The sequence below is a fragment of the Echiichthys vipera genome, assembly GCF_963691815.1.
Source record: "Echiichthys vipera genome assembly, chromosome: 8".
NCBI classification, from domain to species: Eukaryota; Metazoa; Chordata; class Actinopteri; order Perciformes; family Trachinidae; genus Echiichthys; species Echiichthys vipera.
In genome coordinates, this window is record NC_139833.1 from 8,261,666 (window position 1) to 8,333,754 (window position 72,089).

General features: G+C 42.1%; 2 protein-coding genes across 4 annotated transcripts in view; both read left to right on the forward strand.

Moving 5' to 3' along the window:
* Positions 1-14,522: 14,522 nt before the first annotated feature.
* Positions 14,523-52,490, forward strand: slc9a1a (solute carrier family 9 member A1a). Of its 2 annotated transcripts, XM_083918113.1 has the most exons (13): positions 14,523-15,552; positions 26,855-27,327; positions 27,593-27,843; positions 28,715-28,932; positions 29,951-30,153; positions 38,239-38,328; positions 41,072-41,142; positions 41,562-41,738; positions 42,847-42,973; positions 43,424-43,525; positions 44,898-44,979; positions 45,264-45,320; positions 46,460-52,490. In XM_083918113.1, the coding sequence occupies exons 1-13, from the start codon at positions 15,258-15,260 to the stop codon at positions 46,759-46,761; spliced, it is 2,448 nt and encodes an 815-aa protein (XP_083774239.1). In that variant the 5' UTR covers positions 14,523-15,257; the 3' UTR covers positions 46,762-52,490. The 2 variants fall into 2 exon arrangements, with proteins under 2 accessions (XP_083774239.1, XP_083774240.1); XM_083918114.1 differs by lacking the exon at positions 45,264-45,320.
* A 13,182-nt stretch (positions 52,491-65,672) lies between these two features.
* Positions 65,673-72,089, forward strand: part of LOC310949991 (mannosyl-oligosaccharide 1,2-alpha-mannosidase IA) — a 201,526-nt gene continuing 195,109 nt past the window's right edge. For both annotated transcript variants that reach the window (XM_083917639.1, XM_083917638.1), the window contains exon 1: positions 65,673-67,386. In XM_083917639.1, the coding sequence (XP_083773765.1) occupies positions 66,829-67,386 (558 nt within the window). In that variant the 5' untranslated portion in view covers positions 65,673-66,828. The remainder of the gene's footprint in view (positions 67,387-72,089) is intronic.

Here is a 72,089-nt window from a genome sequence, read left to right on the forward strand (position 1 = left end):
ACAATAAAACAGCCGTGAACCTGTGTTTGGGTGTTGATCAGAGTTTGGTTGCACCTTGCTAACAAAGCTTACATTAGCTAGCGTTAGCTGGTAACTGATTTTCAACCGGCTCTATGTCACTACACTGACCAGAACTCCAGGCTCATTCGCCAGAAATATTCCACCAGATGACTCACGTCAACCGGTTGAAAACCCGTGAATTTACCTCTTTAGCATTTAGCTTATTGCAGCATCATTGAAACGACAGTGGAGCGCAGCCTGACTCAGCTTAGCGCTCCTCCCTGGCCCTGCCTTCTTGTCCAAATATGGCTATGTCCGGTTGCAAAAAACCCAAGATGGCGATGGCTAAAATGCAATCTCCTTGGCTTCAAAACAAACACAGTCCACTCAGTCTGTCACGGTAACTACCTCCATCTCTGTTATACGGTCTATGGGTAATGGAGTATTGATCACATACTTTCCCAGTCTAGATTGAGTTAACTACAGTACTTCAGTCGCAGGCCTGTTTCGACAACATTTAAGCTAACATCCTCTTTTGCACCAGTTCCTATCAACGTTATTGTTTTCCACACAGACTTGTGTAGTAGATGACATCTTCATTTGGAATCCATCAGTGGGCTGGGCTGCTTACAGAGCAGTGTTTGTCTATTGTATTGTTCCCCTGGTTGCCAACAAGTCTGGCTTTCCAGTGGGCATTGTTAGTAGCTGTGACTCAAATGAACACTCAACACAGTGTTGGTTTTAAAAAGCATTACCGTATGTGAGTGTCGCACTTAACAATGCCTGTTGTGGTTAATGGTTACATCTAGTGGATTTTGGGCTTTGTACTTTTGCTTTGTGGCCATTTTCGTTTAGTCAGATCATCTTGAGTTGAGCTGCCACTTGTGCCTACAGCCTCTCTCTTTTAACATTTCAAGGGTGGTGAACTATTTCCCTGCGCCCTACTGTCAGAAATATTAGATACATATTTTTTCATTTTGTATGAACTAGCTTTGAATCTCTATCCCCTCCACATTCACTTGTTTCTGGGGCAGAGTATCATGTAACGATGTTGTTTTCCCTTCAGGAATTCTCGACATCTTCTTGATTTTTTATATGCAGATCCTTATCCTCTTTCTACAATCCTGCAGCGCTCAGCCAAGCCCATGCCTGTATGCTCCCACCCGCCACCACTCTATACACGCTGGGCTTTGTGGTTTTGGGTTTGGTCCAGAATGCAACTTTGTGGTCAGCCGCTACTTAGAAAGGCTGAATAAAACAGGAGCACGGTTTCCCTCTCCTCACAGTAGCACCTGCATAACACGTCAACGCATTTACACAGACAGAGACACGTCAGCAAACTGTGGCTCACACTCGACCATGGGAAACTCTTTATGAAATACACAGAGGAAGAGTCTGGTCTAACTCCATCAGGCTGAGGCTCTGTGATGCCGTTCCCCAGATTTAGGGGAGCTCCACAGAGCCTTGGGGTTAAATGAAGACAGCTCCAGTGCTCTAATGCAATATTCAAATCTTGCCTCTGTCTGATGCTGCAGCGTGCTGTAAAACTGTCCTGTCTCATCACTGTCCACGCTGAGTCACGCTCCCCACGCCCCCCACGCCCCCACTGCCTCCAAGCCTCTTGACATTCTCTGTACCGCTTGAGGGCCGCGGGGGTGAACACACACATGCAGGAACATGGACACATATGCATGCACCCGACCCGTGCTTTAAAGCAAACATAAGTAAGCATGCTCTTTATGCACCTATACACATGCATATGCACACACGAACACATCAGGATGAACACACATACCATGTTTGACCGACTTCGATGTGTAGAGGCTTAATATGTACAGTGTATATGGTACTAATTCCATATATTATACATTTACTCAAGTGATGCACTTAAGTACATTTTAGAAGTTTTCGTTATTGTTTATTGGAGTATTTCCATTTATTTTACTTTAAACTTCCATTTCACAACATTTCAGAGTGAAATATTGTACTCTTTTACACCCCTACATTTATCTGACAGCCATAGATACTTGCTTACTACAATTTTACACACACATGTGATCATCTCATGACACAGTGGAGAAAAAAAGTCTGTTTACAAGGTAGTCCTGAAATTATATATAAACATGTATACAATATTTGTCCACCACAAAGTGCAGATGATGAAGATTATTTTTCTGAAACTCCAAAATGTTAAAATCTTGGTCACACTTTTTTTAAAATAAAAACTAAGCTTATTGTTGGTTTCATGTGTTTACATACTTTACTAAAACTCTAATTAAAATGCTGCTTACATGTTAATTTTACAGCCATAATGAGCAGAATTATCATACTTTTACTTTAATACCTCAGTACATCTGGTATATATGGTATTGTGCAACTTCTCCACCTACTATTTTGGATGTAGGACGTCTATATATTTTGTGGTTTTGCTTCTTTACACTCAATTTAAATATCTGAATATTTCTTCTACTACGTTTTGTTTTGGTTATCCCTAAGTCTCATTTGCATTTGATCCAGTTCCGATAACAAGTTTTGGACTTAGTAATGTTCAGTAATGCTGTTTATTGAGTTACCCATTCTTGTTCCAGTACAGCAGCTTTTCAGAGCCCTCTCTACAGCCGACTCATCTGAAATAAGTATGCATTAATGCTCTGTGGCTACTCCCACAGAATTACTACTCAGGAAGTATAATTCACATGTACAGTATGGCGGACAGAGATACTGTGAGAGCCAGGAAGGATGTGGCCTCCCCTGCCCTGTGCTGTGCTGTGCTGAGCTGGCTCGCTCTTCCTGCCTCCGTCCATGTATTACATACTGTACATTCACAGGCAGTGTTACGCTTCACATTCTCTTTCCCTCATAAAACAAGTCATCACGTTGTAACAGTGAGTCTATAAACCGGTTTAAGGCATGCTCCAATAGGTCCCATAGCTCCCTTTAGTATAAACTAGCTTTCTCCCAGAAATAGTGCCCTGCATATTTTATGAGTACTTTTATTTTTGTCTTTCCTGAGCTGAAAATGGGGTGAAGACGCAGTTTTGTGGTTCTTTCTCTGCAACGGGCTGCTCCCTTTATAGACCCGATGGTCACTGTGTTTCTCTAATGTGGTTTCACTACGAGGCAACAGTGGCAGTGAACTCTGGAATTGACTCGTCACCCTGAGCTGACACAGTGGCAGCGGTTACCAAAACTGAGAACTGCTGGGCTGATTAAAGAGGGTGACAGAGCATGGTGACATATTTAGCAAAGCAAATGTAAATGACAGTTTACTTAAGAGAAGCAGTGTTTAGAAAGAAATGCACGGTGTTATGACACAGTGATCCACGGCCCAAGTTTTTGTGGGTAAGGCTCACATTCAATCCGAAAAAATCTCATCACTGTGGAAATTACAGCTTCTCTGCCAAATCAGAAAGCACCCTGTGTTTGGCAGGACAAAAACTGAATGCCTTTGGGAGCAGCCTGAAGCCAAGGTACAACACCGCTGTTTAACGTTATTATGTGGAATCTGTAAATGGTGCATAACCACACACATGCATGGCGAAATAACTGACTGCCTTTGACAAAAATAACCAAAAAAAAGCTGTCGAAATGCGATGAAGTGTTTAATAATATGATAGTAATAATGGTAAGAAAACATGATATTTTATAGTGATTTTAACTTAACTAAGGCCTCTTAATTCATATATAATTGTATTCACTTTTTACCCAATAAGTGTTTTGATTTAAACTGAGTCCTTACCCCAAGTGAAGGAGTTCAAGTACCTCGGGATCATGTTCACGAGTGAGGGGACGATGGAGCGTGAGCTTGGCCGGGGGAATCGGAGCAGTCGCTCTACCGCACCGTTGTGACGAAAAGAGAGCTGAGCCGGAAGACAAAGCTCTTGATCTACCAGTCAATCTTCGTTCCTTGCTTTGAAAGGAGCCAGTTGAGGTGGTTCGGGCATCTACTAAGGATGCCCCCTGGGCGCCTTCCTAGGGAGGTGTTCCAGGCACTACCAGCTGGGAGGAGGCCTCGGGGAAGACCCAGGACCAGGCGGAGAGATTATATCTCCACACTGGCCTGGGAACGCCTCAGGATCCCCCAGTTAGAGCTGGTTAATGTGGCCCGGGAAAGGGAAGTTTGGAGTCCCCTGCTAAAGCTGCTGCCCCCGCAACCCGACCCCAGAGAAGCGGTTGAAGATGAGATGAGATGAGATGTGTATATATTTTATTATCATGTTGCATCTTAATGTTATAATATACGAGCTAAAATTCCTCAAGTTTCCAAGTGCATCGGATGTCCAAAATATAATTATAGCTACACGCTACAGGCACAAAGTAAAAACACAGTCATACTGTAAAACCAAAAACAGTCTCTATGCATTCCAAAGCTTCATTTACTCTGTTGTGTTTCTAGATTGAGAAACACAACATGTGACTATTAATGTTTTTCAGTTTTCTTTATTAAAAAAATTCTCACACAGCGCTGTGTGTACATAATTGCACAGTGAAAAGTGCAGAGTCCAAATGACGGGTTATTCCGTTTAATAATACACGAAAGAGGTATTTCTTGCGCTGGTAAATTATACATGAAAACTGTGGTGGTGAATTACAGAGCCACCATGTCGAGGTACATGCTGGAACATCTCCTCTTGGCTGGCTGCACCTATCTGAGAGACTGATTTGTGTTCACGCTTGTATTTTGTGAGAGGTTGAGTCAGAAACGTTGTTAAACACCGACAACTTTTGTGAGTGGCGTAATGTGTGTGTGGGTTTGTGGGCGGAGTGCTGATCTGAAGAAGAGTGAAGACAGCAGCAGATAATACCCATGGTGTGCATGTATTTGAAATTAGACAGAGAGCAGATTGATGCTCTTTTATGTCTTATAGTCTGTAGAGTCATATCTCAGCCTGTTGAGGTACTGATATACGGTTCATATCACAACTGGCCTTGACTGGGGCAGCCTGAGCTAAGTCATTCTCTGTCCCTCTGTCCTCGGCCTTGTGGATGAAGTCATAACTCTAGCAGATGTTCACCAGCAAACATCACTTAGGGATGAATAGGGCCCTCTACAGGTGAAGTAAAGAACTCAATTTGTCAAATTGTGACATAAAAACCAATTCACTGTCTAAAATCTGCATCCATTAATATAATCAGTGCTCTCAATTAAGCAGGCAGTTAAAATATTCATAGATGCGACACGTGAGAGGCCTTACCTCTCAAGTGCTCCATCTCACAACTCATGTGTGTGTACAGTGGAATAACTTGAAGCAAATTGTATCGCCGGCTTTGAAGTTCAAAGTGTTTTCCCTCCCCACCCCACCAGCACCCCTCGTCTATTCAGGGTGGTGCCAGATGTGACCTGGGCAGAATCGCTGAGTGAGCACACCTTTCATGGTAATGAGGAAGTTATGGTTCGCCCCCGAGCCAAAAGGTCTGCGCGGAACGCAAAGAGAAGAACACCTTGGCAGCCTCGACCTGACAGCACAGAGCAAAGTCTGGCTCTGGTGCACTGAACAGACTTTTATCAAAACGGGGTGTTGGTGTGTGTGTGTGTGTGTGTGTGTGTGTGTGTGTGTGTGTGTGTGTGTGTGTGTGTGTCTGTGTGTCTGTGTGTGAGTGAGAGAGAGGAAAACAACATGTGATGTTTCATTTTGGGCAAGGCCACATGGCTCCCATCTGAAATTGATTTACACCGCTCAGATATGAAGTGCGTCTTTGCTCAGGGATTTAAGCCTGTCCTCACTCATGGAGTTGAAGTTGTTACTTTAAAGTGCCACGATGGACATTGAAGGCTGTTTCATACAGTTCTGTATTTTGCCTCTGCCCCTGACACCCGGACAGACTCTCTGGACCCTGTTGACAGGCATTTTGAGTTCAAAGTCTCTTTTTTGCCACTAAATCTCCCAAATCCAAAACATGATGATGAAAACTTTCACAGTTTTTTTTTAACCTTACCTTCTACTTACAGTATATGATTCCTTAGTGAATACACTGTAGGTTTAAACAGAGTTTGACCTTAATGCTGTGTCATTGAATATTTCCAGACTGACGGCACCACCTTCAGGCCGAGAGCTGAATGTGCACATTTTCACAATTGCAAACAATGACATCTGGTTGACTTTGGGAGGTGGTACTGCACCACCACAAGACAGTCTCAGTGACTCAGTGTATTTTCTTTTTTTTTTTTACATACATTTTTATTTATTTCAAACACTCAACACACTGTTACAGAAAAAAATAGTTAAAAACACAAAGATACAACAGATTCATCAATTCTGATTGATTCCATCAAAGAAACAAAAAGTTTGCGTTTGAAAAGGAGCAGGCAGAAAAATAGTGCTTATATAGTCCTGCCCCCGCTTTACGTAATTACAGAATAAAATATGTATATACAGTGGATGTGTGTATACTGCATAAGATTCATCTCATCTCATCTCATCTTCATCTGCTTATCCGGGGTCGGGTCGCAGGGGCAGCAGCTTTAGCAGGGGACCCCAAACTTCCCTTTCCCGGGCCACATTAACCAGCTCTAACTGGGGGATCCCGAGGCGATCACAGGCCAGTGTGGAGATATAATCTCTCCACCTGGTCCTGGGTCTTCCCCGAGGCCTCCTCCCAGCTGGACGGGCCTGGAAAACCTCCCTAGGGAGGCGCCCAGGGGGCATCCTTACTAGATGCCAAAACCACCTCAACTGGCTCCTTTCAACGCAAAGCAGCAGCGGCTCTACTCCGAGTTCCTCACGGATGGCTGAACTTCTCACCCTATCTCTAAGGGAGACTCCAGCCACCCTCCTGAGAAAACCCATTTCGGCCGCTTGTAACCGCATAAGATTCAGATGAATACAATACAACAATGCAATGCAACAATGCAGCATCATACTTGTCTTCTTTGGTGGGGCGCCCTGGTGGTAGCTTACAGGGTAGAGCATGTTCTATTAAAGCTCAGTCCTTACTGATGTGGTTCAGGTTTAAGTCCAACCCAGCTCCCTTTTCTGCATGTCTACCTCTTCCTTTGCCATAAAAGTAGAAGATGAGAGAGGAACAGAGGATGGTGAGGGAAGGAGGGATCGAAGCTTGCTATCTAATTAATGAATCCCATGCCGCAGTGGAGAGGCAGTGAGTGTTAACCCATCACAAATGAAACAGATAAACCTGTGACATCATATCAACCACATCGTGCATTTGGTTGGTTTTGTAACTTCTTTATTTGTTTCCTAAACCGTCAATGTCGCAAATGCATTTCTTCATCTTTGTCTTGCCGTTTGAACCCAGAACAGAAAGAAACGCTGAAGGACAATGATTAAAGAGAAGTATGAGACAACCCAACCCACATTTCATAGTGATTAAAAGAGTACTCTACCAATTTAGCATTGCACTCGTATAACAATGTTGGACAGTCCTTCTTTCTTGGCAAATCCTGGCAAGTACATTACCCACGATGTAACAGTCGAAGACAGTTCAGTCTGAGATTTATTATGGTTACTATGGCTATGGCTACTGTAGCTTCAAGCTGCTAGGTTTAAGCAGAGATGAGAAGCAGGCTATAGGTCTTACTTTTGTCTTTCCCTGTTGAGCTGATAATGACTCAAGTGAAATACTGTGAGGCAATTTATCATACTAAATGCAGATCCCTCAGGATCACTTTATAATAGTAACCTCAAAGACCTGTAAACAGACTTTGATGTGTAAAATCCCCTTTAAGACTGATGTGACATGCTGCACTGTTACTCTTGCAGTTCAGATATTGGAGCACACTATTCTGCACACACGTATTTGAGTATTTATTTAAGTGAAGAAAAGACCTCCTGCTGTACGCGGTGTTTCTTCAGGCCCCACATTATAATAACTTTAAATGATTGCCTGCAGCGTGCTGTGAGCTACAGTAAGCTGCTGAAAACATTACAACGGTTATGTCGATTCCGAGCAGCCACCAGATTACGTCAGAGCCATTATTTGGATCATTGTCTGACCCTTAGCATGCCATGACCAGATGGCCATAATTAGGAAAATATCACATCGCCTTAATCTAAGATGAGCGAAATTATACCCTACGGACTCCAGTGGTCTGCAGGAGCTATTGTATACTTATCAAGCAGTGATGTGATCTGGCATTAGTTAGAGCAGTGATATTTGCAAGGGCTGAAAGGAAAGTGGAGGAGAAGAGTTTTGTAGCAAAGCACAGCGTGAGAACTGGACATTATTCAGATGCTTCAGCTCTATGTCAGAAGTGAGTGTTAACGCTGCGAATCCCCAAATAACCACCTCTGCCACAGGGTGTCCAGAGTGCGTTTAAAACCGTCAAAATATTTTGCATCTGTGCCTGCTGACAGACATGCTGTCAGAGCTCGTCATCATTTACAGAGCTTATACCAGGTGGTTTCATGTCACCATCTGATTTGGGGTTGAGGTTTTTTTTTTTCAAAGTTTCACCCCAGGTCCCCACTGGGTCATCATCTTCGACCAGGAGCTGACAGCTCTGGGTCCTGCGGCTAGCCTCTAATGTGAAGTCGCACAGCCAAGAACACATAACAGTGCAGACAGAAGCACAGGGGATTGAACAGGGGATTGGAAAAAGCAGTTTTGCTGTAAATTCGATGTATGAGTTATTGATATAATCCGACTCTTTGTAACCAGCATGTACTGTATATGTAAAGCTGGATTTAAGGTCCCATGTAGCTTAATGTAACGTGTTTGTGGTCTGTTTATCTCGATACATACGAGATTCTGAACACTTTGAGTCACTTTTTAAAAATGAAAGAAGCAAACAAAGACAAAAACCCCACAAAGCATGTCAATTGTCTTGTTTTTAAATCCGATGGAAATGGAAAAATTGCAGCCATCTTTTTTTTCCCTCTGTATGAAAGGTTCAAATGCTGCCTGGCTGGCAATAATTGACTTGTTTTGTTCCACAGTGTGTGGTTCGTTCGTGGGAGAAGACACACACGTGACTAGCTCCATGCAGATAAAGGCAGAAAATAGAAACTTCAAAGCAGACATATAAATGTTTTGGGGTTAGGGTGAGCTGGTAGAGTTTTATGATCTGAAATTGTGTAATTGCACAGTTCAGACTTCTATCACTGAGACTGGACTTTCTTTAGCTTCAGGAATGGGAAAGAAAGCCTCCCATAAGCAACTAATCTAGGCTTTTTCGCTAGGTTCAATAAAATAGTTTCTGCCTGATCTTGGATGGATACAAAGGTTTCAACATGCAGCTCCTGTTTCTTCAGGCTGTGGATTTATTTTAGTACAATTCATCTTTGATCAGGTCTGAGTTTCTGGCTTCAGGGTACTGAGTGGCCTTGACTACAGCATCCAACCCAAAAGGGCTTCTGGTTCATCTGGCCTTCAAGCACAGTCTTTTTTTTTTTTATATGTCTCAGCAATCTAGGCATATGTTTACCTCTGTCCAGAGAAATCTCCCTCATATCTGCTAACCACAGCATCATGCCTCCTATTATTTTCTCCAAGGTTTTGATGACGTTTGGAATCATGTTGTAGAAATCTGGGATCTTGCATCAAAGCGCTTGGCATCGCAACCTCACCACATCAGAGTTTAAAGAGAGCGTGTGTGCTTTTATGCGTTCCAACATTGACTGAGATTACCTCCTGTTTTGTACGGGGGATAATTTACAAATTGGTTTGTAAAGTCATGCCTGGTACGGGACACACGTTCTGTTGCAAAGTCACTGTGCAGTAGCGATAAGTACAGCGTTAACCCTCCTTAAAAATAGACTGAAATTAAAGAGGAAGCAACTCTGAAATAGGTCCTCATCGAAGTGAAAGGACGAGACCTTAGTTTGACCTTCATTTATTATAAGACCAATTCATTAAGAAACATAGCAAAATAGACACACAGGGTAAAAAACACACAATAACATAAATCTTGGCAAGATAAAAGTGACACTATCAGTGGCAGCATCAGCATAACTAACAGCGCCCCCCACAAATGACATGTACAAGTACTATTAGTGAAGCCCTCCTCTCAAACGGTGCAGATGCTGCAGACATAATGACATTTGTGATAAAGATGGGGACATGAACCGAGCCCTGAGGCATGCTGTAACTATTATCATGACCACTAATTCAGCTCAGCTCAGCTCATTTCTGTGGGTCAGCAAAATAGCTAACCTAGCCTGACTTAACAGAATGTGCTGCAGTGTCAGTTGTTGTTTGCTTCAACTTCAACTAACTCACTTTAACACAGTGGCCTGTTAAAATTGAAATAAGACAGAAATAAGCTTTTTGTTATCTCATGAAAACAAACGGCTAGTGACACCCAATTTCATATGAATTCTAAGCAATCAAAGCTGTCAGGATGCATAATAAAAACCTCTGAAAATGTATGTTCTGTGGATCTAAACTACTGTCCAACAGTGCACAGAGGAAATGTATGTGCTACTCACACCTTAAAATGGCACACTTTAAATGTGCACAGTAGGAGAAGCACCGGTGTCACTAAAAACATTAATGGTTTTGTTCTATTCAAGTTTTTCCAGTGTGAGCTATGGCAGTGTGACAGTGAGCCAGCACGCACAATGCCAGGGCCCTGCAACTGAAGCAGCAAAATTAAATTCATTCATTCATTCATTCATCTTCAACCGCTTGTCCCTGTCGGGGTCGCTGGGGGCTGGAGCCGATCCCAGCTGACATCGGGCGTGAGGCGGGGTACACCCTGGACAGAACGGCAGTCTATCACAGGGCACATAGAGACGAACAGAGACGGACAACCATTCACACCTACGGGCAATTTTAGAGTCATCAATTAACCTAACACGTGCATGTCTTTGGACTGTGGGAGGAAACCGGAGAACCTGGAGAAAACCCACGCAGACACGGGGAGAACATTCAAACTCCACAGAGAAGGGCCCCTGCCGGGATTCGAACCAGGAACTGTGAGGAGACAGTGATAACCACCACCAAACAAATAAGTATGCTGTATTATTATATATTAATGGCTAAAACAGTATGCTTTAAAGATCACTATGTACAGTTTGCATAGAATTAAATTGGGACTTATTGATCAGAGGAGGCCCATGGCTTCTACGCCCTCCACAAGACTTAGCAGTGACCAAAGTTCAGGGTTAGGGGGTGTTTACCAATCATCCGTGGTAACTATTTAGCCCTATAGCAACAGGAGGCTGTAAAATAAAGAACACCTTAGAGTCATAAAGAGTGATAAAGACACAGACAGAAATTGCTATTGGCATAGACAGTTTGTCGCCTGAACTCTGACTGTGGCTGTGATGTAGATAGGTGTAGATCTAGATGTGTGTGTATTGTGCAGAACACTGTTATGAACACTGACCATACCTTATTAATGCTGCACCCAGGAGAAATCTGAAAGACTAGACATTATACAATCCATGTTTGTTTAGCAGTTTTGCCTGAGATTAATTAGTGTCTTTAGTCTTGTCCTCCCTGGCCAAACGCAAAGCAGTTATTTGAGCACAAAACTATAATCAACCCATGTGTCTCTTCGTTGACCTAATTGTTGGCGACTCAAGGCACTTTAGACAGTTATTATTGTAATTTCATGTTAGATCACAGTTGAGACAAATGGGTTGTTGATCACTTTATTTAGTTGTATTGTAAAATTACTTCAGTAAGAAATGCTGCTACACTTCACTGTACTTTACTGTAACTTACTGTAACTTAGTTCTGTAGGAAATGCTGCTACATTTTTAACACTGTTATCACTTATCGCTCTTTATCACTTATCTAGTTTGTACTTATTTTATTTCAATCTGCTGCTAAACTGCACAGTGCGTATTGTTGTATATTGTAAATACCTACGTTTAACCACAATGTCTGTTGCACTCTGTCACACTTGGTTCATTGTTTGATTTATTTGATGTAAGCTTTATTTTGATTTGATTTACGTTTTTATGCTTATTGTCACTCTGATCCTTTCCCATCTTTGTTTTGAAACTGTTGCACAATAATTTCCCTCGGGATAAATAAAGTTTCTTGAATCTTTAATCTTGAATTATTAAAAAGCAATAGTGGTGTAGAAGTAGATCTGATTATGAGAGTTGCAACTGGCAATTATTTACATTATCAGCCATATATTTTCTCAATTACTAGTATATAAGATGTCCAAATGAAAAAGAAAAAAATGCTCATTACAATCATACAGTGGGCCCTTTATGGACTAACTATTGCAGCTCTACTTTATGCACTTAGGGTTGCACTCGTGCTGGCACAGGGTCAACATAACTGGCTTGATGAGCCTGTACTATCATGTCAACACGAGCAACCTTTAGCAGGCCTGCTTCAAGGCAATGCTTTTGTTATATGGGGGTTATATGTTACTAAATCAGGAAGGTGTGCTTGGAAATTCTCTAGTAGCCCATGTTGAGTCATAACCTTGAACTTGTAATTCAAGTCGTTTCCAAAGCCACTCCCACAGATACACACCAGGGACAAAAACAGGTAAATGTATACTGATTATTATGACTATCTTTGAACATTAGCGTCTTGGTTCAATATAGCATGCATTTGGTCTTCTTAAATGTCTTTGAGCAATGTATTAAACCTGCCCTGGTAGCTGGAAATGACCCCCGACCTCTTAAACAAACATAATGCCCTTAAAGGACATTTATAGTTAAAGTCAATTTCTGTAAATATATGCACCCCCACTCCTCAGCCAGCCATTGTGAATATCACTGCTCATAATGCCTAATAAGTATTCAGATCATGGAGCTGCCTGATGTCCTCAAACTAATTTTTTATAGATTCTGAGATTAAGACAGAACGTTCACTTCCATGGTTTTACCCATGTGATCAGTGCTGGATTATGAGCCAGTGTCATATAATGACACTTGTGTAACTGGCTGCTTTAGTAAACATGTTCAACAGGGCAGTCACACAATTATCAAGGTGGTGAATAAATGTGAAAATGGTAAATTAAGTAGGGTAGTAGGGTTGTATGGAGCAGTGATTATTAGCCTACCTACAATAAATGGCGGTTGTCACACCCTGTTTGGAGAAGCGGGAGGGAGGACGGGTAGGGAAGTTTAGCAATGTATTTAGTTTTCACTGCTTTACCTTGCCATCACACAGCCCTTTTCAAGTTTATGCAGGGGGGACTTAAGTTATTATATTGCTCTCCTCACAGCCACCAGACTCCATTGACAAAAACAGAAACCTTTTTACCTTGTAGAACATGGAAGTTACTGGTCTACCACTGCCTTCAATGACTAGTTAGTTTGTTAGTTCTGTTAGTTCTTAGACCTTTAAAAACACCAAAGTCACACCATAACACAAATACACTGCCTGATTGAGGCAGGGGTAGACGAGCAACTCCCATGTAATGCGAGGTAAAACTACTGTTTTTGTTAATGGAGTCTGTGTAAACAGACTGTCTAATGGTAAAGTAAAGCGGTGAAAATGTTCTATACATGTAAACTTAAACTGATATAGATTTTCTTTTAGGCGGGGCTAAGGTAGGTTTTGCTGCTGCCCCTGTTCACAGCCGAATGCATTCATCATTTCTTGTTCTGTGCTTGTCCTCCGGTCCGGAGGTGTGCTGACCTCAGGGACCTCCCCAACCGGTCAAGACGGATGTGCGTCCTCCACAGAGCTGGGTCTGTCTGATGTTCCTGCCTGTTATAGTGAAGATTTTCGTTGCCACCGTACTCTACGGGGGAATTGTTGGGTCTATGTTTATCATAAATAAGTCATAGAGTGTGGTTTTTACCTAGTTTGTAAAGTGTCCTAAGATAACTTTTGTTATGATTTGGCACTATAAATAAAATTGAATTTAATTAAATTGAATTGACCACCATCTACTGTAGGTAACACACTGACTATGGAGGATTACCTCATACAACCTACTTCAAAAAATCAGAAATATTCCTTTACAGCTTCAGTGACAGCGTGCACCTACAGCATTTTGGTTCAGTGTCCTTGAGGACAAAATATGTCCTCTGGGCTGTAGTCTGTGATTGATCCTGACCTTTGACCTCCCTGTGAAAGCTAGAAAGCATCATCCCTATGAGATTAGAACAGTATCAGATTACTGCCATTAAGACAAAGACACAAAGACAAATGTGGCCCGGGAAAGGGAAGTTTGGGGTCCCCTGCTAAAGCTGCTGCCCCTGCGACCCCACCCCGGATAAGCTGCTGAAGATGAGATGAGATGAGACGACTCTTATGCAGTATACATACATCCACTGTATATACATATTTGATTCTGTAATTGCGTAAAGTGGGGGCAGGACTATATAAGCACTATTTTTCTGCCTGCTCCTTTTCAAACGCAAGCTTTTTGTTATCCCATATCCCATTCAAGAACAGATGTGTAATGAATTTGGAGATGCTAGCCTTTTATATTTCTACCTCATAAGGCATGAAACCTTAACCCTCCATTCCTATAGGTGTCACTATAGTCGGCCATCCCCCCTCCCCTTCCACTCTACTCCTTCTCCTCCTCCTCCTCCTCCTCCTCCCATACACCAAACCTCCGCGAAAGGGTGTGCGTTTGAAGGTTGTATGGAGCTAAACACCACCACAGACAGGAGCAGTCTTCATTTGGCTTGACAACCCAGGACAAGCCTCTGAAGAAGGGGCAGAGCACACCCCGAGTCTTCCCTCCATCCTCCCTCTGGACTCAGCCCACCAACCAAGGTCTTGCCCTCCTAGGAAGACGGTGGAAATGCCGCATACACGGACATTAATATCAAAAAGTTTAAACACATTGGGTGCGCGGCAAAATGTGGCAGCAGTGTGGCTTCTTATCAAGGTCAGTATTTGAGCGACGCCGCCTCACGGACGTGTTTCTCGGGCAGTCGGAAGGGAAGAAGAGGCGTGGAGGGGGATGCCGCTCCAGCATCAACATGACATCTTTCACCGAGGAGGACGTTCATAGTCACTGACACAGAAACTTGTGAAACACCGCTGTAAACCCCCCCACCGAATAGGCTATAGGTTTGCTTTTTAACAGCATATCTATATGTGTTGTTTAAGAAAAAATAATAAACTCTTTCCAGCATATTGGCGTTTCCTGCTTTCGCCCAACGGCCTGTGTGGGGTCGGTGCGACGGTTCACCTGGATACGAGCAACAACGCAGCTAACGTCAGCTGACAGAATGGACGTTCGGTTCGGTTTGAACTAGTCGACCTCGACCGTTAAAAGTCAGTTGGGATGTTCGACAGGTTGAATTGAGGTTAACGTGACGTTACAACGTTGCATTCAACTTCCTTGAACTTGCTTCCTTTACACACTGGACTTTTACCAAACTTCATATTCAACGTCTCTATTGGTTCAAACAAACATGCCTTCGACACGGACAGTTTCATACAGCCCGGCTGGCATCGGGAAGGGTTTACCGGAGCGGGGGCTGCTCCTGCTGATGGTTCTGGTGCTACTGGAGGGCTCCGTTCTTCCTCTCGGTGCTGCCAGCTCCCCGGATGTCAGCCACCAAGGAAGTATAGACAACCACAAAGAGGAGGAAGGGAGTCATAACTACACTAAAAAAGCCTTCCCTGTGCTCGACCTCGACTACCATCACATAAAGATGCCCTTTGAAATCTCACTATGGGTGCTGCTGGCCTCGTTAATGAAATTGGGTGAGTGTTAACGTACGTGCACCCTTTCCAGGAAATGTCAGCTGAGGGTTAGGTTATAGGTTGGCTACCAGCAGGTGTGGGAGCTGACTATGTTCCCCCCAGCCCTATCATGCTCCCTCAGATTAAAAATGATATTATAATCTCACCTGCCTTTCACGTGTTTTGACAGATGAAAAACAGAAGCTTAGAAAAGTGATCCTGCAAAAAATCTCAAGGAAGAAATATTGAGGAACTAAGAAAGATTATTCCCCACTCAAGTTTCATTCATGAACACTGTAGGGAAAACAATTCAACTTAGCTCAGACTTAAACATCTTTTCCCTCACTTGCACTATCAGTTCTTGAGTGAAATTACGAGTCTGTATTCAGAAGCATCCAGCAAAAGTGCACAAATGTGGACAAAATCCACGCTGAGTGTTCAATCGGATCCGTCTGTATCTGTGTCCGTATTTAAAGTTGAGGGTATTTGAGCCTTAAGTGGGATCTACCACCATACACAATTTCCTAAAATTGAGATCGAGATCACGAGGGAACATAGAGCCTGACTTTGATGCGGGGGAAATTTCATAGAAATGAGGGAACGGGGCCTAATTTCGATGGGGGGCAAGATTTCATAAGGCTGAGGGAAGACAGAGCCCACTTTGAGGGGAAATCCTTGAGGTAACACAGGGGAGACCCCACAGGTGTCACAGCAGGTACGTTGGCACAATTGCAGCCAGTTTGCTCAAATGCTCAATTGCCTGCATATGAAAAAAAAGGTAGAGTCACATGCTGGAAGAAAAGTCTGGGTTCACACAACTCCAGCAGAGATAGCAGAGATAGAATAACTGATATGATTGATTCAGAGCCTTTTACAACATCTGCACATAGACATACCTGCTCACAATGATTAACAGAAAGATCAAACCTATCAATTTTCACAGTTCCAAGATATGTGCTGACCGCTAGTCTAGCCCGTCGTCTGTACTCTGTATACCAGTTAAAGATGCCACTGGTTTGCTGAAATACCAAGTTGGCCCAGAATAGCTCAATTAACTCAGTGACCCAGAGGGTAAATCAATATTGCTGTTCATGCAGGTTACTCATCAGATCTGTCAGCCATCATGCCGAGAGGGTATTTTGCTAGTGCTGTCCTTACTCCTTGTTCCAGTGATGACTAAGCAGCGTGGTTCAACAGTCTGGATGTTGGACTGCAGCTATTTGGCAAGTTTTCAACATTGCCAGGGAAACCTCCTGCTATGCTTTTGTGAGCCAAAGCCTTGTGTCTCTGTCGCGAAGAATGTCTCAAAAGTGTCATTTAAGTTTAACCACTTAAAGATTGATGTGAAACGTTGAAGGAATTGCTTTAGTGACTTCTGTGTCCCCACAATTTGTTGCTCCTTTTTTTCTCCACTCCTCAGGAATTTCCTTTCTTTCCTCTTTTCTCCCTGCTTTTCACAAAACACCGCATTGTTCTCTGGTATCTTTTTCCCAAGAGCCAGCAGTTTGTCAGTTGCCTGTGACATCACGGACCTGACAGAGCACCCGCCTGTAGTCAGGGAGGATACTGCCTCACTGTCTGGGCGAGAGGCCCAGTGTTTCTGGGGAGAAAACAGGCAGAGAGGGACCACCTTGCTCAGGTAGCTCTCTGTAAGGACGCATCTCAAGGGCATGGAGTGATGAGAGACGAGGATAAGGAGAGAGTGAGTGACAGGAATGATGGAAGTACAGGAGCCAGAAAATAAATGAGACAGGGTGAGTGTGTGCACTGACAGTGGTAGGCATTGGTGACCTTAAGCCTCTGATTATCGCAGTGTGGCTGGAAATGGGCTGTGAGTAATTCAGCGTGTCTGCTACACTGCTCAGCCTTGGCACAGCGTCTGAATCGTGTTCATGGACCTCATATCTTACAAGACTTAAAGCATACCCACGGCCCATTTATCTCTTAAGCACCCCTGTCGGTGTGCGTGGTGCCTTTCTGTCCTTATTTTTCACACAAATACTTTTCTTGAATTGATTATTCCCAGTGCAAAAACAGTCCATATAAATCCAAACCCAGGGGATGTGATTTCACCGAGAATATGTCCTTGGGGACATCTTATATTATGGCTCCTTTTAGGATACAGATCAGTGTCTTGCATACATTCATTCATCAATATCACTATTTTTTTATTATCCTGTGACTTATATATGAATATGTATATATAAATATAACTGGATTCCTACTACATATTGTGTTTAGAGGATGGTTGCCTGCTTAGGAACAAATTCATGCTACTAAACCTTTATTTAAATGACCTTGTTCCACTTTTATTTCGTCAGTGTAATATGTAACAAGAAACTCATGAACAAGCCTTCACTACAGTTACAGCACGCTGTTGTAGGTTGTAATTCTTCGTTTATAGTCCCATCAACCACCCACCAGGCTCTGACTTTCATGTTGACCTCCGGTTTGGTTGAATATGATAACATTCACATGAAATACATGAGTGGGCAGAGGGACACACCCTTAATTACTGGTGGCTGTGAAACTGCTTGGTTCCAGAGTTCCCTCGTCCCAGCGAATATCCTTGTAACATGTCTTTCAAGTCCAGTTAGTCTCACCTTCCATTTATAATTCAACTGTCCAAACAATTTGAAGGGAAGGTGTGTTGCTTCAGCGTGACACTCCATGAAAGCCACACAGCATTACCTACAGAGTTGCTGTTCCCCGAGTGCAGTTTTTATTAAACTGCAATCTGGAGTCAAAGTGTAATGAGAAGTATTGTTTAGCTAATTTGTGACGCTCTAATATGAATCTGTTTAACAAGAATGCAAAACATGAAGACATTTTCGATTGCTAGTGCCCTACTTTGTGCAGTGTTGCATCAGATAGACATTCATAAAACAATACAATAAGAGCCAGACCGTGCTTTGAAGTGCAGTGATATATCATTCATGTTCTGTGTCGGGCTGCAGTTTTATTGCTGTGGTTGTCGAGAATTTTCTTGCAGTGCAAATAAAGAATTGAAACGGTTATCAACTTTGTTTATTATTAACAGACTCGTAGTATTTGTAGTTACAGGTAAAGTGCAAAATGACAGCTACTGTGAATGCTATACTCACTACATTTGTGTAAAAACAATATCTATTCAAGCGCATGCAATAAGTAGAATTGGAAATTCATATATTTTTTAAATGTCCAGGTTATCTGTTGCTTTGCTTTTGTAGTTTATCTACACAGCAGGAATTGATAAAAGGGTAAATGCAGAAGACTATATTCATTCATTCCTGGGACAGCGTGGGTGTACTCAGGTCAAGAGGTTTGGGAGTGAACCACTCCACTATAAGTGTACAGTGTGCAGATTTTGAAAGCGTTAAATGAGCAAAGAGTATGTTTTTTTTAGTAAAATATAGCCCAAATTAAATGGCTGGCAATCCAGAATCGCCACTTCAGTGGACGCATCACTGTTAAACATTGCTTTTTTACCCACATGCAGTGAAAAGCCACTGTCAGATATTGTTGTTTAAGGGTTATCGGCTTCTTTGCCAATACTTTTGGTTCTTTCTGGCTTTCTGGCTTTTACATCAAGAACTTTTTCTTTGCCCAGTAATTACCTGACATGACTCTGTGATCTCAAATTTAGTTTCACAGTGTGTTGCTGAAGTTGTAAACGGCACTCAGGTTTAATTTTCTGAGACCCATCATGTGCTAATTCACACGGTTTCAAGAATGCTGCAGTTGTTTCACCCGCTTGTTTGGTGAGTAAATGGTTCACATAGAGACCTGCCCATTCCTTAAAGGATTGCATTATCTATTGTAAACAACTGATTAAAATTAGGTGTGAGACATTATCACTATAACTGGGTTGACCTTATCATTTTTAAACAGTATGTGTCCCTCCCAGTACCTCCTGCTACAGTACCTATATATTTTTTAAAAACGCAATCACATTTTGTTGATGAAATTGAAATTTGAAGCAATGTGCCAGAATCAACCAAGGCTTGACTCATTATGAATGTGCAGTGTAAGACTCTTGGCCACAATTGAATGAAGCGCATGACTCTCGGTGTAATGAATACAGTACATTTGTTGTCGTAGAGTCCAAAGTTACATGATTGGCAAGTATCCCTTATAGGGATTCTTTTGAGGTGGGGTTGTATGAGGCACTTATCCATAGTCAGTTAGTTAACTATAGTAGATGTCAGTCGGCACGCCCTTAGTTCGGAGAAGCAAACAGGAGCCCTTACAATGACTTTAAGCAATGTACTGCTGTGGACAGGGCATAGTGTATGCTATATTTAGAATATTTTCAACAATTTACATTGCTGTCGAACAGACCGTGAGGGATCTGCAGCCATTATATTACTTTCTTCAAACCACCAGACTCCTTTGACAAAAACAGCAATTTTATTTCCATGTTGCTGGTCTTCTGCGTCCTTTATCAGTTGGTTTGGTTGGATGTTAGGTTTGTCAGTTCGTAACCCTTTTAAAAACACCCAAGTCACACAATAACACAAACCGATCATGGCAGCGGCACGTAATACCACCCCACTTCAAAAGATCCAACCTGTTCCATTAATAAATATGGGCTATTATATCGTTTTTATCAATATTTCCTGTGTGGGAAAGATTCCAGGTACTTCATTAAGAAAACAAACCCTTGGAAAGGCTTGAGTAAATGTGTCACTAAGGTAAACACCATTGTACACAAGTTTAGGTTACCTTAAAGAGAAGATTACTCCATGTATATAGTTAATAGCCAAGGTATTTAAGTAAAGAGCCTTTGGTTAGAAGTTTTCTTCCTGCGTCAAAGGGTTGCAGTCATCATCAGTTTAGGTGTCGTAGGCAAAGAACATTCTAGTGATTAATGGAAATGACCCCTTTTTCTGTTTCATGGGTAGACCAGTGCCTTTGACTCTTTACCATCATAACTGTTTTATCTGAACTATTGTTGTTTCCACCCATCTCTTGTCACAAGACAACCTCAAAAAAGTATCTTCTGTTAGTATCTACGGTGATTGTACCGATGTTAACTTGTCCTTTAGTTTCTGTCTCATGAAATCTTTCTACCTGTTTGCTTTCTTAACATTTAAAACATCAAACACTCTTATCACTGGAGGGACTATGTACAGCATTGCTGACATACATTTGATACTGTCACTGAATTGTTTTCCATTTATTTCTCATGGTGTAATATGTGCTTGTGAAGGATCAATCATTACTATTGCTTAGAAAAATAACCATGCAAGGAGTCGCCCACATCAGTCGGTAGTATCGTTGTGCACATACAGCGTCAAGGATCATACTGAAATATACCAGCAGCAGCTCATTATTAATAATTTAAACCATTAATGGTGTTGCACAAGCAACTTGAGGAGCTCAATGGTCTGCATCAAAAAATCAAACAATGACTCACAAAAGCTTGTTTTTCACGCGGCGCTGTTCTCAGGAACGAGGCCTACCAAGCTCTGAAGTAAATGCATAATGTGTCAACATCAGTGTTCAATGGTAAAGCTGGTTGGCCAGTATAACAGCTCGATCTCTAGGCAAAGAATCAAATGAATGTTTTAATCAAACACCTAATTTAACAAAGCAAATGTTTAAATGTTTTCTCTCCTCTGTGCTTGCTTTGTCCAGCAGATTTGGTTGCCAGCAGTGTACAATTAGTCACCTGGCAACAGGACACCGTTCCTGGCTATGGGAGCGATCTTGTGTAGCGAGTACCAGGCTGTGCTGGAACTGGGTACACATACAGAAGTGAAAGAGCTGTTACCCTTTGCTGATTTTCAATAACCTTTCGGCATAAAGGCTCTCAGGAGGGAGTGGTGCAAAGACACAGTGTCAGCCATCATTGACAAGCAGCTACAATGAACTGCGTGATCTTATAGTTCTAGAAACTGGCATAAAAATCTACATGTTAAATACAGTTTTTTCTTTCATTGAGTACATTTACCTCTTATCTCCTTCATGCATGTCTTGACAGCACTGCACTTGTGTGCCTTGAGTTGGCCTTTGAAGTCCACTGCCCTCCTTTTCACTTATCTTATCTCCCGTGGTTTGGCTCTTCACTTGATGAGCACTGAAGGCCATAATTGGAGTCATGCTCGAGAGATTTAAGAACGTGTTAACTGTCACCACTTGGCCTAGGTTGGACATTTCAGGCTTCCTCCACTGAACCTTTCGTTCTCGGGCCTGCATGAAGAGTTTTTTTTACGTTTAGAATGGCCAGTGTTGATGCTGAAATGGCTTTTTGTCTCATTCTCTTCCCGGTTGTCCAGCATGCACAGTCTTCACTTGTCCCTCCTGGTCATCCATGAACGAGTGTCATTCTTTGAACCAATGTTGAGTGTGCCGCTGCTCGAGGCCACAGCAGTAATACTGTTAGTCCATCCAATCATGACCTTTTTACTCTTTCCTTGAGGACTGTATCACTTATCTTTTTATTACAGGCTTTGTGTAAATTTGCAGAGCTTGATCATTCGAACAGTTCAATTATTTTCTATTCTTGTGATCTGAAAGACATTCATGTGAGCTGCCGAGTATTATTTCACAGCTTCTGAAAGGGGTTTGACTAAAATACCACATTTTAGCATTTGCAACAACAATACTATAACGTTACACACACACTCCTACTTTCTCAGCTATAACATTACTGCAAACTTCTTACTCACCATCACACACGCTGTTACACGCTGTCAAAAGCTCACACGTCACACACACGGCAGGGATGGAGCTTGCAATACATTGGGGGAAACCCAGTAGCTATGACCACTTCCTTCTGGACAACTTTCACAAACGAAAAACTACATCACAACTATGTACATGCGTTCTTGAAAATTAACTTAGTTACTGGTTAAAGGGTGTCGATCACACTCTTCATATGCCTTTCAATTTTTAATTGGCTTATTTCAATTTAAATACCAGTGTGTTGTTGCCTTTATTTATAGATCATGATTCAGGGAGCGAGAGCTGGCTCAGGCTCATCACTTAATGTCACATGGAAAAACACTTCACACAAGGGATCATGAGACTCCTTGTACAATAATAATCCCCTCACTTGGTTTCCCATGCCATCCTCTGTTTCCAGTTTATAGTAGAGCTTTGAAGTATGAGTTGCTTTATGAGTATTCAAAAACTTAGTAGCTAAGAAAAGAAGTTTGTTTAACTCGGCAACTCCCAGGTGTGTGAGAGTATGGATTTGTGAAACCCTGTCCACTACTGGAGGCAGTCCCTGTGGGCATTGCTGAAAATAAGCCTGTGTTTCATTCTAGTCAGGTTTATTTGAATTAAGTTGTAAAAAGCATTCCTTCTTCTGTAATTCCCCATGCACATGAGCTTTAGGCTAGTATAACTCAATTATTAGGATTAAATACTAGAGATGTGCTAGTTTAATTTTCTCCATCCATATACCGTTACCTGAACGGTAGTGTATTAGACAATACCAGGTAACCATCCTATGGCTGTGATAGGATTGTGTACCATTACCATTGTATATGTAAAAGCGAAAGTAAGGTATAGCAAAACAACATAAACTAATTTGAAGTTCATTTTTATCAGGGCTACATTAGGTCAACAACTATCAGTTCTAGGATAAGATTGATATTGGCTCTTTTCTTGGACTTGTTCAGTTTCTTTCAGTGGTTTCCCTCACTTGTACTCAGCTGTTTACAGATGATGTTTATTTTCCCTGTGTACAGTAGTGCAACCGTATGGCCTGATATAATATACAGTGTTTGCTCAAAATCGATTGAGCACAAGGCCCCTCAAGGTCTGACTTGTAGGAGTAAATGCTCTTTGTTTGCCGATCGTGTGTCTTTGGATCCCATAACACCATGACGTATGCACTGACGTCTGCTGCCCTCTGTCAGCTTGCAACATGCTTGTCTTCCATTAAAGAGAATGCTAAATGCATAAGGTTTTTAACCATTGCTCATGTGCATAGAAGAAGTGTTGCTTAATTCAAATTGTCAACGAGGGGATCTTTATTTTTTTGCAATTCTTTACACACATTTGTAATAAATCAAGGTGATAACAAACTGACATAACAGTAGCTCTCAGTTACTGGCATCATTATGTAAAACCCTACCATGGGTATACAGTCTGTTGAAGCCCTGTCATTGCAATCTATTATGCTCAGCTGGGAACCAATTATCTTATTGGAGGTGTGAAGGCCCACTTGTGTGATCTTGGGTCCCCCACACCGAACAGAGATCTTTGCAGTGTTGAAGTCTCAGACACTCAGCTTTATTAATTATGTAACAGTGTCTATAGGGGGTTGGGATGTTGTGAACATTAATGTGCTAATTTATGGTGCTAATTTAGTTTTCAGTTTGAAGCCTCTGGCAAAACAGATAGATGCTTTGTTCTGAAGAGACATTGTTCTGTGGATAGTCTCGGGACTAGCTGTGGAATTTACATCCTGCTCGCCACATAAGCCTTCAGAGGGACTGAGCACACAAGGTTCGCATGTATTCCCTGTCTTTCAAGCACTTATCAAAGAATATCTTTGTAAACCCACCTGACTCCTTAGCCTTTGTGGAGTTGGGGGTGGTGCCTGTTTTCGAAAAAGTGCATTGAAAAGAGAAGAGCACTCATTCTCTGACAGCTAGCTGTGAGGAAGTTAGGTCTCCTTAGACCATTGAAAAGAAAGACTCCCTCATTTTCCTTCCTCAAAGCTTCAGAGCTACAACTGTATGCAGCTGCATAATCCACAGACATTCACTTGTTGAGCTTGTGTACTTAAACAGTAACATTGCTGTCCTTAAACTGCCCAAGTATGACCACCCCTCCCTCAGATGTTTTATATTCACACAGAGGATTTCTGATGCTACAAAAAGCTCTACAAAAGCCCTTAGAGAGAGGGTGAGAAGTTCAGCCATCCGTGAGGAACTCGGAGTAGAGCCGCTGCTCCTTTGCGTTGAAAGGAGATGATGAAGATGAGAGATGAGAGAAATATGATTCTACCTTTTAATGTATTGATTACAATTTATCTACTTACCTGAGGTGGTAATTCGTGTTTACTGGCAGCGTGTGTGCAACTGCAAGGCCTGGTCATTACATAACACAATGGGCAAATTAGTGAATGTATAATTTGCTGCTACACCATCCTGACAGGCCTGAGCTGTTCACCTGCCTGCCCCTCCCCTCTTAGCCCAGGAGGGAACACACCCTGTGGCTACTGTGCCAGATGGTGCTGCTGTCACTGCACCATCCACTCTTGTCCTAAAGTAACTTTGCTGCTCATTGATAACTTAATATATGCTCCTGTTGGTGCTTTAATCTAAGCTTTGGACAACACAATTGCGTTCATCCATTTGAATACAAATTATAGGGGTGGTTGGAACACACATTTCCATATTATATTTATAGCGTGGTGCAGATGTGAAGAACAACTTGTTGACATGGCTCAATTCACATGTCAATCCCCCTGTTACTGTCACTAATCTGGACACACAGTGCAAAATACAGGACATTTTAGCATAATTATTGGCAGTGTTGCCAGAATATGTTTCAGGCCTATTTAATTATGTCATTCAAGAATCATTCAGTCATTCTCTAGCCCTATATGACACTGTTTTGCATGTGTATGAGCATGTAGCCCTTTTTGGTTTGTATTTCTGTGTGTGTTTGAGTGTTTGTGTTAATGCATCATGTCATCAGCCGGTGCAGTGCCAGCTAGAAAAAATGGCATGTCCATGCTACTGTAGTGTGCAGTAAATATAGCCAGGGAAAGACTTCTCACTATGGGATGCACGCTGCAGTCCCTTTTGAAGTCTTCATCTTCCTTTGTTAACTATTTATCCACAGGCTGCAGTTGTCTCATCATCCCACTGTATATATTTCCAGCCCCGTCTAGACTGTGTTTGTAGTTTTATGTTAAACTTCACAGCACTTCAGGATTGGTGGTATGTGTGGACCCATATCAATGTTTTTCATAGTTGGCCCAGTCTTTTAGAGTAAAAAAGACAGGTAATGTTTGTTGTCAGGCAGTAAGTCATACTGCTTGTAAAGGCTGCATTAATATTAACAAACTCTCGGGTATCCCTGCACAGCTGTTTGTGTTGTGACATGTGAGCCATGCAGCCTCAAGCAGTAGCAGATAATTGCAAAATGTTATTTCAATGATGTGGAACTATTCCAAAATCGGATTAGTATTTAAACAAGCATACAAATAGAAGTCGAAAGATTCGTGTCACTGGCAGCATATTTTTGTAAGTCTCATTTCCTGAACGTGTGATCATGGCAGCCTCGACTTGTTGTACATGTTTTGCATGTGATTTCCATGTTTTCCTTCAAGAATTCCCAAGGGCCATGTGTGTTAGCTATGTGTCAAACCAGTAACTACACAGCATACAGGACACTTCTCATGTTCTTTCCCCAACCTACAGCTTCAACACTAGAGAAACCACTTTACGCTTATGTTAAACACATGCTGAGAATATCAGTTCTTTAAAAGTTACAGACAGGTAGCAGTTGAAAAGTGAAAGCAGACAAGCTATGACATGTCTGCACAGCCTACACAAAAATTAGAGGTGTTTCAGAGGAGCAGAACACTGATTTGCATGCTGAAATCGACATCTATGTGTACAGACTGTACATATGTAGCTTTTTCTTACCTGAGAGTTTAGATTTAAATTTAGAACTTTTTACCAGTGTGGTGCTAGTACTCACAGGCTTGTGGTATGTCACAGTAATGGCCTATCACAGGCATAACTGTGTCTATCAGTATCAACATGTTCGCCGATATGAAAACCTTTTTTACAGAATATATAATGCAGAAAACAATACTTGGGATGATTTAGAAATGGTTTCAAATAGCTATTTATTTAATCTTTGTATATTCTTTATATAAATGGTCAGCAATTGACTGATACTGAACATGATATGTATTTAACTATTTATGTAATTTATTTATTTTATTAATATTAAGTATTCTTTGATATAGTCATTTGTTTAAGAGAGCAGCATACTAAGTAACTTTGCATTGTCATTGATGCAAAATGTGTCTGTTTCCCTTCAAGCTCATGAATTCACCCTGTCGGTCCTAGTGGTCACAGCTGATCGCTCTTGTAATATTGTAACATTGTTGTTATTGTTGATCGTGAACATTCAGTTTGCTTTGGCAGCGTTTCCTTTTTATAGAGTAAGCAAAGCGATTCCAGATAATCGTATCTCACTCATCACTCAGGCTGAGACGCACAAACATACAGACTCACAAATACCGTCATGGCCTAAAGCAATGAGTCCGGAAATTGATTTCCAGATAAATCACTCCCTCACTCTTGCTCTTAACTCCCTCCTTTCCATTGCATCTTATGTGTTTTCCATCCCTTTTTCCCAGGGTTCCACCTGATTCCTCGTCTTTCCGGTATCGTACCAGAGAGCTGCCTGTTGATTACGGTGGGTCTGCTGGTGGGGGGGCTCATCAAGCTAGCTGGGGAAAAGGTCCCCCCAGTGCTGGACTCCAGATTGTTCTTTCTCTGCCTGCTGCCACCCATCATCCTGGATGCTGGCTATTTCCTGCCCATCCGTGCCTTCATGGATAACCTCGGCACGATCCTGATGTTTGCCGTTGTGGGAACCTTGTGGAACGCATTCTTCATCGGGGGTCTGCTGTATGCTGTGTGCCAGATCCAGCCAGCCAATCCATCTGAACTCCACCAGCTAGAGCTCCTGCCCTGTCTGCTGTTCGGCTCCATCGTCTCAGCTGTGGATCCCGTTGCTGTGCTAGCTGTGTTTGAGGAGATCCACATCAACGAACTGTTGCACATCCTGGTGTTTGGCGAATCACTGCTCAATGATGCTGTCACTGTGGTGAGTGACCAAAATAGGAAATATGTGGTAGATGGAAGCAGGAAGTTCTCTGTCAAGAATACATATGCCCCCAGTAACATAGAGCCATACCTGGGTGGCATCATCAAATCGTTTATAAAACCTTTCATCCAGAAGGCTTCTCGGAAGCAGCTAAATATTGGCTTTTGTTGTAATTAGTTGTTAACAGACTCTTTGTCATATATCTTAACCTGTGTCTTTATTTCTAAAATGATCTATTCATTCTCATCTACTCATCTTCTCCTAGGTGTTGTACCATCTGTTTGAGGAGTATTCAGGTGCTGGCACAGTGACGGTGTTGGACTGTTTCCTGGGCATCATCTCCTTCCTGGTGGTTGCGTTGGGAGGCGTTCTAGTGGGAGCTATTTATGGGTTCCTGGCCGCCTTCACCTCACGCTTCACCTCCCACACGCGTGTCATCGAGCCACTTTTTGTCTTTGTGTACAGCTACATGGCCTACCTGTCGGCTGAGATGTTCCATCTTTCTGGCATCATGGCGTAAGTTTGGCGTAGAATCCAGAAATTGAGTATCTAGTGTGCCATGTGTGCTCTCTGGTGTCGGGGAAATGCTTCAGCTGCTACAGGGACGTCCCTCTTGTGTCTCATATTATTTTTCATGTATGTTGATCTTCCCTCTGTGATGAGATGTCATGGTCTATATACGACCTTGCCACTGCAAAGAAAATCTATTTCAGTATTTTCTGCCTATGACAGTAACTCAGCTGTACACTCTGTAGATCACACTCCACGTAACCAGTGGTACAATAAATTCATCCGATCAAATGTCCCCTAAACCAAGGCCTAATTTATTGGTACCCCAACATTCACTGAAGTGCCATTTCTCATCAGCTCCTCCAGTACGTTCCAATCCATTTTCTGTTTAAGGTGCTGGGAGTTATTGATGTTGCAGACGGGAGTTGATGATATACTGAGTCTCCCCTCCTGAGTCATGGACGAGGGATGTGAAGTTTCAAGGGAAATCTCTTCCACAGCCTGTGGCTGTTTGCCTGCATCATCAAAAAATCCATCTGTGTTTACAGTTTACATTGTACAGCTGACATGAATGGCGTTCATTTGCTCTCCTCCAAAACGCACCAGAATAGAATAGAGAAGTGGTCCCCAGACATGTTTCCAAAATGAGTGTGGAACTCCAGCCGGGTATCTACAGCACTCCTTTGGTGGAAAACTCTGACACTGCATTGCTGACGAAATAGATTAGATAGACTTACTTGGCTTCATTGTAATCATATGAAACGCCATTTAATTTAAGATGACACTCATCCCACTATGTACAACTAATTTGGAAACATGGAATCTATGAAAATGTGTTTTATAAAATATATATTTTATATTTTTCTTCTCCTACCAGGTTAATAGCATGTGGAGCGGTGATGCGGCCCTATGTGGAGGCTAACATATCTCACAAGTCCCACACCACCATCAAGTACTTCCTGAAAATGTGGAGCAGTGTCAGCGAAACACTAATCTTCATCTTTCTCGGTGTGGCCACAGTGGAAGGACCACATTCCTGGAACTGGACCTTTGTCACCGTCACAGTCATTCTGTGTCTGGTTGCACGGGTCATAGGTGAGCTCTACTGCAGTGATTCTTCAAATGAATGTAGTAATGCCGATGCTATGCTGCGGTGTGTAGCAATTCTGCATGAAGGGGAAACGGTTAACCTGCAACAGGAAGTGTTTTGAGGTCATTTAATGTAAGATTTAATGTAATCTCGGTTTGATTGGCTGTTATCGATAAATCCTTACATGATACAGTCACTTCAGCTTAAAGTGCTTTTGATTTGCCATGAACTGCTTAAAATGCAAATCAAAAAGCGCAACAAGAATAAAGGGAATAAGTATTCATTTTCAAAGGCGATAAATGTATTATAGTGCACTTTGAAGTGTAGACAAAAGGGATGTCTGTGTGTGTAAAAAGACCTTGTTCTCAAAAAGAAAACTGGGAAAAACTGACAAGAGTGAATGTCGCCATCATGTTTCATCACACAGCTGTCGGTGTGTGAGAGGAAGTGCCGCAGAGGATTTCCCTGTTGACTTCATGCAGTCACAAGTCCTTCTGGTGATGATTTATCATACCAGAGAGCGAGAGACTGAAATTGAAAGAATGATGAGTTGTCTTCAGTTGTGCAATACTGAGTTCTTTATTTGACATTCTCAGCGTTAAGAGCTGTTGAGGCTTCTTCCAGGCAGTAATGGATTTCCCTTTTATCTCATCTGATTCAAATTGCAGACATTGTTGGATTGATTTAAAAAGGTGATAGTACATTAATGCTTTTAATGCTGCTTTTTTTGGAAAAAGCAGATTTCCACAGTGATGGATTAGCTATAGCAATCATGCATTAAGTCTTTGTAAGTTGGTTTTCATAATTTTAATAAAGAAAACAACAGCGGTGAAAGACGGCGGAAACCATGTTGGAACATTTTAAAAATGATGTGACTGGAGAGTATTTTATTTTGACTTTCTTGTTATCGTCTTAACATATTATCTTGAAAAGCTAGAGAGAACAATATCTGACCCAGGTCTATAACGTAGACACAAACTCACAGACGCCAGCCTCACTTTCTCACTACATTGTCCTTCCCAGGTGTGATTGGTCTGACTGCCATCATCAACAAGTTCCGTATCGTCAAGCTGACCACCAAGGACCAGTTCATTATTGCCTACGGTGGCCTGCGAGGTGCCATCGCTTTCTCCCTTGGTTTCCTGCTGGATGCGAATCACTTTCCCAAGAGAGACATGTTCCTTACTGCCATCATCACCGTTATCTTCTTCACTGTCTTTGTTCAGGTATGAGTACCCAGCATAAGTTCTCCTGTTAACAGACTTTAGCTTTATTATAGGATGTTACCATGAACACAATCGGTGCACTAAACAAAGAGATTCCTGTGTTTTGGCTCTTCACTACAGTAGTGTTTGACCACTGGTGCATTGTTACAGTAAGAGACAGGATTTTATTCACATTATAATGGTTTGAAATAAAAAGCTCCGTATGGTGTATTATAATTGCCTACCAAGTCCAAATTTTTATTTATATCATCGTTAGAATCACACTGACTGGTACACTAACAAAACCAATCTATCGCTGAGTTAACGTTTTATTTGCAACCATTCCGTAAAGCGTTGTGAATCTTGTTAATCTCACTGGTCATGCTGAGGTTTGAGCATCGAAGGAACACTAATGTACTTGGAGGATGTTGGGTTACAAGAACAAACATCACGTCACATCAAGTAGTCAGGCTTTCTTGGTCTTTTTCTTCTTGAAGTAAACAGCTCCAGCTGTCTTAGAAAAATGTAATTTCCGCTTCTACTCTGAAGTATTCTGACAGACAGGCAGGTGAACAAATTCATGCATCATATATAAAGCATGTGCAGAAGGAACACAAAATATGGTTTATCTTCTCACAGAGTGAACAACAACATAAAAACAGAACATGAAGACAAACAGACAGTGATTCCGTTTCCTTTTTAAAGCAACGTGAACTCCATCAACTTTGTCTTGTCAGATAAGATTCTTGTTGTGAATCTGACCCAGAATGGAAGCGGCTAAAATAAAACCCTGAAGATGTGCTCTCTCTCTCCTCCGAGGCAAGATCAGACACATGTATTATTTATCCCCACTGCTAGATTCAGCAGTGGCAGTCTCATGCTGAGACAGATGCAGACCAAGAGTGAGAGGCTAGAGGCCCCTTTAACCCGCTATGTGGAGTTATTTCAAAACATGACAGTAGGAGAGGGATAAGGAGGTTTTTTTTTTATTTGGGATTCTAGATGGTATGACATGACGATCTTTCCCGTGATAAATGACCATATTGATTATGGTTAATGTAAAAATAACGGTTAATACTTAATGAAGGAAATTTCCTTTCTTGTGTTGGCTTATTTCTGAATTCTCTATTACATTATGACCTGCACTTGTTGGCTAGGTGACTTCTCTGCTTAGTTGTCATTAGTTATTGTAACTATTGTTAACAGGATTATATGGAATTCAGAAAAAGTATTTGCTTAAAGTAAAGCGCAGTGCAGACTTTGGTTAATTCTGTGGTTCGTTAAAGTCATCTTGGATGCCACTGAAGTGGGACATTCCCTTAGTTTAGGGTGAAGAAATCACTGTAGTCATTGAATGACCTTGTCGTGTTTTGTGTGGTTGAGTTAAAATAAGCATGAGATGGTAAAAGTGTATGCTCCTTTGCATGAATGCCCGGTAGCAGGTCTGAGTATTATGAAAGAGCAGGAATCTTCCATCATCCACTTCAGGCAGTTGCAGTTAACCAGATGGCCAGCCTAATCTCTTTAAGAGGCAGAATGATACACTCAAGCTTTTAGGTGCAGACACATACACACACACACACACACACACGACTGGTTATAATCCAACAGTAACCAAGCATCAGACTGTCCTGCAGCCATTCTGTTCTGACCATGTGATTACACATAATTTTCTCATGAACACACACTTTAAGAAGTTTCTGTTGATGTATGCACTTATCAGATGTGTGTACAATCACATTTCTCTTGAAATGATAATCACAATGAAACCTCATGCTAACTGGTTATAGGTATATAAGTCTGTCAACAATTGTTGTTGCAAGAAACATCTCTTTGCCTTCTTAGCTCTTATCCACTTGTATAATTAAAAAAATGTCTGTCCAGAGAACAATGGAAACACAAAATAAGTTGTTGTGAACTTTGATAATGAGAAGGATTTCACTTGGACGTGGAGCTTTCTAAAGATTTCAATTCTATGAAGGTGAAATCTGTAACTTTGCACATGTTGTCACTCTCTGAAGGGGTGAGAGATTTACAGCAATAACAACCGGGTTGTTGTGAAAAGTTGTGTGCAGACCTGTTATTTGTTAATCCGCCATTGCAAAATCTAGGAGTGCCAGATAGTGAAGTGCGATACTACTGAGCTTATTCTTGACTTCAATCAATAAGATAAGATAGGCTTTACGGATGTTACACCAGGGAAACGCACTTACAGTTACAGCAGCTCAAGAGTCACACAGCAAAGGAAAATGTGATTGAGTGATAAATAAAAAATATACAAGACATAAATACAAAAACACTATATACTACTGTAGGTACTTTGGGTTTAATTGGATCAATAGTGACTATCAAATGAAATATTTGATGAGGAAAATTAATAAAGAAAAATTACTAAAAATTAATAACTTCAATTTATTAAAAACGTCACACGGAGAACCAATCAAATATATTGCTTGACTCACGTTCAGATTATGAGATTGAGTATTCTCAATAAACTTGCCGTTAATCAAGTAAATATTAGTTATCACCAATAATTATCAAAGATAATAATAAAAATGACTCTAGTTAAACCAGAGTTCCTCGGGGCACCACCGTCATAGACGGAGTGATAACTAATATTAAAGTCTCATAAAATATATTAAACTAATAATTAAGGGTTAAACACCGATAAATATAATAGTTTAATTAGTTGAAGGATTTAAGAAGTTCTTTTCTTAGTAGAAGCTGGCTCATTCATCTTTGTGTAATATTAAATAATCAGACATATGGTAAACACAAACATTTATTAACAGGTTAATAAATGCAACAAACAAGACACAATAAACTAACTAAAGTTAACAGCAAACGTATGTTTGTGTGTATGTGTGTGTGTGTGTGTGCGTGTGTGTGTGTGTGTGAGAGAGAGAGACAAAGAGAAGAGGTGGGGGCTCGGAGAAGGTGTGAACATTCTCTTTGTTACACAAAGGCCGGAAGCCTGATCTCTCAGTTCTTATGACAAAGTTACGATTATTTCTAGCCGTTCATAAAGTCCTATAACATGTAGTAATGCCCAGTTGGTGATTAGTTACCAGTCCATGAGAACGGAGATGTTGCGCATTGCTTGGTGCCAGTGGCTGGGTGAAGAAAGGAAGCTCCGTGGTGAAGAGGTTCTTGTCTTATTTGTGGCTCTTAGGCAAAAGAGGATTCGGATCGCTCTGTGCTGTGCTCAGTTGAGGATAACCGGTTGGTTAACCTTCGTGGTGATCCCACGCCATAGGCCAGGTCCAGGGCCGAGGGGACAGCTGGAAGCTGGTCTCCTGGATCCGCAGGGACGCGTAGAGTTGGAGAAGAGCAGGAGGATCCGGTCGAAAGATCCAGTAGAAAAGATTCAGTAGAAAGAGGCCAGTAGAAAGAGAGTGAGAGATGGGGGGCTCCACTTTATATAGGCCCGGGTGATGTCATCACCTGGGGGTCAATTCAGCCAATGAACAGTTTGGGTGCCTTGGAGGATTCACACCTGGGTGTGACCTGTTGTGGGGGTGAAGGCATTTTGAGGTCTCTGCTTCCAGCAGGCTGCATTTTCTACGTTTAATCAAACTGACAGTTCGAGTTAATCCAGAAAATGAACAATCATCTTTGGGCGCCGGTTGCACCTACATATCCCCCCGATGTCCTTGAGACTGCACCCGATGTGCGGTTTTAAGGGCATCTTTCACAGTCCATAGATGTACAGAGTTCATTTGTCAGTTCATTTAGTGGTTGCAACGTTTTGGGCAGTTATTTCACCAACTGGGAATTGGCTAAACACTACTAATATCTCGACTAGGCAAGAACAAAAGCTACAAAACTAAATCTAAACATGACAATGGCACTATACGAAATACATAATAAACATTGTTTCTCAGCTACTCTTCAGGTTAGTGAGAACAGAAGTGTTAGTTATGTAAATGACTTGGGGTGAGATACAGATGAGATGCAGCTGTCAGTTGCATGAGGACAGTTGTATGATTGGTGTGTCAATCCAAGATGTGTCCTAAACTAGTGTTTACCAGTGAGCTTATTACAAAATACAAGGAGTTGATCCAAAAGTATTTGCAAAGTTTGTACAAGGTGTTAAGTCCAATTACAATTTGGGTCTTATTGAGTTTGCTGCGGCTGCTAACAAATCAAAGTTTACCAATTTAACTGTGAGAAAAGTAAGGCTGCTGAGATTGCATTAATCTTACTATCAGTGCAGAAGGACTGTTACCTACAAAACCGAGAGGAGCGGACTCTGGAGCTCTGTTGTTTGAAGTTCTTCTTAACTCGTGGCTCAGGGCTGTAACGCTGCCTGTAGCCGTGTACAGAAAGACACTCAGATGCGCTGTCACTGTCGGGTTCTGAACTGCGGTCAGAGATGCTGTGGTCATCATCTGAGCAGTGGTTTGGCAGGTCATTATGCTGGGCCAGGATCTCAGAGTATGGCCTTCTACAGCTCCTGCTCTGGGCATGACTATCCCGTGGCAGCTGGCGGACATGGCGTTTACGCTCTGCGTCCCTATGCTGTGTTTTGTCCCCCCCTTTCGATCTGTTCTGAGGGTGGGGTTCTGAGACAGAAGGTCTGTTTGACCTCACGGTGTTTGAGCTGCTGGAAGCAGATGTTGTTTCCCTTGCTTTGCAATTGACAACAGTTTCCCAAGCCACCTGTGCTATTTTCCTAACCTCGTTAAGAGAGAGGTTATCTTTTCTTGTCTCAAGAATAACGTGTGTACGTATACAAGGATGAAGGTTCTGCAAGTACAGGGACTTAAAGGTTGGGTTCTCTTCTAAGCCTGGTGCATTCTTTCCTTGAAAGTATACGTGTCTCAAACGTCTAAAGTAGTTTCTGGGACTCTCTTGACGGGAATGTTTAATTTGACTAGCTGCAACCAAAGAAGCGATTTCGTCTGCAGTAGAAGCAAATTCTTCTGTCAGTGCATGACGGAGCTCATTGTAGTCATTTCTGACTCTGGCAGGTTGAGACTGTATAACTTTGCGGACAGCTTTTGAGCTGGTTTTCCACACAAGTTTAACTTTCTCTCTCTGTGTTGCATTGGGCAGGTCAATTAGATTTTGATCTAATTCCCTAAAATGGTCCTCAATGTTATGATCGCAGTTGTCTGGATCAAACACGTCCATATCTTTAGCTAGAAGCTCAAGCTCTTCAAGGCGGGGACATTGTGAAGTCACCGTTTGTGAAGGCAAGACTATGCTAGCTCTGTCATCACTCTCAAAGTGATGCAGTGAGGAGGGAGAGCAGGACTGAACTTCCCTGGTCGGCTCTGGAGAGGGCGTTAATCTCTCATTGAGGGAGGAATTTGAATTTGAAAAGCCAGAATCAGCAAGGCTGAACGACTTTGGTGGGGCAAGAGCTTCACATCTAAGCCCTAACAATTCCTTTTTGTGGGAGAAGAGCTGTGACTCTGCTGAGTGCAAATCTTCTAAATAACGCAGGACTTTGTGATTTGCTATCTGAACTTCACTAATGAGATTAGCATTTTGAGCTTTAAGGGATTCTATCTCCTTTTCTAATGCTGTTTTGCTCTGACAGACAATGTTAATTTGCCGGTGAAAGTTCAGGACCAAACATTTCAACACTGACCCTTTAGATGTGTCGCTGAGAAGTGAGTCTATTTCTTTACTGCACTCACTTAAGTTCAATGTGTTAATGAACTCAGGGTAGCCAGGTTTAAGGCTCTGTGCTAGGGAAGAAATGAAATTCTCTACACATGGGTTCTCCATTGTTTAAAATGGAAGGTGAGAATAAAACTTGTTGTCTAGTACAACAATGCAATTGTTTTGGCTCTGGTGTTGCTTGGCAGACACCTTGTGATGTAAATTGGGTAGTACACTAGCCTAAAACAACAGTTCCTCTGATCTACACTTTGTGGGTAGCTTGCTTCCTGCGCGGGGAGGGGCAACTACAGCACCATGTGGTTCTGGGACCAGAATTTACACTAACTGAGATGCAGGGCAGTCAGTCAGGGAATAATATCTATAAAGTACTACTCAAGCTGAGACACGTGGAAGAAACAGCTGGGCATGTAACTTTATTTCACAGGGCTGGTAGCACACTGTGGCTCTATCTATCTCCACTCAGGTTGAAATGCAAGGCAGTTCCAACAGTTCACGCTCTCGGGTTCATAGGGCCGGGGGCACGCTATGAGTTAAGGGGAAGGAGCACTTAATTTAGCAACAATTTCTGACAAGACTCATTGGATTGCATTGAATATGTGATATTCCAATGCTAAACCAAACTTCAATAGCTATCAGCAATAGCAAAATCTTAAGGGTAACTATCAGGCTTACAGAGGTTATCAATATTCTCAAATCGCTTTAGCTAAATTTGGAATTAATCAAATAACACCACTTTGTACTTGTTTGTAAGTACAGCTGGATGTCTACTCCTGCGGAAGACAAGTGGGGTTAAATGGAACGACTTTTGGATAATTTTGGATGAAAAATCCAAAAATTGTAAAATGTCCAAAAATATGACGAATATTAATATCACACAATTATGAATTATTGCCAGCCAACATAACTAAGCCTCACACGGGGCACCAATGTAGGTACTTTGGGTTTAATTGGATCAATAGTGACTATCAAATGAAATATTTGATGAGGAAAATTAATAAAGAAAAATTACTAAAAATTAATAACTTCAATTTATTAAAAACGTCACACGGAGAACCAATCAAATATATTGCTTGACTCACGTTCAGATTATGAGATTGAGTATTCTCAATAAACTTGCCGTTAATCAAGTAAATATTAGTTATCACCAATAATTATCAAAGATAATAATAAAAATGACTCTAGTTAAACCAGAGTTCCTCGGGGCACCACCGTCATAGACGGAGTGATAACTAATATTAAAGTCTCATAAAATATATTAAACTAATAATTAAGGGTTAAACACCGATAAATATAATAGTTTAATTAGTTGAAGGATTTAAGAAGTTCTTTTCTTAGTAGAAGCTGGCTCATTCATCTTTGTGTAATATTAAATAATCAGACATATGGTAAACACAAACATTTATTAACAGGTTAATAAATGCAACAAACAAGACACAATAAACTAACTAAAGTTAACAGCAAACGTATGTTTGTGTGTATGTGTGTGTGTGTGTGTGCGTGTGTGTGTGTGTGTGAGAGAGAGAGACAAAGAGAAGAGGTGGGGGCTCGGAGAAGGTGTGAACATTCTCTTTGTTACACAAAGGCCGGAAGCCTGATCTCTCAGTTCTTATGACAAAGTTACGATTATTTCTAGCCGTTCATAAAGTCCTATAACATGTAGTAATGCCCAGTTGGTGATTAGTTACCAGTCCATGAGAACGGAGATGTTGCGCATTGCTTGGTGCCAGTGGCTGGGTGAAGAAAGGAAGCTCCGTGGTGAAGAGGTTCTTGTCTTATTTGTGGCTCTTAGGCAAAAGAGGATTCGGATCGCTCTGTGCTGTGCTCAGTTGAGGATAACCGGTTGGTTAACCTTCGTGGTGATCCCACGCCATAGGCCAGGTCCAGGGCCGAGGGGACAGCTGGAAGCTGGTCTCCTGGATCCGCAGGGACGCGTAGAGTTGGAGAAGAGCAGGAGGATCCGGTCGAAAGATCCAGTAGAAAAGATTCAGTAGAAAGAGGCCAGTAGAAAGAGAGTGAGAGATGGGGGGCTCCACTTTATATAGGCCCGGGTGATGTCATCACCTGGGGGTCAATTCAGCCAATGAACAGTTTGGGTGCCTTGGAGGATTCACACCTGGGTGTGACCTGTTGTGGGGGTGAAGGCATTTTGAGGTCTCTGCTTCCAGCAGGCTGCATTTTCTACGTTTAATCAAACTGACAGTTCGAGTTAATCCAGAAAATGAACAATCATCTTTGGGCGCCGGTTGCACCTACACTACTGATGTTAGTATTGCAGTATAGAGGTTTATGTATTCTACATTAATCTGACACAGAAAGACTATAAATCATTACAGATCCCAGCTTTAAAGTACTTGCAATTCCACATGCATCCTTCTCATTTCACTCTTGCATCCTGTATAGTTCGTTTCCGTTTTAGCTAAGGTCAGGAGGTGAATAATGAATAACGTTTTGTTCCTCTCATCCTTCTTGCAGGGCATGACCATCAAACCCCTGGTGGAACTGCTGGCAGTGAAGAAGAAACAGGAGGCCAAGCGGTCGATTAATGAGGAAATCCACACCCAGGTAAGACTCTAGCCCTACAACCATCACCGGCCTTCATCATCACATCTGATGATCTCTTGATTCCTGCTTTATGCATATTTTAATAACCCAGAGCATTTCGGTATGCGGCTCACAGATGAAACAGCCTTTCACTGAGCCACCTTGTTAATCCACAGTAATGTATTCTCACTACCTGTCTTATTTTCCCAGTCCAAATATTATTATATAACATTCCCTGGATTGAGAAAATGCACAACAAATAATTTAAAATATGATGCATTCCTTGCAGTTGTAGTTATATAAATGTGGCGTTCGTTTCCAGTCACAAGCCTCTGAGGTCATTTAGGTCATTAAATCTTGATTACTGCTTCCACCTACTGGTTGTGTGGTGTTACTGCATCTCATACACTGCACTGTACAGTGTACTGGTTCAGCATAGTGAATGTCAATCCAAAGATCTGAAAATAACGTTTTACTATCTAGTTAAATATTGTCTCTCACTCACTCACACACACACACACACACACACACACACACACACACACACACACACACACACACACACACACACACAGAGCATCTTGTATCCTCTGTTTTTGGTCCTCAAACACATCCGTGAGTGACCACCATGCTCTACAGTTAGAGTGTTTTAAAGCTATTAATACAGCGCGGATAAGAACGCACACACACACATACACACACAAACAAACACACACACACACACACACACACACACACACACACACACACACACACACACACCCACAAACACACACGCACACACGCACACACCCACACACCCACACGCGCACACGTGCACACACACACACAGTTCCTGTCTGGGGCTTTGCAGTAATTCAGTGCTTGAGGCTAGAGGAGCAGGCTGTCATAATGGCTTCTCCTCCACTGTAAAGCACCAGTGACTGGAGTCAACAGAGCTGGCTCGGCTACAACGTAGTACTAAATGGAGGTGTGGGGTCTGTGCATTTTTTTAGTTCTTTATTTTTTAAACTGGTTAGATATTTAAGGGTGGGGATGACAAGACAGTACACAATAAAATTATGTCAAGACATGCTGCTCACAATAGCGAAGGTATCACAATATAGGCTAAAACTAAACTATCATGTACGGCTCATGATCATTTCTGCATAGACTGGCAGTAATCATACTGTAATCATTAATCATTAATCAGTAATCATTTGTTTAAGATAACCATAACTTTTAAAGAGGGGTGGAAATAAAAGATTGTAAAAGTGTAAAATTGAGGCTATACCGGGTTTTAATTTCTCGTATTTTTCATGTACGGCTATACTTGTGCATAAATAGGCAGCAAGATATATAATATTGTTAAAAGCCAGCTGTGTCTGAATGCACTTTGAGTGTACCTGCATACCCTTCTTACTAACGGTTAGAACTTTTAACACAACCATTAATAACCCACAAATAACTCTCGTTAACAGGGCAAAACACCAAGGCACACAACAATGTGCGAGTAATCTGTAATAATAATAATAGTACATTAATAAAGTTACACATCCTAACCGCATGTTTTTATATTCTATGACAGTAGAATAAGCCACTATAAACCTAAAATAAGGCCCAGTCATGCAAAACTAAAGAAAATCTGTGACCACCAGAATCTTAAAAACTACCATGATACAAATGTATCGTGATGCCACCCAGGACTTGTCTGAGCCCTTTTACCACATACAGCTGCAGTATTCAAATGACAGACATACAATAAACTGGGGAAAGGAGGTGCCAGGATCAAGATGGTTGTAGTAAAATAAGAAAACCTCTATGACCAAGTATCAGTGTAACCAGAGGAGAACGTATGGTAACACATTGCTGTATTGTCTCACCCTTAATCTTCTGCAGAAACTTTTCATACTGTTTATAAAATGACTTTTTCACTCCTACCATCGCAGTGCTGTTAGGCAGCCTGTACATAAGTCTGACAAAGCAGAAGTAAATTCTGTGGCTCTGTCTAATGACTTGTTCCCATAGCAACAGAGCCCGTCAGACTGTCATCTGCAGGCTTAGTCAGAGCACGAGGGTGACCTGTGGCCGGATGCAGACTGAACAACAAATGCTTCGATACATTTCTCTGGTTCTCTGAACAGTCGTCTGCCACTGCTAATGAACACTGTCCGATCAGTCACCTGGCTGCAGCTGGTTTTCTTCCATGACTTCTTTTTTGAAGCTCACCACCTGCAGTTGTTGATAATGATGTTGTCAGTCTTACCTAGGAAGGTGGTTTTACTACGAGGAACAGTAACTGTGGTGAAGAAAACGGTACAAGACACAGCTGACTAACGTCTGTGGTGCCACAGTGTTCCTGTTATCACTGTGAAAAACATTAGTTTATCATAAATTAGAGTTTATTCACCAAATTGAACCATATTTTGTCTCCTTGTGGTACACTATGCAAACAGGAAAAAAGGATAAGAACTATAAAAACATCTGTCTTTGACTAATTCATTAATTAAACAATTTCGCCCTGGGTTTATTATATTAAGTATTTCTGATTCTGATTAAAATGCTCTAATTTAATGAATTAAGACGCAACATAGGCCCTGGACAGTCGTGTATATAAGATATAGGTTTGTTCAAAGGCATATGAGCTTTTGTAGTTGCTAAGTCTGTTTACAATAATCAAAATACTCGACAGAGTAGGCGGACAGTCTGATTGAGAGCCTGATTCAGTGTTTTTTTTTGTTTGTCTCCCTTTTAAATATAATTTTCTGCCTCATTTTATCCCCAGTTCCTCGACCACCTACTGACTGGAATTGAGGACATTTGTGGACACTATGGACACCACCACTGGAAGGACAAGTATGGATTTTACACTTATCTGCCATTAAACTTTACTCATCTGACGGTGTGGGCTGCATTATTCTCATTAGTGATAAATAGTTGGCTAAACATGCTAATGCTCATCACAAGTTACCCCAGCCTAAATTAAGAAAGGCAAGCACAGAGAGAAAATGTAATCATAGTTTTATTCTTTAGTAGTAAATCGCCAAAATTGTCATTGGTTAATTTTCGACCATAATCGATTAATTTATTTAAGTCTGGAGAGAATACACATTAACTGTGCCAATGAATGTGGAATCATTGATGTCATTCCCGCCCTTAGCTTTATTTTCTTCTAATGTGCAACATGTGTCAAACCTCTCACATCTCTGTTCTGCTCTCACTCGCATGACTGTCTTTTTCCCTGTTTTCCTGTGTAACTCATTTCCTCCTCCCAGACTGAACCGCTTCAACAAGAAGTATGTGAAGAAGTGCCTGATTGCGGGCGAACGCTCCAAGGAGCCACAGCTCATCGCCTTCTATCACAAGATGGAGTTCAAACAGGCCATTGAGCTGGTGGAGAGCGGAGGGGGAGTCAAGCTGCCGTCTGCTGTTCCTTCCACAGTTTCCATGCAGTAAGTACGAGCATTCACTGCGTGCGTGCGTGCACCCTTTAAACATGCAGTAAGTTGTTGTTTTGGTCACCCGAGGGCTTGAGTTGTGGACACAACATTGTCATCACCTTCTCAAATTGATTTGGCTAAACTTTAAGCAAATGGTTATTTATTTACACATCAAGCCGTTATGGAGAAACATTCATTTTGAGTCGTGTCTCTGGTCACCTAATAAATGTAAGTCCAATATTTTCTTTTAACCCTGATTTCTCTACCAACTCCTGAGGGAAATATGTCTCTTTAGCTGCTAAATGCTCCGCTGTGCTCAGAAGCTCATCTCTAACTATGTCCGTCAGCTGTTTGAGGTGAGCAGGTAGTGTACAGTGAGTTATTCTAACTTTTCTGGCGTTAACAGCGCTATGGGAAAGCAGTGAGAGTGAACCAAAACATTAATGGGAGCTGCAGATGTGTGTGATAAATATCTGTTAGTTCAACATCGCAGCCAATTTAAATGTTCAAAACAAAACAACCTTGTATTACCATGCTATCCATTTAATGCATAGTCAAATTCTGGCCAACATGTTAAAAAAAAAGCCCTTGAACCACAGTAGTTTCTGTCAAAGCTGTCAGTGGAACACAGCGTTTTATTTTCCAGTGTTGTTTTACATCACCCACAATGCTGCTGGCTGATGACTGGAATGTTTCTGGTTCTTTGATAAGCACTGATGTGTCACAGTTGTGAGCTGTTTTCTAGCTAGTACATTGGCTGTTCAATTACATGAGCTGTAAATGACCGTACACTAACTGAGTTTCCAATCATGTATCTTTATGAACATGTATTGCATTCTAAAAGCTGTATGCAAACGTCAAATTTCGATAAAACTTCCTCAATTGTGCAAAAAAGTTCTTACTCTTGTGTAAGGTGGTGTTTGCCTTTGTTGAAACGTTCATGTGCAAAATGGGATAAAAAAATGTCTTTGTTTAATAAGATAAAAAACAACAACATTTAACTCTGACTCATGAGATGTTTCCTCTGTCAGCGTCTTCCCGGATATTCCCATAACTTGGCTTCGTCTGTGGACAGCATTGAAAATGGCGTGATACTAACTTTCTCCCGCATATTCCTCAGGAACATCCAGCCCAAGAAGCCTCCTGCTCCCAAGCCTGTAGAGAGAGCTCTGTCCAATCTGCCTAAAGGCCGAGAGGAGGAGATCAGGAATATCCTCAGGAGTAACCTTCAGAGGACACGACAGAGGGTAACACCGCTATAAGAACAATACAATGATTATACATGTCAAGTGTCAGTTAGAGATGTATTGTCTTACCGGGTGTTCAGAGAACATCACTGGTCATATTGATTTGCACTGATAAACAAAGTGGTACATCTGCCATATTAGACATCAGTGTATTGATTGTGACATAGTTAGAATTAAATCAGGAGCTCCACTCATACATTAACTAATACTGACTTTGATTTTCAGAGACACACAAAATCACTTCTCATTGATTTACACTGGTTAGGAGTATCGTTCTCTAGTGGTCATCATTGCCTGAGTAAATGACACACACACATACTGTATTTGTTTATCATTACTTCTGAAGGTCTTTTTTTCCTATACGTAACTTATTATTATTATTATTGTTATTTGTTTATCATTAAATTGCCCTCTTAAACTGAGTTGCTCTACATGTCTTTTGTCTCTCAGCTGCGCTCCTACAACAGACATACTCTGGTGGTCGATCCGTACGAGGATGGCTTCGGCGACTTCCTCATCAAGAAGCAAAAGATGGTTGAGCTGGAGAAGAAGGTGTGACTATCAGTCTCACAGAGGTCTACACCTCTGCTGTCTGCTTTGTGGAATTTCATTGACACCTGTTAACCGCAAGATTGCACAAAACACAGGCTGTTAGTCGACGTTAAAGAAGACATTTTGTAATACCAAGCACTGCAACAGAGACTGTTATGCAAGCTGGTTTATAACAGGGTAGAATTTCTATTGCAGGAAGAAAAGCATCAGGAGAAACACAGTCAACAGATGAAGTGCAGCTCTTCTCATTTCATACCAGGCCACCAGCAGTTAAATGATTCAGCTAAAACTATGATTGGTGTTTTAATTAGAGTCCAAACTTCAGTCTCTTGAATTCATTTCCTCGACACAAATGGTGGCTGATTTATTTGCACAGTTGAGCGGCCCTAGCACAAACTTCCATTTCATCAGCATGTAATTATATAATGAAAATAGACTCTTGTTTTGGGTAAATTGAATGTGCCAGAAGCTGCTGTAGACTCAAGAGGATTTCCGCAGTGAAAAGAAAAGCAACACGTAATTGAATGAAATGTACGGTATCTCTAATTTATCACTGGTGAATTGCTGAAATGATTTAGTTTCGCTTTAATACTTACAAAACCGTTAAATGTGGCAGAATGCGTATTTCCTGTGTGCATTAACCCTCTGAACCACGAGCAGTTTCCGGCGTTGCTTCTGACACACTTTACTCAATACGGGCTCATTTGTCACTGCAATATCAAGACCTACACTTCTACGGAAAAACACAATCATGTTATAAGTAGGGAGAATGCATTATGCAGTATAGCAGTTATAATGCTGAATTAAAGTTTAATTCTTTGATAATTTACAAAAAGTTAAATTAAAAAATGGAGTCTATATACGCACAAAGCACCAACAAGTGTTACGGCTTCACATGCAATATGTACTGAATTATTGACATTTACTCTTGTATCGACATTTCACTGGATTCTTGTCACTGTTGGTGTCAGTGGAGTAAATCATGGCTTCAAGTTGCATAGAGGAGCGCCATATTTAATCTTTCTTATAAGATATGGTGACTGCAAATGGTTTAATAATGGCAAAATTTCCAATAAGACTTGAAGAGTGAAGTGATTTTGATGAAATGTTGCTACTCTAAGGCATAGATGATGCAATCACGGACAACGGGGAAAGTTAATAATCCCACAAAAATGTCTTTAAAGTTTCTGGTTATGATAAATGGTGTAATTTTGGGTTGTTTGTTTTTCTTTTTTAACGTTTTCTTTTTTATGGGTTCTGTAAGTTAATGATAGTGAATTTTTACAGAAGTTACATTATATAACTATCATTTTGATAACACGCAGAAGCCCAAACCACCCCATAAACAAACCATTTCCCTGTGTTTTCCCAGATAAAAGACATGAATAACTACCTGACGGTGCCTGCTGCTCCCCCTGACTCCCCGACCATGTGTAGAGCCAGACTGGCCTCAGGTAAACACATCCATCTTAGCCATAGCCAAACACAAACTCTGGATGGTTACCACCATCACGCCGAAAGGTACCTCATGAAACACTTCACCGTGTCATTAATGGGACCCACAGGGATGAGACCTTTTTATTTTGTGGGGCTCACACAAGGCAGCTTTCACAAAACAATAAACACTGTCGTAAGCACTGATACTGTTCACAACTGCAGCAAGAGATATTTCCCCACTGATGGAAATATGTTTGCATGTGCCGGTCGGCATGTAAACCAGTGTGTGGTTTCATTTTAGGCAAAGATACTGATTTCAAACCTGCTCAGCAGCAGAAAGGGGAGAAAGTCCTTCCAGGTATGTCGCTAGTGTAGAGAACATTCATTTTGAGTTGTGATAACCCGACAGCGATCCTAACATGCATGTGTCAGTTATGCTGCTTGTTAACATTCATCAATTATTCATCACTAATGAGGGGATCTCATGACATGATTGACAAGTTCGATGATTTTTTTTTTTTAAAGCTGAGAAACGAAGCCTTGCTGTTTACAGTCAAGCATGATGTGTGTTGGAATTTCAGCTTGTTCTTTAAGTTTCAATTAAAAGCGGAATCATTTCCAGCATGTGTGGCATTATAAATCATTGTGACTTCCTTTGGGTTACTTTTGTTGTTGTGAATCATAGACTGTATATAATATAGGACGACTTGTCAGCTCCCTGAAAGTGAAGCCAAAACATCTCTATCGCCCCCTAGTGGCTGGTTGCAACGTAATCATAAATGCCGCCCTATGCATGTTAGCTGATGCAGCATAGTCTATACAATCAATTACAGGTAAGTCAAATGTTTTTTTAATTTTTTTTACCAATGACAGCTTCTGTCATTTTAAGTAGCTCTTATCACACTGATGATGTCCAGGTGTTCATTTTTCTGATAAGTTTGGTTTCAGCGAGTTCCTAAAAGCAATTTCAGTCAAAAGCAACTGGACTACAACAGTTCATGTACGCATCTGACCAGGCTGGGACTGGTCCAACTAACTGGTGTGGAGATCCAGGTATTTAACCTCTCACAAGGTCAGATGCGTACGTGAACTGATGAAGCCTCTTGGATGAGAGGTAAAAGGTCTTCCTAGACAAATAACCAAGTCCAGTTGCTTCGTGTTGTTCTGGCGGGTGTATGGGCAGGACCTCGATATTACTGCTCCACCGCAGACTCTGGCTCCAAAAAGGCGCCTCTGTAATATTTTGGCTTCACTTCAACACAGTGGGAGGACGCATCATCTATCTTTATATACAGTCTATGTTTGAAATATTTAGAAAAGGTCTTGAAGCCCGTTGTTGTTGAGTCTGTGCAGTGATTGTACATTAGTAGCTTTGTTGACTTCCCTTGTTCATCGTATGTTCAAGCACGCTGATGGAATGACGGAATAATATGAAATCTCTTTTTGAAGCCTCGGTAAAGCTAATTCCCTGATATTGCGCCCTTGTCCTGCCTCTAGACCCACAAGCCTACATGAAGCCGTCGTCAGACAGCGTGCCGACCATCCAGGTAGACCTGGCCTCTCCTCAGTCTCCAGATTCCCTCAACCTGATGGATGAGTTCAGACGGGCTGGCCAACAGCAGCAGCAGAAGAAGGAGGAAGAGGACCAGGGCCTGATGATGAGGCCTCCGTCTGGGCCAAGTGGACCTAACAAGCCAGGAGAGGCGGACGGGGGCAGGGAACAGCAGAAGCTGACAAGGTGCCTGAGCGACCCCGGTCCCAGCGCAGACGAGGAGGAGGACGAACCCTTCCTGCCTTGACGTGGCAGACTGGATATGGAAGGGGTCAGGCTGCATGCCCGCCTTCTTTAATTAGAGGAGAGAGGGCTGCTTCACTGCACTAAATAATGTCTTTGGTTCAGAAACCAAACACGCCAAAACTGCTAATGCTGTACGAAACCAGAAACAAAAAGCAAAAGGAGATTGTCTGAGAAGAAGAAAAAGAAAAAGAGCCATTAGTTTATTATCATTGCTCTTTATTTTCTTAGACAGGATCGGAACAGCTGCTATCTGAGGCATGGTGGAGTTTATGGTTGATAGTCTGAGACATTCAGGAATGAACTATGCATTACCAAAGGTTCGGACTGTTTTAGTGTCATTTTCACTTTAGTGTCAGACTGCTTTTCTTTTTTAATGACTACATAGTTATCGTTTTTTTACGTTTTCTTTTCAGGATTTTCCATTTTTTCCCCATCTTTAAGTCTTCTTTGAGACACACTGGGCTTCTAGTCCTACATGTAATCAACAAAGCAAACTGCTTCAAACCAGTTTTCTTTTTCAAACAGCACTTGACTTTAAGGGGCTGGTTTTAATCCAGTATCTGTTCTTTCATTCTGTCACTTGAAATCGCTGGATATTCAAACATTTAGAGTAGCTAGTTTTGAATATTTTGCCTTATTTTATGTCAAACCTTTTCATTTTTTTTTTGAGGGGCACTAACATCTGTTTGCAATCAGTTTGTCCCAGTGTTTGTGGGATGTAGGTTTAAAAGCTGGATGTATTTAGTCACTTTGTAAAAGAACCACAGTTCTTTAGAGTCGTGCTTACAGACCTGCGGCCTTGTCCTATGGCTGTGGAGGGAGTTATTGTGTGGACTCATTTCACTGTTGTATAGGACCTACACACACGAGTGTTTGGGAAAGCTCGGGAGACCGGCAGTGACGCAGCACAGATGTTTTGATGTCAGTGATCATGCTTGATTCCCCATCCAAGTCACATGTTGTCATGTCACGTTTCTGTGCAGACATTTTTATGTTTCACCTGAATTTTAGAACAGCTTTCATAACTCACTGGAGTAAGGTCGGGTAGATGCTTCTCTTGGTAATAATGTAATGAAGAAGTGCCCATCTAACAGTCACCTTCACTCTCCTCATGTAGAAGGTCCACAGATTTTAATATATCAGAAATGAATCAACCTTCACGTTCTTTTACTTGCACATTTGCATTCTTCAGGTTTTTCTTCAGAAGGTTAGTTTGTACAGGAATCCATCCACGCCTCTTAACCCTCTTGAAATAGACCGTAGGCATCTCACGGCAAAAAGAATTCTATGCAGTATGGATGTGTAAAAATATGTAAATTAATTATAATATCCTATATTTATTAATACCGTTTAAAACTAAAGTCTCGTTATCTTGTAAACATGCAACAATTGACGCAGTTCACTGAAAAAATCTGCTAAAATCGAACACGGGCATTAAAATACACAAAAACAATTTGTTAGACTAAAAAGTTCTCTGCAGGCACGACAGCGTAGTCTAGTGTTTTGTTGATTCCATAACTCTTCATCTGCTGTACTGTATTGTTTGTACAGTGTGTAACATACATTGCACATATTTTTTTACACAGCCGCTCAGTGAATTGGAATATGACATAAATCACGTAACCTGATGATTTGTAGTTTCTAGTGTGCCACAACCAACAACAGATTATAAACAAGTCTTCTTGTTATTACTTTACTGCAGAGAGATTGTAGTTCCTTCATACAGACCATCCAAAGAACTTGCCGTGGAAAGTAAACTTCAGTAGGCTGAGTGAGTCACTGCTCCAGTTTTCTGGCTCCTTCCTGATCCTCTTACATCCGGACGGCTCACATTACAGCTGAGGGGAACAAGCACAAGAACCTCGACAGGCTTGTTTATTTTCCTTAACTCTTCCCCTCTCTCTTAAGCATCTATACATGGCTTGCTATGATTACTATAGTGAGGGTAAGAAGATAATGTCTGGGCACAAATGAACTCATGTAAATCCATGCATACTTGCTCCGTTGCCGGGCACGTTTGGTCCTTTTCTCTGCCCCTGACACTTTTCCTGCTTCCCCAATTTCTAAAAGGATAATTGCAGCTGAGAGACGGGAGGCTCAAACCTTAAAGCATCTCATTTCCCTCTCGACCAAATTAAATTTACTGTCGGAAATGTCAGCGTGTGACGGAGTGTCGCAGTGGAGAACTTTGCTGAAAATGTCAACAGGGACGGGGTTAAAGTGAGAGGGGTTGTTTAAAACCCAGTAGTGACGAGCCAAATGACACGCAGCACTTTTTCCCAGCTTCCACTCCTCCCGCTTATCGTCGCTTAAAGGACAGTGATATTTACACGCAGTGTTGCTTTTACAAGGCTCTAAACCGCAGCTACAGAAGCCCTCCATCTGTGAATGGTTGCTTAACACTGTGCTGCTGGGAATATTTCAACATCTTCTTCCCAGATGCTCTTTGATTTGGCAGTTTGTTGCTCATTTAACCCTTAACTGCTCTGTGGAGACTGATAGGATGCAGCAAGTGATGAACTTCTAAACATATACCCACTTGTGAATACATGCAACTGCGTAAATGCAAAGTAGGGTATCTCTTAGAGGGATCATGCATGATGCTGATTAATTTTCGGGATAAGATCGAATATAAGGAACCACAAAACCTCCAATTTTAATCAAAAACAAGATATATCATGCTCACTTCATATTATCCCAAAGACTTTTTATTTCTCAAAGAAAGAAACGCTACTTTCATACTTCTCCTTTTTTTTGTTTTAAACCAAAAGCACCTTTTATGGGAAAGTATTCCCACACCTTCAAGGGAAATGTTTGGTGCAGGAAACCTTAATCTGAAGCCATACAGCCTCCAGAAGAACCTGTTTCATTGTATTCATATATTGTAATGTCATATACACGTCATGTCTGCCTTTGTTTTGCTCGATGCACAAAACAAACCTTTACATTCAAATCGTTTGTGTCTTCAAATGAATTCTTGCTGATGTCAGTTTTGAATGTCCACACTGGATGTTTCCCTACGGCGCTGAATTGTTTTAGGTGGCGGTTTTCATCGAATGTGTTGGACTGAACGACAACAACACTGTTGTCTCACCGGCATCCGCTTCATCTTTACGTTTTTTCTTTGCATGTGTTTGCTTAATCATGTGTTTTTATTCTTCAACTGTTGAATTGTACAATGACTTTTTTTCTGATTTACTGGGCTATGACCTTTGCTTTATCGGGACACATGCATATTAATGGGATACATGTGCGTTACATCACTCTGTGTGTTTTACAGACGTTTTTAAGCTTCACTGTGTTTTTTCCATCTCATGTTTAACTGGCATCTGTCGGCCAAACTTTAAACTGTGGAGTTGCTTAAGCTCTGAGTACATATTATAAGCTTTATTCTCCTAAACTCAGATGTATCACTGGGGAAAGTGAAGCTAAGGCATCATTTACAATCAGCTACACATGCAGACAAGATTCTTAACCCTAAAGCCAAACATGTTTTCCATATTTGTGTTGTTTCCCCCCAGTTTCCAGGCAGCCATTAGTTTCAGTTCATTCACCAGAGCACAACAACCCTTGTAAAAAACTTTAAACTTCAGAGTTGGCTATTAGGTCTGTCATACTGCAGATTCAGTCAAACCAATTTAAAGGAAAGGTTTCACATTTTCTTTAAACAATATTTAAAAGCTGGTATGTGCATTGAAACCGTTTTTGGTCGCTGCCTGTCTCTCCTGTCCGTACTGGCTGTGAGTAGATGTTCATTCTGTGTGAACAGGCATTCTTACGTTTAGCCTGGAGCTAATACGAGATAATGAGTTAGACAAACCAAGTGGGTGTCCTCCAGTCTTTGTAGTATGAAATCCACCCTTTGTGTTAGCATCCCTTTGGAGGATACACACTTTATTTTTTTAACTTAGACTGAGGAAAACTCATTATCATCTGTGGATCACTGGAATATAGTTATGTATGAAACTGTCTTACACCAATTACATTGAAATTGGTTTTAGAAGGGATCTTGGAAGGACAGGTATGAACCATAGACTGTGCATAATAGGGACGTATACTTTTCCTGAGAGGAAAAAACAAAACTATAGAATTCTTTTATTAGTCCCGCAACGGGGAAACTTGATTTTTTCACTCTATTATTATAGACACAGACGCACAGACAGGACCTATATACATGCAATTAATGGAGAGATGTCAGAGCGAGGGGGGCTGCAAGTGACCAGCGCCCTGAGCAGATGCTCAGCAGTGCCCAGGCGATGAACTGGCACCTTTCCAGTCACCAGTCCATGCTCCATTCATTGTCCACACAGGGACTCAAACCGGCGACCCGCCGGTTCCCAGCCAAGTCACCTATGGACTGAGCTACTGCCGCTGTGAAGCTTACTGTTGACGGCCATCTCGGCGGTGCCTGACGCCTGCTAACTAATTCATAAATGAGCAAAGAGGTGGAGCGTGGGTCGAGCTGAGGCCGGCCGAATGAAGCGAACAGTCAAAGCTCGCCACCTGTGATGGCACATACTGTCACTCAAAGCGGCCAGCCCTTAATTATGCAGAACTTTAAACCCTTGGTGAGTTGTATAAAAAAACTTACCCTGAAATTAGCTATAGAGACCAAAAGGTTTTAGTTTTTTTACCTGGCTGTATTCGTATTTATCTCTGCTGTAAAGTTGGGCATTTTAACATGGGGGGTCTATGGGGATTGACTCGCTTTTGAGGCCAGCCTTAAGTGGCCATTCAAGGAACTTTCAGCCGTGGAGTTTGCAGTTTGGTATGAACAGGAGAAACGAGAGCCAGCGAAAACTGTTTCAATGCACTCGTGGGCCTGTCCATATTGTTGTGAGATAAAAATGTAAACCTATCCTTTAAAAGTGCAACGATAAAACAAATGTCAGACTAAAACACAGACACAGAAGCCTAGACACTACTACAGTATGCTCTGAAAAACTGGTGGTTACATGATTTGTACTACATGGGCTAAATTGTGCAAAAACACTGGTCCGTTCCCGTAAGTACTATAAGATCTGACCGGCCACAGTGAACGGTTGCATTGTGGATGAACATTTGACTCTCCAATTATGGAGGCAGTAATCACTGTATGACGCACACACACACACACACACACACACACACACACGCGCAGCCTCAACATAATGACCCTGCGGTGTCATTACTCCACCACCCAAAGACTGTTTTCCACGCTCGTTTACCTCATTACTCTCCACCGTTTTACACCACACCGAGCACTTTAACGAAGCTGTACCTTTATCTCAAAACGCCTATGTTAAAGAGAGCAATAAGTGGCTTTAATGTAGTGTACACATTGTGCATGGTTATCAGGTGACACATCATAAGGGACAAGGAATGTACTTCATGAAGGGCCTTATTACCGGGTGTGTTTGGGGTTTTAGATCCTGGTGAAAGCCAGGCTGAGTTGATGAAAACGGATTATATTTCCCTTTTATTCATTGTTTTCTTCATCTTCATGTTTGAATTTCAATTTTGCAATAATTAAGAGTTTTTTTTTATTTTATATACACATAAATGGGAAAAAATATATATATATAAAAAGAAAAACATGTATTCTAAATTTATTATAATAATGTACAAATCAATCTGAAAGATAAGAAGCGTGTACTTTCTTGTGGATTAATCTTTAGCTTTCAGCATTCCATTCCTTTAATGAGCAGTGAAACTAACAACCAGAAATGAAACTACGTCAGAAACCATATACCAAATTAAAGTTTTACTTTATAGCAATGCTGTGTCTGTGTCTCGTGATTCTGGAAAGACGTCTGTTAATACAACTTTACTCATGCTCAAGTCTGTATTCAAAATGAAAGGCCAGAGTACAGAAGTATATATATACTGAAACATCAAAACCACTCGGGATTCCTACTGTATGTTATGTTATTGTATCATTATTGTTGATGCATTTATGTTTAAGCTCTGTAATGTATTTGTTAATGATGTTCTGTATGTAAAATCTAACTCTGCAAAGTAACTAAGAGGTGTATCATATATCATCTGCTTTTAGGTTTTTAAAGCAGTCAGATAAATGTAGCAGGTTGGAAGTGGAAATTAAGCAGCATAACATGGAAATACTCATTTACTAAAACATATTTTTAAATAAACTTTAAAATAATGAAATGTTATTTCCATGGCCAAGGAAAGTTCAGTCAATAACTGTGAACATGAGCTACTCTCTGCAAAGACACTTTATTTTATGCTTTATTGGATTGTTGTGTTCTCCGTTCTCTAACAGGCTGAATGCAAATGTCCACCCTTACGGTTTTCAGTCGTACGTACTGTGATGTGTTCATGACGTCGAGTCTGCGGGGACTAGAGACTGCCCACGATGCTGATGGACGGGGCTCAGGTCTGTTTTACTGCTAGCTACAACAACTACAATCATGCGCACAGTGATTGCTGCAGAACTTGCCTTTTGTTATTCAGCCATATCTATATTTCTTAAGGCAGGCTGCAATAATGATATGCATCTTGATGACCTCTATAGCCTGTTCTACATATTTCTGCACCATGATGTGACTCATTATAATCTCTGGCCTACATGATGCCATTAACATTTCAAGACAGCAATTGTGTTACACATTCATACTGAGTTCTTTTAGTGTTTTAATTGGAAAAGCTACAAACATCACGTCCGTGTTGCGATGAATTGTGGTTGATTAAATCAGTGACGTCTGGGGAGGTCTGCAGAAAGTCCGCTTGTGGCCCCTTGTGGACTGGATGAATTATGGATTCAGGCAGCCCTCAGAACATGCCCGCAAAGTCCACGAGTGACGTCCAGACATTTGGATTCAGCCAAAATGTGTCAAAGAGTGTCATCTGCATCTTTCTCAATTCATCAAGCAGCTCCAGACTTTATACTTGGTGACATCCCAAATATTAATTTCAGCACTCTAATTTTTGGATTTGGGGGAGAGTTGTTCATTGTTACTAATATTTCTGAACAGTTTAAGACCATAGGAATCCGTGAGCAATAATACAAGGAAGGGGGAAAGTGCAAACAACTCCCCTGCAGCGTGGACACACTTGTTTGACCCACCTGCTGTAACCCTTTTCCACTAGAAGGGAGAGTGCTGCACAATATAATACAAATAAAATGATTCAGCATCCTGGAAACACAACAGAACAAGTCCCAAAAGTAAAAATATTAAGGGAAGAGTTGACATTTTATAATTGGATACGTTGTTGAGTATAATAAACTGAGCTGCCTGCCATTTTAAAGTGTAATGGCGTCCCTCTGTTTGGCAGTGTTTGCATGGAGAATGTGAAATATCCAGAGAGGAAGCTGTGGCCGCTCTGGACTTAGTCTGTTTATACCACTTCTGTGTCTGTTCAATGGAAAATCACAATGACTTGTGTGCTCCTCGGCCAATTTGGCCCAACATCCACATCCCCTCTTTCTAGAATGTCTATGCCCTATTTACGATATCCACTCATTTTAATTGTTGGCAGTACTATCCTTTTCTAGCAGAGCCTCTGGGTGGCCGAGATAATTTGACATCTGAAGAGTTTCGTTTGAGATTCTAAATAACGAGAATTGTTGTTGGCTGTAAATCCTCTTTATATATTCACATTTGTGGGAATCATAGCTGATACTCAACCAGAGGAATTAACAGCATGTAAGCAGTAAAATAAACCTAAATTACCAGATCACCAACAGCAGACAATAGCTACATTCTGTTTGTGAGAGTTTGTCCCTTCCATTAAATCTACTGTATGATATTGCTGATGTAAAATAAACTGAATGTTAATGAGTGTTTGACATGTTTAAGTCTTCACATACCACCCCTCTTATTTATAGATCGTGTATTTCCACGCTGCAGATCGAATGATATCAGAAACCACCGACTCTGAGGTCCAGTTGCTGTGTTTAGTCCAGATTAAAGGCACAGTTCACTAATTTTGAAAACACAAATTTTCCTTTTTGCGTTGAAAGGAGCCAGTTGAGGTGGTTCGGGCATCTAGTAAGGATGCCCCCTGGGCGCCTCCCTAGGGAGGTGTTCCAGGCACGTCCAGCTGGGAGGAGGCCTCTGGGAAGACCCAGGACCAGGTGGAGAGATTATATCTCCACACTGGCCTGGGAACGCCTCAGGATCCCCCAGTTAGAGCTGGTTAATGTGGCCCGGGAAAGGGAAGTTTGGGGTCCCTTGCTAAAGCTGCTGCCCCCGCGACCCGACCCCAGATAAGCGGATGAAGATGAGATGAGATGAGAAATTTTCAGTGTCTGTACAGTAAATGTTAAGTTACCAAAAGCAGCCGCTTCAGGAATCAACTGTCCGCAGCCAAGAAGTTGTCTGGGACATCACCTCACTATAAAAATATTTAGTTTGGATTAATATATAACCAACCCCTTTCCCAGCAAAATAAGAGAGATTATGAAGTTTTTTTAAGGGTGGAAATATGTGATAGATTCCTTTCTAAGTATGTCTTTCTGTTTTTTTTCTGGTGTGTCATGTTGGACGTCACGAACATGCTTGAACACGCTAAGTAAACAGTAGAAAGCACCGTAGAGGACGATGACGGTGTTTCAGTGGATACCTTTTTTATATCGGATGGACATAGTTTGTAGCTGAGATGCAGAAATTACAGATGGAAGTAGCGTGTCATAGCATCACATGTAGCAAAAGGGCCAAAACAAATTGTGTCATGTTTCCTTCACTGCCAATCTGAGCTGGAGCCGACAGATAACCGTGACTTCTGCGGTCATTAGTCCAAGGAAGGAATGCAGATTTTTAACCTTTACCACTAGAGACAAAAGCCAGATGTTAGTGGGGTTTTTTTTTGGGGGGGGGGGGGCTTTAATGAGCTATACAGACGGGGGTAGGTGTATTTTGCAACCCTAGTCTTAATGCTAAGCTAAGCTAACCAGGACCCTAATAGGTCGGCTGGGCTCCGAAGCCAATTTGTGTCCAAACAGTTGAACTGCAACAAAAAACCTTTTGCCTATTGATTACATGTGGAAAGAGACGTCTGTAATTCAGTGGATACATTTTTTCAAGCGTCACAAACCCTTGCAGAATAAATCGGGTTAGCATCAGAATATGATCCATTGGGTTCGATAACATTTAGAAGGTCTAGAAGAGCCACACGATGAAATGATTTAATCCCCAGTCAGGTTAGCAGAGAGCGACACCCGAAGAAGCTGGCCCCATAATGCAGAAGTAGTGCCAATCATTTCATTCAGTTGAACTTGTCTAATAATTAACCGCACAAGCTGCGGCGTGACCAGTATTGCATCAAGGGATCAAACCGTCTTTGGATTATCAGTTATTCTCCTTATTGTTTATTAACACTTGTACCAGTCAGTCCCTACCACGCTTCAGCTTCAGGCTCTGGATTTCTGCCTGACTGGTTCTTGTCAGAGGCGTAGACCAGATCATCAGCTAATGTGCTCCAACTTGACTTTGAAGTTTGGACAATAATTAAACGGTTTGCCTGCGGAAACACGTGAAGTGTTTTTGTTGTGTGAGATACAACATATCTTTAATTTGCACCATGCAGTCTGAATGGTTTAGTGTCTGTACTTTGTAGAGGGTGGATTGGCTTCATGCACCACTGTATCTCCTACTTCTCTTTATACATCCATGAAGCTAACTGGCTGCTGAATAAACTATTCTTCTAAGATGGCCCTGAATTTAAGTCACTGGTTTACAACCTTTTTGGCTCGTGAGCGCCCATAACCTGTTGTCAGATGTTCAACCCAAGGGAAGCGTTAGAGATCAGAGTAACAAAGATCAGAATAGAGTCTGAAAAAAGAACAGAAGAAATATGTTTCTATATCCTCGTGACTCCTCAGAAGGAACTTGTCTTCGTTAGGAACTTCTATAAGGAATACTGTGTATAACCTCCAATTCGAGAGATCGGTGGTTCGATCCCCACCTCCCTCGGTCCCCATGTCGAAGTGTCCTTGGGCAAGAAACTGAACCCCAAATTGCTCCCCGTGCTGCGCATGGGTGTGCAAATGTGGTGTGAATGGTTACATTAGATTAGATGGTATATAGATGTCCACTGCCATCTGTGTGAATGGGTGAATGTGACAAACACTGTGAAAGCGCCTTGAGCAGTCAGAAGACTAGAAAAGGCGCTATATAAGTACACACAAGTCCATTTACCATTACCAATAAAAACAACACATGCACACTAACAATGAGTCATTTAAATCAGTTTTCCTGGGGACTGCATCAAAAAAGACTTGATTCATCTCTATGGTAAAGTTAAATGGAGGCTGTCCTCTGTGGAGGTTTTGTATTAGATTGAAATATTGTACAGGTGTTGCTTACTTTTACTACTGAGCATATTTAACATAAAACTAGCCCTCGGGATGAATAAAGTTCTTCTGTCTTCTGCTAATGTTGTGTTCACTCCCTTTCAGCTCCAATCAGAGTTTTCAGTGAGAAATATTGCAATGTATCTGTATCTACTCCGGTGAGTTCATCTGAAGCTGCAAACACAATTTAATTAACTATCTCTGACTTCAGGGGTCCCTTTTTTATTTTTACAGTGGAACAAACAGTCAATAAATGCCAATTATTTAATATGATTCCCCATTGTGCCTGAAAGCTTTTCAAATGAATTGGTCAGATTGTTTATTTACTTCTATTTTGCTGTGGTTAAATCATCAAATGGGTCTTATTTGTCTGTCTGTTGGTTCCTCACCACGGTGAAGCTGGTTAAATTGGTCTTGTTCGCATTAAGGCTCCTCTGTTTGTTTACTTCTGATCGCTCTTAAATGTTTAGAGCGGCTGCCCTTTGCATATCACAATGCTGTTTGTTTTGAATATTGGAGCAGTCTGACCCTCAGTCACCTCTAAGTTCATGGAGGAACAGAGGGTTTTGTGGTTATTTGCCAGCTTTTGGTGCAAAACCTGTGCAGTCAGTCTATAATTTAATCATCCTCAAAGCAATTTCAGTCAAAGTTCACACATGGCCTCCTATGACCCCAACGACTGTCGTTCAGACTCAATAGAGCACTAACGAAGTCCAAACCAACTTCCCACCAACGACTGTCACTCTAACAACGGCCGTGGACACTTGGAGCACAAAGGGTTCCAGTGACATCATCAGCCTTGTGAGAGGTTAAATACCTGGATCTCCACACCAGTTAGTTGGACCAGTCCCAGCCTGGTCCTGGTCCTGATCCAGTCCCAGCCTGGTCAGATGCGTACATGAACTGATGAAGCCTCTTGGATGAGAGGTGAAACGTCTTCCTACACAAATAACCAAGTCCAGTTGCTTTTGACTGAAATTGCTTTGAGGATAACGATGACCTGGACAAAGGAGAACATTCACAGGCTATAATTTAATCAGTTTAAGTGATTGTGCGCGTGATTGAAAGGTGAATTCTGACCCAAATTCAGTCTCTATGACATTTAAGGGCTCTCCTTGCAATGCATATAAACACCAGAGGATGGCATTGTGTAGCCATACTTGCACAGCTCCTTCACAAGCGGTGCCATCTCTGAACAAGCTCTTTTCACTTGTAATTGCACTGTAGCAATGGTTAGTACACTAAAAGCATACTGGCAAGTTAAATCAGCGTGTTGGAGAGTGAGTCAGACTTTTTGTGGCCCCGTTCCATCAGCTTAATGGTGTGTTTGCTATTGCATTCACTCTCATTTACATGGCCCATATACCCACTGTAATGTATGGCTAATTGTTGTGTTTGGGCAATAAAAAAAAACCCTGAACCGTCCATCGATGCTCCTCACAAGTGAATGTTGCGGATTTCAGCGTCGCCTAATGGGCTTTGAAAATATTTTGTTACACAACAAGAAATGTTTTGATTATGAATCTGGCAGTGGAGACGGGTCACTCCGGGGCCACACGCACACAGCAGTTTGCTGTTTGTCTCGTCTATAAAAGGAACGGACAAATATGACTTCAGCAAGGCAATAATGCTGAGCTTATTGTTCCACTGACACTATTTGCACTGATGGCCGATCTGAGCTGCATTCTCTTCATGTTGAGAGACGGGACCGACTTCTTTTTTCAGAGGAGCTCATAATAAGCAAAGAGATGCAATGTTTAAAGTCAGGTAGTGGAAAGTAACTGAGAGCATCTGATTAAGTGCAATTCTAAGTAACCTGTATTGTACTTGAGTATTTTTTCATTTTATACCTCTACTCCACTATATTTTATCTAAATATTTAACCTTTTCCTCTAATTTGACAGCGACATTTATGTTGCACATTCAGACTAAGATCAGCTTATAAAAGCAATGATACACACAGATAAAAACACCTCGACCTTCACACTTTAAGTACATTTTTCTGATATTACTTTTGTATTTTGATTTAAATAAGATTTTAAACACTAGACATTCATTTGTAACACAGTATATTCCACATTGTGGTATTAATACGTTTACTTAGAGCAGTCAACGCCTCGGCTGAGCATAAAACTGCAGAGTTTCAAAGACGACCTCTATATTCCAGACTGAGACAGCCGGGGTTTCATACATCACATACCGAAGGAACCAATCCCATCAATTTATGGCAGGGGCGTTTCAATGGAAATGAAATTGGATAAAAAGGATGTTGAGCCGTTTGCTGTGGTAATTTGACTAGTACGAAACAAAATGGCGATTGTTGTTAGTTATGGTGACAACACACGGCCAGGGGACCGTAAAGTGTGCTGCAGGTCGCTGGGAGGACAGCAGACTGACGCAGTTTGGGAGACTATCTCGAGAGCGGCGGGGAGTGTAGGTGGAGGGACCGTTAGACCCGGCGTCAGTGGGTTGGCAGCCCTCTGTGTGGTTCATTCTCTGCCAGCAACCGGCAAGCAAGCCAGCCAGTGTTTGGCTCTACTAACATCACTATTTCACTGCTTGTTTGGCCGTTACGGCAACATTTCTCCTCTGCGACTTTATACAGAAGTTTATACAAAAGTCACATAAAAAAAGGCTGCTTCTCTGACCATTCTGCTACTTTGATTTGAATGGGAATTAATTTTTCTTTTGTTTCTCTATGGGTGTAGCCTGCTGTGATGGGCAGGGCTCGAGGCCAAATCAAGAATTTCTCAATTAGTGAGTTAAAAAGAGAAAGGCAGAGTTCAATTTTATTGTGGGAAAACCATGTTTAACAAAATATTCATCATTCAGAGTCTTTTTACATACTTTAAGGAGGACTTTGAGTGAAGAATCTAAGAACTTTTTCCAGCACAGTTTCAACAAACCACCCACTAATAAGATGAGGCGATCCAACATCAGACGCATCAGTATTGAGGTGCCAGTGTCACATCTTGTCAGCTGATCCAGAATTTATGAAGGGCTACAGTCGGATCCTCTTCTACAGTATGCTTAGTCAGGACTTATATCTCTCATATCACAGACCAGGGTCAGCACGCCATCCCCCCCAAAAAATCTATATTTATGGCTCGACATCAAAGCGTCCTGCAGGGCCATGATTCCCAATGTCAGAGAATGCTTTGCAGCGGTGCTTAAAGAAACAAATAGCGGGCGTGGTGACGTTATTAATCTGGACACGCGGGGACAAGCCAATACATCTCTGCCTGCGGTCTGATGTATTGGAATGAGCAGAACACAGAACACAGGACTTTATCGTTGGCATCTTGTTTGATGAATAAAACATCAGTGGGACAGAATTTAATTTTTGAATACAAGAGCGGAAATGGTTATGGATCACAGGACTCGTTACAGTCTGTGACCCCCTGCAGAAACTGTTTTGAAGACAGTCAGCTGTTTGTGACCTGCATACTTGTAGAGACCCAATTGTCCTTTTTAACTGAGGAATCCTAATTGCACATGCCGTATAAATGTAGGAAAAAGAGCACAAAAACATCGCCTCTATTACCAAATGTACTCTGTGTGTGGACACTTTCCAACTGATAAACAGTGACTCAGTCGAGTTTAAATACAGCACAATATTGCTCTCTCCATGCTCATACATTATGTTTGTACATGGGAGATCAGGATGTGCCGACAGTCACGGCAAATGACAAATATCTGCTGTGAAATTGTATACTGCATACGAAACAACAGTGAGTTTCAGTTGTTTGAGTGAATTCGAAACATACACGAAATTACCTTAATTTACTTGTAAAAAACATTTATTTCCTGTGAAAGATGTCTGCGCTTTGAGTTCACCCTGGCCTGTTGGTAGTGTTGACACTGTATTTCCTTGCTCATCTATCTCTGTGATAAACTGGGCTGTCACTGACCGGAGCAGCTTCATGCAAGCTCAACGTCTGGACCCATGTATAACTTGGCCCTGTGAGAAATACTGACTTCGTGTGTCTATTAAGTTGTTTTAAAAAGGCAGCTGCTGGTATTTTGTATTGTTGGAATTAGCATAAACACATAAATAATCCATAAGGTGAAATTCATTTAGAATGCCTCAGTGATTACTTAATGGTATGCATGTTTTTAAGGTACAGCCAGTGGCCACTTTATAAGATACACCTGTACAACCTACTTCAATCCAATACATCAGCTCTGCCATGAATTCAACCTTTACAACTGAACTCCGGCGTTCAGTTTTTTGTTGACATTGTCAGAATTGTGTAAATTGAATTAAAGATACTTACTTACTTTTTTATGGAGCATCGACCATTGATCAAAGTCCTCTAGAGTCCTCTTCTGTTTCCATGGCAGCCCATCCTGCTTGATGTCAGTCGCGAGGTCCTTTCACCACGTGTTCTTGGGCCGGCCTCTCTTTCTTGTGCCTTTCGGGTTTCATCTAAGGACCTGTCTGGTGATGCAGGCGTTGGCTTTCTGGAGTGTGTGGCCAATCCATCCCCATCTTCTTCCTTTGATCTCCTCTGCCAGAGGTCATTGTTACTGATGGTATCTGGTCAGTGGATGCTTACTACACGCCACAGGCAGCTGATGATGAATGTGTACATTCATGGTCTTGGTTGTCCTCCACATCTCTGCCTCATAAGAATAGAGCAGTCTGAGCTTTGTCCGTTGGCTGATTTCTTCAAAGCTCCCAATGTTCTTCAGCTGGATGAATGAAGCCTTTTCATGGCCACTGTACGTTTTTGTCCTCCACATTTATATACATGAGATGCACGGATTATATAATGTAGTCCAGTGCAACAAACTATGAGCTCAATGTTCATTCATTCATTCATCTTCAACCTCTTGTCCCTGTCGGGGTCGCGGGGTGCTGGAGCCGATCCCAGCTTACATCGGGCGTTAGGCGGGGTACACCCTGGACAGGATGCCAGTCTATCGCAGGGCACATAGAGACGAACAGAGACAGACAACCATTCACACCTACGGGCAATTTTAGAGTCATCAATGAACCCAGCACGTGCATGTCTTTGGACTGTGGGAGGAAACCGGAGAACCTGGAGGAAACCCACGCAGACAGGGGGAGAACATGCAAACTCCACACAGAAGGGCCCCAGCCGGGATTCGAACCAGGAATCCTCTTGGTGTGAGCGACAGTGCTGACCACCACTTCACCGTGTCGCCCGAGCTCAATGTTAAACTATCAAATTTAATTGTGACCAAAAAAACCTGACCATTAAAGGCATCATAACTTTACGTAGAACAGTTGCATTGGATTGCGTTAGATAAAGGTACAGGTGTACCTAATAAAACGCTGTAGTGCACAGAGTGATGAAACACATAAGATTAAAGCCTCATTACACACAGACGCTGAGCCATCACAAAGGCTCGCTCTCTGACTACAAACTGTCCTTTTGTCAGTGATAAAGCCCACAAATTGCTTCATAGATTTATCATCTTACAGAGGAAATGCTCTTGGATTAGAAAATAAAAAGGCAAATTCATCAGCTCATCTTTCCCCCTGTGTTGAGTCTCAGTCTGACTCAATTAGCGTTGCGGAGGGACATGTCTTGACAGTGAAAATGTGGGGTCAAACGCAGTACTAATTACCTTAAAATGAGCTTGTTCCACCATATGCACCTGACAAAAAGAGAGCCTTAGGAGGACTCTGTGTCAGATGTGAATAATAGGTGCTTATTACCTGTGAAGGCTTTAAGCTCTCACAGGAAATGTTAAAATTCTCGGCAACTTTTTCAGCTGCAAGGAAGGTAAACCATCCTCTTCTATTTTGACATGAGTATTCCTGCAACAGAGAAGGAGACAGACGGGAGTAGAGAGGAAGATCTGTGCTTCAGGCTCGTCGGGAGTTAATTAGATATCACAGACTTTGTCAGGAAACTCAATGACACTGATGGTCTGCGTTGAATCCAGTGATTGTAAGGATATCCTAGAAACTTTTGGACAGCACAATGACAATAACCCACTAACGAGCAGCAGAGGACATTGTGTGCAGTTGTGACTTGTAATTAAAGTCCAATATTGAATCCGATCGGATTTTCTCATTATTTTCTCTTTATTCTCTCATTCCTGCTTTCAGGTGCATTAGCTGAATAGTGCTGTGCACGCTCTTCAGTAGTGGGCCCATCTATCTTATTAAACACTGAGAAAACACTCTGTTTACACTTTAGCTTCTATCTTGCTTATGTAAACATTATGTAAACACGCTTTTCTAAGCTTCTTGTGTACACCTTAGTCCTGAGGATGCACAGGAGGCAAATTCTAAACAATGATATATAGCTGTGATTCAGCGTGGTGCTGGAGTTGAGCAATACACTTAAAAATCAAGCATGAAAGCTCATCATTGACCTTAGAAAAAGTTCAGAGATCTTTCAACTTTATTGCGCAGTCTTCACCAGGGAAGAGAGTTTGCTTTGTCTAATGTCAGCAGATCTATTTCCATGACAACTGAGCCAAGTCCATCCACTGTTGAAGACAGTGCAACATGGCTGAAAGCCCCCCCAAAAAGAAAGTGGACCCAGCATGGTTTCACAGAGATAGACATTGATTTTGGCTGAGATTGAATCGCTAATCAGACTTTAGATAGATGTCTAACGTCACCTGAATACCATGGCTCTCCACAGTTGGGCTGTTTTAGGCTTAAAATAGACTAAAATGTTTGGACTAAACTGGGCTAAGACTGAAGACCAGCCTCAAATATCCCATGTAATGTATCCCATATTAGACCAAATGTTGAAAACAACATGGACAGAAGCATTATGGTGAAGCGTTGAGGAAATACTGTTTCTAGGGCGGCAGTAGCTCAGTCCTTAGGTGACTTGGCTGGGAACCGGAGGGTCGCTGGTTTGAGTCCCTGTGTGGACCACAAATGGAGCGTAGACTGGTGGCTGGAGAGGTGCCAGTTCATCTCCTGGGCACTGCCGAGGTGCTGTTGAGCAAGGCACCGAACTCCCAACTGCTCGAGGTGCCGGTCACTGGCAGCCACCTCGCTCTAACATCTCTCCATTAGTTGCATGTATATCAGTCCTGTTTGAGCATGTGTGTGTATTTCAGGCCTGTGTGTGTGTAAAATGAAAAAATAGAGTGAAAATTGAATTTCCCCATTGCGGGATGAATAAAGGAATTCTTCTTCTAAAGGGAATTTAAGATAAAGCTGTGGATGTAGCTTTGCAACAACACAGGTCCAATAAGCCAAATTCGAGTCACAGTGAGTATAAAGAAACACAGACTGGTGTTAAAAAGCACAATCCATGGACCCTCTGTTGCCCCCCAGTTTAGGTCACTCCTAAATCACTGTTTTCAAGTTCACACTTTTGTGCCGATGATTACATCAAGTGACAAAGCTGGGTTCTATTTTTCTCAAATCCCAAAGTTGCCACACTTGGAAAAGCCCTGCAGGTATTTTGACAACACTAACTTCTGTTAAGGGGACATTTTCCAGATTACTTAGAAACTTTATTCTACCCACCTGGTATGAAAGATGGCCTGCCCGCTGCAGGATGTTTTTCTTTACCAGTGTAGATGGTAGCCGTTGCCTCTCGGTGACATTTCTGCGTGGTAAAAATACAAAATGTGTTTTAAGAAATACATTTATATTGTTAAACTATCCTGTAACTTAAGAATAATGTATATTCTTCTAACAATATAGTTTTTGTTGATGCTCCAACAAGACAAATAAGTAGATTTGTCACTGCAGGCTACAAAATTAGTTTTGGCAACAACAGAGGGGGTTACAATCTTCTTTAATGTGCATCCCAACTAACGTGTTTGGCTGCACTTTGATAGAAGAGAGCTTAAAGAATAGGAGAAAGTCTTCAAAACTGGGGGTTAGTGCTGTCAAACAACCTGCCAAGCTCTTCAACTTGTTGTGTTTATGTTTGAGATAAGGCCAAACTCCCATATGGAAAAGTGATGATTAAAGTGAGAGGCACAAGCTGGTGTTTGAGAGGCAAAAAGAGGATAAACTTGATAAGTAAGTGCATAAAAACCTACAAATAAGTAAATATGAATGAATGAATGAATGATACTTCTCATCAGGTGGTTTCTCTCCACTGGGTCTCATCAAAAGACAATGAGATCTTGAAAATGAACACACAAAAAAACAATGAACTCTTGTGGTGGGCTTAAGAAATAGTTGCTGAGTGATTTCTTTATTTATCTATTTATTATTGAACTCATTGTATTGCTTTATTGAATTCCCGAGGACGGGTGAGACATGTGAGGCAGATGTATCAATCCGCTTCTAAAAGCTTTTCAGGGATTAAACGAGCTCATTTTCCTCGGGGTGTGTGCGTACGTGCGCGCATGTGTGTGTGTGTGTGTGTGGATGGTTTTCTAATGCACGGAGCCGTTCAGACTTCTCTTCACTGCTTTTGTCCGAACGGCTTAACTGTGTTTTGATAAGCCGTTGTGAATATCCATCGAGAAATCCGACCAGCCCACTTGGATTGTCGAGCAGCGGCGGACCGTTTCGCCTCTCCCTCCCTCTCTCTCTCTCTCTCTCTCTCTCTCTCTCTCTCTCTCTCTCTCTCTCTCCTCTCCTCGCCTCCCTGCTAGCCTGCACTATATGTTACATTTCCAGCCCTCTCCCCTCGCTTTTTTACGCAAGCGGACGTCCGCGGCACAAGCGATACCGGTGCGGTGCGCACTATACAGGCGAGAGAGCGAAGCGAGGCAAGGCGGACGGCTGCGGCGAGATCCCGGAGCGACGACGCGGCGGTTGTGTCTGTCTTTTCTTTTGGGAGAGCCCGGCTGGACTGGATGGTGGATTTGTTTATTCTATGGATTTGGATCGGGGGGGCTAGGATAACTTCGCACGGGACAAAACCCGCCTTCTTTCTAATGTCATCCGCCGATCTGTCTCGCCCGGCGTGTTGACGCCAGTGGAGGAAAGAGGGGAAACGCGGAGGCTGCCGCTGGTCTGGAAGGAGCGCGATTGACAGATAGGCGACATGCACATACACGCGTTTCCGTCCACCAGCTGTACGGGATAAATGCAACAAAAAAAACAACAAACAACAACAAACAGACGGCTTTCGCGATCTCAAATGGGATTTTAGGAGCTTATAATGCAGCAACGTGGGTCGGTTTAAACGGGAGACGAGGGGGGGAAGAAAAAAAAAGATGCTCTGCTGCTGCACGCCGGAGCTTTTCGCACCGTAGGGCAGCGTGTTATTGACGGATTCGCACGGCGGCGCGGAACGATGCACCGAGACACAACTTTGTTCACAGGCCTGACCGACGTTTGATTCCATCTTATAATAAAAGTGCTTTTATTTGTGCTAGCCTGGCTTGTGCCACAGTAACCCTGTTAGTCTTGAATATAGCTCTGTGCTTCAGTAAAAGCGCCAGTGCCATTTATCTGTCAGCCCCTGTGCTGTTTTTTTCCGGGTTAACACTCTTAAACCCCCAAAACCCTGCAGTCTATTTATGTCAGTGACCGCGCTACGCGTAGATACATAAACCCCGGCAGATCTCCGGGTTGCGTTGTCAAATGATCGGGAAACTGTTGATGTAGGCAGGCCTAACCCTTGGCTTATGCAGATCCGATCGATAGCGAGATAGAGACAGCTCTGGCAGGCTGTTTGTGCTGCTCTGGAAGTGTCACGGGGGTGTGTTTAAAAAAAAAAGAAAAAAAATCCGCATATCTCGTTTATAGGCTACACATGCCCCAAAGAAGCCGCTCAGTAGAGAGTCGAGAGTGTCAAAAACGCAGCGTGGTGTCGGAGGAAACACTGTAAAAGGGAAACGTCTCAAGAAAAAGTTTCAATGGTTTTCCGAAAGTTGCCCGGTGTGTCGGCATCGGGCATGGGTCTGCGCCTGTCCCAGAAGTTCGTGTTTCTGCTCTTTCTCTCCGGTTTGGTAACGCTGTGCTTCGGGGCCCTTTTCTTTTTGCCCGACTCTGTGCGATTAAAACGCATTTTTTTGTCCAAGACGGAGACCCAGCCGGTCACTGTTGGCTCCGGGTCCGAGAACGATGTCAGGGAGCACTTAAAAAGACCCAGGACCCAGGAGCACCCGCGGGGCATGACCCCAGCCAAAGGAGAGACCAGCACCAAGCTGAAGAGCCTGAGCCGCAAACCGCCCGTGTCTCTGGAGGCGACCGAGGAGCGGCTCGCCGGGGGGAAAGCGCAAGAGGACTTTACTCTGCCCAGGTCGAAAACGGAGTCCGCCTCGGCGAAAGCGACCTCCTCCGATCACGATGCCAACTCGGATACTTTCAGTTACAACAAGTTCAAAAGCTGTCTGCTCAAACCGCCGCTGGGGAGGGACAACGGCAAACCGAGCGACCCCACCACCAACGAGCGCCGGGAGAAAGTGAAAGAGGTAAGGATGTGACCATCATGACAGCTGCATGTTCCTGGGCACATACCCCCGAGGTTCTGGAGAAAGACAATAGTGATATGGGTTGATGAGAAACAGGAAGTAGCCTATATTGAATCCAGCAGTATGGGTAATGTTTATTCTATCACACTAAACAAATAGTCAGTGTCATCACTCCACTTCTTATTTTTGCAAAATCGTCTTTCTTTTATGCATCTGTGGCTCCACGCAGCAAATAAGTTTGTGTTGAGTGGCAGCGTGCTCATGCTGTCAAAACACAACAGACAAAAACAACAGATAAATGTCAGTGTGCCTCGTAGGGATACAAAAAAGCAGCTATGCACAGTTGAAAGAAGTAATTATATTTCCTGGTGCTCCAATTTGATTTGTCTGTTTGTCTGACAATACAGGCGACGTGTCTATAGCAGCAGTGGGACAGTTGTTTGTCAAGCTGCTGTCAAACAGACACAACAAAACGTGTCTCTCAATTATACCAGTTGTCTAAATTCACCCTTTGTCTTTTCGGAGATGAATTTCTGCTGATGAAGACGGAGAACAGTGTCAGGACTTAAGATGGGTTTCCAGTTAAGACTGCGTATAGTCTCATATCAGAACAGGGAAAAAGGCTTTGTGATATAACTGTTCATAATCTGCCCATGGGTGAATTAGATGCACATTTCTGAGCGTGAATGCAGCAAATCCCACATTTTCCGTTCTATAACATCATTTTGTTGTTAAATAATCATATTAAAATTCATTCAGGTTATACCTCTTTATGCATGTAATATAACCATCAGATATGATATGTTTTTGTGTGTGTGTGTGAGCTGTTAAATTGTGGGCCGTCAGGGTCATTCTGAATGTTAAAACGCCCTACGTTCAGCAGTAGCACCTCCATCACAATCGCCTGCAAATGATGTGACATTGTGCAGTGACACTTTGGCCAGGAGCTCTTCAAGCTGTGCCAGTATTTGTCGAGCCCTGTAGGTCCGATGAGGGCTCCAGAGTGGGAGCGTCTGTGGATCACACATCTGTACCCACTCAAGGCAAGGGAGGCTTGTGAGGGGGGAGGGGGGTGCAGCTGGGAAGCCATTGGCCAGCATGTGCAGATGGGTTTCAGCCTTGGCATGTGACACGGATAAGTCCTGTTGTCACTTTCACTTCCAGCCTGCTGTCACCCTCTCACGCTGCTCACATGCCTTTCATACCTGGAGGTGATGTGCTACATGATAACTGAGAGGGTTGTTTGCCCTCATGCACTGAGCTCTTACTGACTCATTCTCCTTTGATGCTCTTTCAAGTGAATGTCAGTGTGACTTTACTTGCATGATCCGTTCATGCTGAGCTCCGCAAAGTTCTTGCCTCGGGGTCATACAATGTCTGAGGGGAAGTGGTTTTCCACCACACCCTCCTCTCTCAATCAACTGTTTCAAAATTGTAATTGCGTTGCATTAAGCGTTCATCTTTATTAAGGAGTTGAAGGACAGACAGGCCCTGCTTACTTGCATCGCATGTCCGTAGCCTAGCAATCCGTTTTTTTCTTGTAGGTTTGCTATTGTTGTTGCTTCAGTTTCCACTGTCTGGCAGTGCTCCAGATGGCTTCTATCTGTCCTGGAGGCTCACATGCACGCTGCCAGTACAGGCTGACACATTGCGAGTCTGTGCGTTGTCCAGGTTTACAGATGTAAAACCAGGGAGTAACTGGAACAATACAACTAACATGCTTTGAGGGTTTTTTTTTCTGTGCTGTTTTGATGTATATTTCTGTGAAGGAGGAAATATCCAGAATGGAATTTTTTTAGTTGTCACTCTCAGCTCCTGTTTGGTGTACAGACAGAGCAGCTCTGTAAAAGGGTTGTTTTTCCCCTGTAAGGGAATGCAAAGAGAGGGTGTACCCCCCTTTTTCCAAAGTCAACAGAAAGGGTCTGGTCCAGCCCGCTCAGTGCCTCAAGGACTGTGAATGTCATTTTTCTCAACTGCCAACAACTAGAAAGCAGACTCCCTACCTTCTTCCTCTGTGTGTGCACCCACTGCCAAGTGAGGGTGAAACAAGGGACAATGACAGTCTGATCACACAAAGCAAATATTTGAAGTCAGCCCACCACTAGCTAGGCCCCTCCTGCGATACTGGCAAATACTGCCAGAGTCACCAAGGTGCTGTTTACCCCGCTGCTCGTAGTTCATTCTCCTCCAGAAGTCCCTCAGCGGGATGAAGATGAGAGTCATTTTCAAACAGCCTCCTAATTGTAATTCTGTGATGTCATGGTTCACAGAGTCATCTGTGTGGCTGCTGTGTTGCTGCCTCATTGGCTCCGACACAAGAGGCTGAATTTCAGGCACGGCACCACAAAAAAAAGTGTGCCTGGAGCAACATGGGGAGTGTCCTTTTTCTGCATGCACATTTTGTTTGCTGCTTTCTTTTTTTTTTTTTTTTTTACATTCACCAAGGTTAGAACTTGGAGTGCAGTAATAAAATGGCTCATCCAAACAAACTCACAGCAAAGAGGACATCAGAGAACGAAGGGAGCTCTGTGCCGATCCGAGATGAAAACCTCCATATCTTTCTCCTCTGTTAGTCTCCACAACATCGCGTACATCAAAAGAGAAGTGTACATTTAAAGACGGTCTCTATGAAGCGGGAGATTTGCACTTTACCTCGTACGCTGAATTTTTAAGAGATATGTCAGTGCAGTCAAATGAAGGCCCTTGGTAGACGAAATTGGAAAACGCTGTATAATGTGGCCTCTAACATATGATGCATGGGGAGAAGGGAGACGCAGACAGGAGATAAAGCTGACAACTAAGAGAGGGAGAGGACAGACACATTGCAGCCTGCCGTGGAAAAGCCTCCAGTGGAGCAATAAAAGTCTTCAGGGCTTCTTCTCTCCTGAGTGTTTGTTTGTGTGTATGTGTGTGTGTGTGTGTGTGTGTTTGCTTACTGTGTGAGTGTACTTGATGGCTTATCTAGATGATCAGGTGCTTGGTGATGAATTTGGAGTTTGACAGCTTAGTTGGAAGGCTGTTTATCCGTCCAGTACTGAAGCTCACCTGCATCAGTGTGTAGACCAACAACATTGATATGAGGTACAGATGTTCTGTATTCAAAGCAGTTCTATTGTGTGTGTGTGTGTGTGTGTGTGTGTACGATCAACATTAATTGTACGGAGAGGCTTAAGAAGCACAGAGCAGTTTAAGTTTGTAAAAATGTTACAAGAAGTGGTGATAAAACAGTTTGGTTAAATGTTCATTGGTGTGTTAGTTAACTTTACCAATAGACTAATGACACACCTCATCTGCTAAATTCATCTTTTAGCTAAGTGAGCAGCTGGTCTCAATGCAACTGAACCATGACTTTGATATAAATACATGACGTGACAGGTTTTAAATGTTCTTGTATTTGCTCTTGAGGCACATCCAACTATTGGAATTTTAGATTAGAGCCAATTTTTTTCAAAACAACCTGAGGGTAAATTATCTGATCTAAATCCAGGTGTCTAGGTGTCATACTTGAAAATATTGAAAAGAAAAACTTCAGACTGTTCCCCAACTCGCTTAAAACAGACGTTCTGGGGCGTCCCTCGGTGTCTGATATCATACGTTGGTATCACACGCACACCCGGCCGGCCTGCCTATCAAAACAAATGAAGAAACTCAAGATACAGCACACACAGAGGAAGAAAACTTAAGAAAAAGACTTAATTCTCCGCTCAGGACGCCGTAACTCCACTATATCTTTATATAGAAAAGAGTTGTTTCCTGCTCTATTGATGTTCAGAATATTGAGAACAGCTCAATTCCTTTTGAGTATGCAAGGAGTATCGCTAACTGTGGAAAATGTCAAACTATATGGCACGAGTTTAATATTGAACTGTCACATTACACAACCACACAGACACACAAATCTAACAAAGAAGGAATAGGCTGCAGGAATAGGTGAGCTTGTACCCGGACCTGAACTCCCCTTACAGCAGTAATGACCTGTGAGCTTAGTGTCTGTCTGAATAAAACGCTGCCGTTAAGCCCGAGCCTCCTGGCCGGCTTTGAGCACAGTGACCTCCCTCCACCCTTCATTCTCCCGCTGTCTCCGGCTACAAACCAGGTATGCCAAACAATCTTCAGTCTGAGCCAGGAAAATGGCTGCCTGCTGAGCGAGAAGAAAGGAACGGAAGACGAAAAAAGTCTTAAGGAAAGGCTTACACTCTCTGTGCGCTCCCACGGAACATTCGTGCTTTTTCTCTCCTTTGTGGATGCTGTGCAAATGTCAGCGGCTGGTGTTTGGAGTATGAGCCCATCATTGTCTTTGGTCTGTGTATGCGGGGGAGTGAGCTATCATGCCCGCTGGATATTGATAGGCTAGGCTGAGGCAGAGCAACTTGTCAATGCTGCCAGGCATTGATGCAGGCCACTGCTGCCACACATAGAGAAATTGACTTTGGTGGATTGGGATTGGATTTGTTTTCTGAGATGCATATTTTACATGTACATTAAGGGTACATTCAGTTGGTTCCTCTCAATTGTTATTATGATTATTGCAGTGATTGTAATAGTAGAATATCTTCCGAGGTGGTTCACATTATGAGTGGCTAACAATAATGAGTGGAAGGCAGGGATCAGCGTACCACCTGTTGTTGTACTTTTATTGGGAGTGTATATATGAATAAGCAGTGCTTGCCCCTTCCTCACTAACACCACCGAGATCCCCTTGA

Coding starts and splice junctions, on each gene's coding strand:
- slc9a1a (XM_083918113.1), top strand. CDS start 15,258: ATGCCTTCGACACGGACAGTTTCATACAGCCCGGCTGGCATCGGGAAG. Junction 27,328..27,592: donor TCAATGATGCTGTCACTGTG/GTGAGTGACCAA, acceptor ATCTTCTCCTAG/GTGTTGTACCATCTGTTTGA. Junction 43,526..44,897: donor TGGTTGAGCTGGAGAAGAAG/GTGTGACTATCA, acceptor GTGTTTTCCCAG/ATAAAAGACATGAATAACTA.